At 43.1% G+C, this 71,740-nt stretch overlaps 4 protein-coding genes and 1 long non-coding RNA gene across 5 annotated transcripts; 4 read left to right on the top strand and 1 right to left on the bottom strand.

Annotated features, from left to right (window-relative positions):
- Positions 1-23,302: 23,302 nt before the first annotated feature.
- On the bottom strand, positions 23,303-24,497 carry LOC113007548 (trace amine-associated receptor 13c-like). Its single transcript, XM_026144222.2, has 2 exons — positions 24,328-24,497; positions 23,303-24,113 (listed from the first exon to the last, which is right to left on the bottom strand). Exons 1-2 carry the CDS (start codon positions 24,492-24,494, stop codon positions 23,303-23,305), a joined length of 978 nt encoding a protein of 325 aa, XP_026000007.1. The 5' UTR covers positions 24,495-24,497.
- Positions 24,498-35,743: 11,246 nt separating this feature from the next.
- Positions 35,744-40,010, top strand: LOC113008534 (trace amine-associated receptor 13c-like). The gene is made up of 3 exons (XM_026146004.2): positions 35,744-35,853; positions 38,770-38,964; positions 39,200-40,010. Exons 1-3 carry the CDS (start codon positions 35,744-35,746, stop codon positions 40,008-40,010), a joined length of 1,116 nt encoding a protein of 371 aa, XP_026001789.2.
- Positions 40,011-47,506: 7,496 nt separating this feature from the next.
- Positions 47,507-56,268, top strand: LOC145421135 (uncharacterized). Its single transcript, XR_013902439.1, has 2 exons — positions 47,507-48,143; positions 54,044-56,268. It is a non-coding gene; the product is annotated as an uncharacterized LOC145421135 (long non-coding RNA).
- A 1,018-nt stretch (positions 56,269-57,286) lies between these two features.
- On the top strand, positions 57,287-59,953 carry LOC113008535 (trace amine-associated receptor 13c-like). Its single transcript, XM_026146005.2, has 2 exons — positions 57,287-58,887; positions 59,128-59,953. The coding sequence occupies exons 1-2, from the start codon at positions 58,706-58,708 to the stop codon at positions 59,945-59,947; spliced, it is 1,002 nt and encodes a 333-aa protein (XP_026001790.2). The 5' UTR covers positions 57,287-58,705; the 3' UTR covers positions 59,948-59,953.
- Positions 59,954-65,673: 5,720 nt separating this feature from the next.
- On the top strand, positions 65,674-71,093 carry LOC113008456 (trace amine-associated receptor 1-like). Its single transcript, XM_026145887.2, has 3 exons — positions 65,674-65,849; positions 66,067-66,800; positions 70,918-71,093. Exons 1-3 carry the CDS (start codon positions 65,674-65,676, stop codon positions 71,091-71,093), a joined length of 1,086 nt encoding a protein of 361 aa, XP_026001672.2.
- The last annotated feature ends 647 nt before the right edge of the window (positions 71,094-71,740 follow it).

Raw genomic sequence — 71,740 nt, 5'->3', positions numbered from 1 at the left:
CATCTTGTTCTGTTGTGGTTAAGTGTGTAGCCGGCGTGGTGGTTAATGGCCAGCATAAAGTATATCTCATGCATTTTGTCCTGCGGCCTTTTTGCCAGCCATCACACTCTGTTTTGTCATATCTGTCCATTTCTACAGATCTCAGCACTGTACCCAACTCAGACCAAGGCGTTTGGTCGTTGCGTGCAACAGATACATGAGGGTTCAACATTTTGTTTATGCGTTGCACTGCATCTGTCTGTAACACTGAGCATACTGCATTACCACTCTGTGTTACATACAGGTGTTGTAGGACTAATTTTTGTGGTCCCAATCTGTGTACCTGCTGATCATAAATTTTGTCTGGGCCTGGGACATGTTTATACCACAGGGTGTTGTGGTATTCTGCTGGGTCCTGCCTGTGTGAGTGTTCAGGTAAGTACATATTAGCCTTGGCCTCCAGAGGTTCAAGTTTTGGTAAATCTAAAGTCCAGTAATAATTTGGCTCACCTAAACCTTCACAAACAAGAATGTCTTCAGTTTGTCTCTGACTGTCTGAGAGTAGGAGTCTGGCTTGCATGCCACTTTCTTCAGGGATAACTCCTATTTTTAATTTTGTTAAAGCATCTCTTCCTAACAGATTCAGCGGACAAGATGGGTCATAAATGCACTGATTTTTGCAGCCACGGCCACTTTCTCTATGTGACATAAAGAGGGGAACGGTTAAATGTTGTTTTGTCACATGTCCTGAGGCTGATTTCACAATTAGAGTGTCTTTTGAAAAAGTTACATTTGGGACTTCTACTGTTAGTACACTTTTACACGCTCCTGTGTCGCAAAGGAATTTTACTGGGGTGCCATTCACGTGTACTATAACCGTTGGCTTTGCTTCTGATCCTAGCAGTAGTTGTTCGATATTGTAAACTTCCCCTTCATCTGTTTCACTTCCTTCCTCTCGTGCTAGTCATTCATCACGTCGTCTGCGCCTGTCATCATCACTTTCCTGTTCTTGGCTTACACTTCTACAGTCTCGAGCAAAATGCCCGTTTTTACCACAGTTATAACATTTCATATCTCTTTTGTCTCTTCTTTGTCCTACTTTTTGCTTTCCCTTACGTGGCTTATAGCCTGTTGTGTGTTTTTGTTGTCCTGAGAAAGCTATAAAGCCTGTCTCTGGGTCAATCATGAAAACTCCTTCTGTTTTTTCTTTCTGTTTATATACTTTAACTGCATGCTCGGCATATTGTAGGGCGTCAGGCAAAGTGCCTGTGTTTTGTGTCACCCAATGTTTGTCTACATGTGTTCTTATTTTGGGCAGTAGGCCACTCAGGAAGGCATTTTTTAATTGTTGAAAAGCAGACTGTGGATTGGGATCATGGTTCAGTCCTGAATTTTGCCCGAAAACAGGACGCAAGCGATCCAGATAGTCTGATGCTGTCTCTCCTTCTTTTTGTTTGCACTCTCCTATTTTTCCATAATCTGGCCTTGGGGCTAAATTGATTTCTATTCTGCCGTACAAGTCATTTAATTGTTGATCTAACAGAAGAGTGTCTGGTCCTAGCACATCGCCGTTTTGGTCGTTTCCAGTGTAGGCTCCTCTGGCTCTAGGAAAACGTAAACCTAATAAATCTTGGAGAACTTGCAGCATCTCATGCCCATTCAAACCCCAACCGCGACGAATCAATTCTACTGCATTTCGCCACTGTTGAAAACCTTCATTAAGGGGTGGGACATCTTTTAGCACATTCTCTCTGTCCTTATGGGACCAGGGTCGGAATGCGTATATCAGAGGCTCTCCATCTATTGGTATGTTTCCTTGGCCGTCTGCGGGCCCACTGGGTTGCCCAAACCTAGGATTTGATAAGGCAACCATTGGAAACTGACCTACAGTTCCTTCTTTTTTGTAGTGAGTATGTTTAGTCATAAGATTAAGGTGATGTTTTGCCTCTGCATAGGGATCTGGAAGGAAAGGGTTGTGAGGAGAGATTACAGGAAGTGGTGACGCAGGAATTGGTGCAGCCGCTGCTGCAGTGTGTGTGAGCTGAGGTGCATAAGGAGGGGTTTTTTTCCCTCTCCTGCAGCTTTCTGTTTATCTTTATTTTCTTGTTTTTGGGCACGTTTAGCACTGCGTTTATCATTTTCTGCCCCCCATGCTTTGAAAAGCTGCCATTCTGCTACACGTTTTGCTTTTTTCTTTTGACTTCTTTCCTCATATAGTTCTTTTTGCAAAGCAGCTTTTAAAGCAGTTATTGACTCTGGGTTGCATTTGCCTTGCCAGGCTGGACAATAAATTTTATGTGGATTTCTCCACCTATTTGCACTGACTCTCCCTGCATTTTGACAGTTTTTTTCTAGCCATTCTTCATCTGCTGTTAATTTGACTTTGGTTTTAGAATTACCCATTTTGAACTAATTACGTCAGAACTGTGACACTGTCTCTGGTATGACGAAGCGGGCCGGTTATCAATAACAGCCTTCTACTCACTCGCTATTCGAGTGAGCGGTTATTGATTTTACATGATGACGCACAACCTTATTTCCCACTTCAACCAGTACGTGAGTGTGCACAGGAAAACAACTTTGAGGAGTAGTTCGACCGCTTATTGGGTCGTAAATGACAACTTACTCCTGTATTACAACACAAACAAAGCGCGTTTTTATGATTTTTATTGAGATTTTCCGTATTTTTTTTAACTTTTTTTTTATGTAACACCTTCAACCTGTTCCGTTGCAGCCACTCCTAGAGCGACCGGAACTCGTCCCGTTACAGCTGCTACCCAGAGCAACCGGAACTTTTAATAGCGATTTCTAGAATTTCGCTCTTGCCTGTTGTCTCCAAGTCCCTTCTGGACTGAGATCTGTCGGCGCTAACCAGGTTTACACACTATTTTAAAGGAAAATCTCAATATCAACGTATTTTAGCGCTTGATGGAGTGCAGTGTTTCATATTCACCTTACTGTGGCGCTGCGTTTTGAATCCGGCGCTCATCGGGTCCTGGAGCCGTGAAGGCCTGTATAAACGCTGACCGGAGATCGAATTCACGCTCCCGGTTTTTCTTGTTTACTGTGCACAGATTTTTCCCAGCGCAGGCGTCACGACGTCAGGATCCGATGAAGACCGTTCTGTGGAAAACTAGACGTTAAAAATAACAGTCAGTAATCCGGCTACGAAGGACCAATTAAATGTCAGGGGTAGACATTTGTTCAAACACAAGTAAGAGAAATGAGACAACTGCAGACCGACTCAGAGTGTATAAGAGCGTGCGCACGGGTGTGAATGTCTCTGAGAAGACACACACACCGAGGGCAGGCTTGCTTCCTTTATTTATAGGGCAAAGCAGGTTACATAGTACTTCCTTTTTTAACAGAAGTTGAAGAGAGGTTAAACATTAAATCAGCTTATCTGATCTTTCACACACTGGGATGAGAATACAGAAGTATATCATGCTTTATCTGACATCACAGACACTGAAGTAAAGAATGCATCATTATATCATGTTTGTCAAACATCTCAGACACTGAGGTAAGGAATGCATCATGTTTTCCTTTAACAATAGACTTGGTTAGGTGATTCTTCAACAATAGGCTTGGCTATGTGAAAATATAGGAACACACAAAATATAAGGCATACTTGGTTAGAATATAAGGCACACTTGATTATATTGTATTATAGAGATTTGGTTATAATGTATAATGTAGAAAATCTCTAACAGTTTTACTCAGAATTCTCTTGTTAATGTGTTGCTTCCATAATTTTGCCAGTCTTCTAGCTTGCTTACTTGCCACAAGTGCACTGTGCCACCTACCAATAGAAAGGAAAAGATAATGTGCATATTTCCACGAGAGAAATCCCACGCCTGGACCGTCATTGACTGCTGCCATGATTCTAGCCTACGTCACAGCGTCATGTGCGCCTTTTACATCCAACACAAAAACTGCAGTCGTGGTGCTTTCAATTGTACTCAGAACTCGGAAATTCTGCCTTCTGAATAGGAAGATGTTGGTAACACCAGACTGCAGATGAGCTGCATACAGGGCTGGACTGGGACAGAAAATTGGCCCGGACATTTTGCCCACCATTATAGGAAAAATCATAAAGCCTTTGAATGAAAACAAACGCTGTTGTGACAGTAATGTACACTGTTTTGATGGTATATATGCATCAATCTATCAATCGTTTGTTGTAAGATTCAGATAATTATTTTTTAAAAGCTAGACATTTTAAATGAGAATAAGATAGAAAAGTATTTCTTTGTGCCCACCTCTCCCTGTTAATGCCCTACCTGGTCCCCTGGCAAAACTTTGCTAGATCCGCACCTGCACAGTTACCAGCTGTCAGCTACCTAAAAAAGGATCCTGGTGTTATTTGTCTCTCAGAAACAGTTCATAACTTCCCTTCAACTCATTCATGTCACTTAAAAGGTAAACCTGTTTCTCCATCACCTGTTCAGCTCTGATGATTCAGTAAGGACATCTCCTGGTTTCATCTTCATGTTTCCCTCTCACCAGATATCCAAACCGATATCATGACCAGCAGCTTTTTTGCAGCTGTGGCTCCAGCAAACATCAGCTGATACTAGAAATTAATATTAAATAAATTCTAACAACAGCTGATCAAGCTTAAACATGCTGCTGTTGTTTAGCGCGACATCCGCTGGTTTCCTCTTTCGGCGCAAAGTGGGCGATAAACAAACAAGAGAGCCAATCAGCTGATCACTGATCAGTTTTCATGATTGAAGTAGAAACGGGAGAGGGAGGGGGGAGAATGAGAGGAGAAGGGGCAGCTGTGCAGCAAAGACACAGAATAACTCCAGCTTTGTGTCTTTTTCATTGTAGCTGAATTACGGGACAAACTGTTCCTTTTCACCTCAATAAGAAACGCGTAATATTTTCTCTGAATACCAGACGGGACGGTTGGCAACTCTAATAACTTATGAACAAAATAAAGTTCAACATCATTAACTTCATAGCACCCACCCAGCTGTATAGAAACTCTGTCATGCTAGGTAGCAGTACGGATAAAGTCAGAATAACGAAAATAAACTCCACCTAAACTTGGTTTATATCTGACCCAGATAGACTGCAGGTCATAACTTCTTACCTGAAGTTCAGTTCACACTTGGACCGGCGGCCGCCTCGGGTCTCTTTTCCTTCTGCGTCCCCTTTCTCCAGCCCGAGAACGTGTTGCTTTCTCTCATTCACCTGCTGGCCTCCACCACTTGCTAATGTTACTGAATCTGTGGAAGCTCCGCGATAGCCACCACACGAAGTAACGAGTAACGACCCTATCTAAATCCCAGTAACGACTAACGCGTTCCTGATTTTGGCATAATAACTAGTTACCGTGCTCGTTACCACAATAATAACGTAGTAGCTTATAGGTAGCGCAGGATTCAGGAACAGTTCAGCAGTTCAGCCTATTAAGAAGAGGAGAGGTCTCTGGAGGTTGATCTGGGGGAAAAGCAGAGGGGGCAGGATACTATATAGTCTAGATTAGTGGTGCAAAAGTCTCACGGTTCGGATCGGATCACGTTTTTTTCGGATCAGCAGAAAAAAAAGACAAAATTTTAACTCGTCATTTACTTATTTAAGTATTTTTTGCCTATTAAAAACATTCAACTCAAGACTCCGTATGTTTCGTGCTATAAGCCGCTACTTTTTGCACAAGCTTTGAACCCTGCGGCTTTTAGTCAGGTGCGGCTTTTCTAAGGATCGTCTATGATTTTTGTGATATCGTAAGAGGATTTGTTTTGGTTGTTCCGCTGTTGTACGGCACTATGTTGCCTGACGGAAGGGCATGTGATCAGACACACAAGAGTACAATGCTGGTCACATGTCCGTCCGGAGCGCGAAAAACAAACTTGATTAGCAAGAGCAAGAGGAGTATTACAGGAGCAAAGGAAGCTTTCATTCACAAGGACTGTTAACAAGCAAGGTGAATCAACCATCACGGTGAGAACCACTGGCCATGAGAGAACGAATTTCACTTGTGTGCTGGGCTGCACAGCATCAGGGTTTAAACTTCCGCCAATGGTGATTTTTAAGCGGATTACTATGCCAAGTGAAGAGATCCCGAGTGACATCCCTGTTAAAGTCAACAAGAAAGGGTGGATGGTGGAAAGCGTAATGAAGGAATGGCTGCAAGAGTGCTATGGGAAGCAACCTGGAGGATTCTTTCGCCAAAAAAAAGCGTTGCTTGTTGTGGACAGCATAAGGGCCCATATCACAGATTCTGTGAAAGCAGCCATTAAGAGCACAAACTCGATTCCAGCTGTGATTCCTGTTGGCACAACGAAGCACCTGCAGCCACTCGACATCAGAGTGAATCGTGCATTCAAAGTAGCACTACGCGTTCAGTGGGAGGCGTGGATGACGAGCGGCAATAAATCACTCACCAAAACTGGTCGCATGCGAAGAGCAAGTTTTGCCCAAGTCTGCCAGTGTATTCTGACAGCGCGGATAAGTGTGAAAACATCCAAGATCATCAACGGATTTCGAAGGGCAGGACTGCTGCGTGATGGAGAGGAGGACACCGCCACGGCCCTTCAGAGGGTGTTCAACTCTGACACTGACAACGAGGATTTCTTTGGTTTTGAAAGCGACAACGAAGGAAAGAAGCGGAGAGTGGATGATGAAGCCATCCTGAGCCTGTTCGTTTCCGACACTGGAGAAGAGGACTTTGGTGGTTTTATTGCGCAGGAAGAAGAGAAAGTTGGTGGTGAGTGACTGACTTTTCTTCTTGTTAAAGCCGTGTCACTGCACCTGAGCCTAAAATATATTAATAAAAGGGATGTGTTCCCAAACAGCCATCTCTTTCCTGACAATCCCCTTTGTGCATATTCTCTTACATGGTAAGCAAACATTAAAACACCTGCGGCTTTTAGTCAGGTGCGGCTAATGTAGGTACGAAACAGGATTTTCCCCTGATTTTAGCTTGTGCGGCTAATATTCAGGTGCGCTTTGTAGTCCGGAAAATACGGTATATAAAAACAAATTAAGGTGCAATATAGGGCAGTACAGGGCTTTCTATCTACCACTCCACTGCGACATAATGAGCGGTCACGGTCATGTAGCTTTCCGTTGCCCTGGAGGTCCACCCATTTGTAGTTAGGGTGTTCCAGATTAACTGGCGTCACAGATTAACTGGATTTGGTCGAACAGATGTGTGGCAGACTTGCGTTTCAGGAGCTGCTACTGACAAACCAGCAAAAAAACGCCAAATGTGTCATCTGTGACACTTGTGAGGTTTCTCAAACACACTCAGTCAGTCTTGATGCTGTTGAATAACAAAATGTTTAAAAATGTCGCAAGTTTACCTGGTGATATTCTCATGCAAGACGTGATCGCGAAAACAGCAAACAATAAACACCACGCCGATGTTGTTCACAGGACAGCAAGAGTAAACGATCGGGAGAATCTAGTTGTCGTTATTGTGGAGTGGGATCGTTTCGGATTACGGATCAACCGTGATCCGTTGCACCACTAGTCTAGATACTTGGGATCAGCTGACTCAGGCACAGGACAAACACACTCAAGGTAGACTAGCTCAGCAAGAGGAAACACATTTTTAGTCTCTTGAGCAGCTTGCACAGGTTCAACAAACAAAACCACAAAGCTGACATCCAGAGTTGGCTTTGAGCCTCTAACTTATGGTTTATGACCTCAGACTCTAGGATAATAGACTCTGAGGTGTCTGGCAGAACCACAGTTACAGAGGAAGCAGATTATAGCATCACTATTATCCTGGGTGGCTCAGAGTCCGTAGGCACTAATAATACCAAGAGTATCAACATTAAACCAGTTCATCATATGTTACTACTGAGAGCCATGTTTCTTTTTTGTTGTTTGTGGCTGATGGAAAGAACATGAAGACAGCTGCAAATGGTTACAGCTATGGAGAGGAGCTGGATAGCCTCAGCAGCAGTAAGCAGATGGCAGATGAATCATAGAGGCAGGGAGTGTAATTCAGTAATCCAGGGCTGGTAAGAGAGCACAGAGGGTTAAACTAAGTACGTGTTTAGCTACTGACACACAAAGGATTTCTCTCAAGTTTTTAAATTTTATTTATTTATTTATTTTTGTCAAAACAGCTTCAGTAAGGATCTATGTCCTTGAACATTGGGCCATCATTGCATTTAAAGAAATTGTAGACTGCTGGGTTTATAGTTTTATTCATGTTCCATATCATTTCTTATAGGAAAACAAACAGACTTTATGGTGTAATTATTTTACATGCAGTTGTTTTTTTTTTGTTTTTTTACTGTGTAAGAATATTCAAGAGAAACATTTTTCAAAAAATGCCTCTCTGTGCAAAATGGGTTTTAAAAACATAAAGAACTGTGGGATACTGTTTGTCAGTTATTTGGACAAGAGGACCAAACTTTGGCAGTTGTATCCCACTGTAACTTTGGTGTATAAAGAGCTAACTAGGCCTGGGTATCGTCACTGATTTCTACAATCAATTCGATTCCGATTCACAAGGTCCCGAATCGATTCGATCCACGATTCCATTCGATTCAATTGAAATTGAATCGGGAAATTGTGCCTCAGACAGGCAGAAATATTATAATTCAGATCAGTACATTTACATATTTTTGTATCTACAACAAGGAAGCTGACACTCGCAAGACTTTATCAAAGGAGTAAGCATCACAGCAGATGCCTTTGTGTCAAAGCAGCTGAGGATAAAATGCAGAAAAACATGAAGGTGATTTTCCTGGCCTGGGATTTTATAAAAATATTCTGCAGTACATCAAAAACGAAAGAAAACCATTAATCAACATGTGAACATTACGTCTGAAGTTACAGCGGTTTTATTAGAGACACGCCTAAGCGTTTTGCATTTTGCATAATTTTAGTCAAGTTTAAATTTGTTCAGAAGCCGATTGAACAGCAGAAATTAGGTTTTCTTTTAGTAAGTAAAAGGAAGAAAAAAAAAACAGCGGCCGACAGCACTGTAAACAACGGTAGACTTGTGCGTAACAAGCAAGCGAATAATGCAGAAAACTGATTTTTAGACGGGAAACTGTTCTTGAAGAGAGAGAGAGAGAGAAAGAGAGAGAGAGCTGTGCATGAAGTGTGATTTTATTGTGGTGGAAGAAAAACAGTAAAAGTCAGAGGGAATTCATGACGATGTTTATGTCACGGTCGGGCGGATTACACACAGTAATTTGGCGTGCCCGTGTGGCGTGCTGGCTAGACCCAAACGCGGCAAAGGCTAGCGGTGGGTTGGAACAGACACGCAGTTATTCTAGAAACGATCAGTGCACGAAGCGGAGCTTCGGAACTGGCGTTACAGACGGAGAGCGAGCGGAGCCGGGATGAGAAAAAGAGTCGAGAGGAAAAACACTCACAGTTGGTGAATCAGGCGGCGACTGACGTCGGCAAGGTTTCGGAGCTCCTGACATGAAGAGAACAATGTCTGAGCGGCGAACAGGTGGGTGACGTCTCTCTTTTAAACCCGGCCCCGTCATCAGCTGATCACCGGCTGACAGGACCCCCCCCCCCCCCCGAAGACCGGCACCCGACGGTCCAGGACAGCGGCGACGAAAATCCGAGATGAGGGAGGGATCCAAGACGAAGCGGGACGGCACCCAGGAGCGCTCCTCCGGACCGTAGCCAGCCCAGTCCACCAAATACTGGACCCCGCGACCCCGGGGACGAGAGTCCAAGATCCGCCGGACAGTGTAGACAGGGCCCCCATCGACGAACCTGGGCGGGGGCGGGGCCGGGGGCGCCAGCGGAGAAGTAATGCGCCGTTTAAGCTGCGAGACGTGAAAAACCGGATGGACCTTCAAGGCGGGTGGAAGCCGGAGACGATAAGTCACGGGGTTGAGCCGGGCAGTGAGCTCGTACGGGCCAACGAACCGGGGACCGATCTTCTTGGACTCCGTGCGGAGCCGCAGGTGCCTCGTGGAGAGCCAGACGCGATCCCTCGGCTGAAAAGGATGACCCGGGCGGTGGCGGCGACGATGCTGCTTGGTGTACAGAGCGTTGGCTCGGGAAATGGCAGCCTGCGCCTTGATCCAGGCCTGACGACAGCGACGGACCATCCGTTCAGCAGCAGGCACGTTGACCTCCGCCTCCTGATGGCTGAAGATAGGAGGATGAAAACCATGGCAGACCTCAAAGGGCGAGAGACCGGTGGCAGAAGAGACGTGAAGGTTATGAGACAGCTCAGCCCACAACAGGTAACGAGGCCAAAGCGACGGTTGGGCAGAGACAAAGCACCTCAGGAAGCGCCCCAGCTGTTGATTGGTCCGTTCAACCTGCCCGTTAGTCTGAGGGTGATAGCCGGACGAGAGGCTGGGAGACTCACCGATCAGGTGGCAAAAGGCTTTCCAGAACCTGGCAGTGAACTGGGGCCCCCTGTCCAAGACTATGTCCTTGGGGAACCCGTGAAGCCGGAGGACGTGGTCCAAGAAGAGCTCGGCCGTCTGTTCAGCGGAAGGGAGGCCGGCCAGGGCGACCAGGTGCACCGCCTTTGAAAACCGGTCTACAAAGGTGAGGATGGTGTCAAGACCATCCACGGATGGGAGGCGGTAACGAAGTCGAGGCCGACATGGGACCAGGGACGTCCCGGCACAGGGAGAGGGCGAAGGTCGCCAGCGGGAGGCTGAGAGGTAGACTTGGCCCGAGCACAGGTGTCGCAGGCGGAAACGAACTCACGGACGTCTCGAGTCATGGAGGGCCACCAGAAGGTACGACGGAGGAGTTGGAGGGTCCTGTCCGGCCCCGGGTGACCAGAGAGCGGGGAGGAGTGAGCCCAGAGCAAGGCCTCCTGATGGCACCGGGATGGTACATAGAGCCTCCCAGCAGGGGTGTCACGCAGAGGCGGTTCGGCGGTCAGGGCATCCCGGATGGAGTCCTCCAGGGGCCACTGAAGGGGGGCAGCGAAGCAATGAAAAGGTAGGATAGGACTCGGGTCTGACGTGAGGCCGTCCTGGGCGAACTGCCTGGAGAGAGCGTCTGCCTTAGCGTTCTTGGAACCAGGGCGGTAGGCGAGGTGGAAGTTGTAAGGCTCAAAGAACAAGGCCCAACGAGCCTGCCTTGGGTTGAGCTGCTTGGCAGAACGAATATGGATCAAGTTCTGATGGTCAGTCCAGATCAGAAAGGGGTTTTTCGCTCCCAGGAGCCAATGCCACCACTCTTCTAAGGCCCACTTAATGGCCAGGAGTTCTCGGTCGCCGACACCGTAGCGTTGCTGCGTGGGAGAGAACTTCCTTGAGAAATAGCAGCATGGGTGCAGTTTTCCATCCGGGCCGTGTTGAGAAAGGACGGCACCAGCGCCAACATCGGAGGCATCGACCTCCACCACGAAATCTCTGGCAGGATCAGGGTGGAGCAGGACGGGGGCCGTAGCGAACCGGTGGATGAGGTCTCGGAATGCCTGTTTTGCACCAGGGGAGAGGCAGAAGGGTTTAGGCAGGTTAGCTGGTTTGGTGAGGGATGTCAGTGGGGCGACAACGGCGCTGAAATTACGGATAAAGCGCCGATAGAAATCTGCAAAGCCCAGGAAGCTCTGTAGTTGCTTAAGGCTGGAGGGCTGAGGCCACTGGGTCACGGCTTGGACCTTTTGCGGCTCCGTGGTCAGGCCCTCGAAGGAGATGGTGAAGCCTAGGAAGGTGGTGGACCACTGATGGAAAGCACACTTCTCCAGTTTGCAGAACAGCTGGTACTCGAGCAGCCTGCTCAGCACGGCCCTCACGTGGCGAATATGGTCCACTTCGGTGCGGGAGTAGATCAAGATGTCGTCTAGATAAGCAAACACCCACCGGCCTAGCATATCCCGCAAGACATCGTTGATCAGATGTTGGAAGACAGCAGGGCTGTTGCAGAGGTCGAAGGGCATCACCAGGTACTCCCAGTGCCCGTTAGGGGTGATGAAGGCCGTCTTCCATTCGTCCCCTTCCCTGACGCGCATCAAATTGCAGGTCCAGTTTGGTGAAGATGCAGGCCTGGGAGAGGGAATCGAGTGCGGTGGATAGCAGAGGAAGAGGATGGCGGTTCTTGATGGTGACTTTGTTCAAGCCCCGATAATCTATGCAAGGGCGGAGCCCGCCATCCTTCCTCTTGACAAAGAAGAACCCAGCAGCAGCAGGAGAGGTAGAAGGGTGGATAAAGCCCTGAAGACCAGGAGACGTAGGGGTCATGTTGACGGAACCAGGGGTATCCAAGGATGAGAGGAGAGGACGTGGCCGAGACTACTAGAAACCGGATCTCCTCCTGGTGATCCCCGATAGACATGCAAACCGGCTGGGTCTGGAACTGGATCAGCTAGGGTTGGAGGGGTCGCCCATCTACTGAGGTCACCGGGAGGAATCGATCAACAGGGGTTAACGGAATGCGAAGTCGGGATGCTAGTTCTTGGTCGATGAAGTTCTCAGCGGCTCCGGTGTCCAGGAGGGCTTCAGATGAGAACTGTCGGTGTTTCAGGTGAAATAGTAGTGGTAACAGAAAACGCGAGGGTTCAGAGGAGTGTGAAGGGCCAGGTGAGACTCCCCCGCAGTCTACCTGGCATCGTCGTTTCCCCGGACGTAGTGGGCACTGGGGACGACGGTGTTGGGCTGATCCACAGTAGGCGCAGAGGCCCTCACGCCAGCGTCTCGCTTTCACCTCTTTTGGGAGCCTACCCAGCTGCATGGGCTCCTCGGTGGATGTACTGCTTGGGCTAGCAGCAGCTCCTCCAGAGGGGGGAGGAGGCTGCGAAGACATGGCCCTCTGAGGCTGGAAGAGTTTGAAGGCCCAAGGGGTGTGGCGTGGCCGTGACATCACTCGTTGGTCGATCTTCAGGGCAAGGTCCACGGCCTCATCCAAAGACTTTGGGGCCTCACGGCCGGCCATCTCATCTCGGATGTAATCAGCCAGTCCCTCCAGAAAGATGGAGCGCAGAGAAGCATCTCCCCATTGTAGCTTAGCGGCCAGGGTACGGAATTGGGAGGCAAAGTGCCCTGGCGTAAATGCCCTGGCAAAGTGCCTTGGCGTAAATGAAGCAGCTGTGACTCCACTTCACTGCTCGGGGGAACAAAAGTCTTTTTTAACTCCTCCACAAACAGGGCATCCGGGGTTCAGCGCTCACCGGCGCTAGCTGACGTTGCAGCGAGGTGACGGAAGAGGAAAGCTGGAGGACAGTTTTGGTGAGAGACTCCATCTTTGTGCTCATCCGATCTACCACACCGCGAAGATATAATACTTCGGCTTTCAGCCGTTCGAATTCCGCTGGGTCTATATGCGGCTCAGACATCCTGTCACGGTTGGGCGGATTACACACAGTAATTCGGCGTGCCCGTGTGGCGTGCTGGCTAGACCCAAACGCGGCGAAGGCTAGCGGTGGGTTGGAACAGACACGCAGTTATTCTAGAAACGATCAGTGCACGAAGCGGAGCTTCGGAACTGGTGTTACAGACGGAGAGCGAGCGGAGCCGGGATGAGAAAAAGAGTCGAGAGGAAAAACACTCACAGTTGGTGAATCAGGCGGCGACTGACGTCGGCAAGGTTTCGGAGCTCCTGACATGAAGAGAACGATGTCTGAGCGGCGAACAGGTGGGTGACGTCTCTCTTTTAAACCCGGCCCCGTCATCAGCTGATCACCGGCTGACAGTTTATGTGAAGCTTAGTTTGGATCTTCTTTTGCTGCTGGTTCGGTCAATATTGTTTGGAGAGAGATCAAACTAACAGCTTTAGAATCAGCGCAAAAGGGGCGTGAACACAAAGCGTGGACCCGCCGAAACATCAGAATCAGCGAACTGTCGGCTTTCAGCCCTGACCGTGTCCGTGCCGTCGGCTGAGAAAGGCGACATCTCACTGATTCTGATCCATCGGCGGGTCTGTGCTTTGTGTTTACGTCTTTGTGCAGAATCCATGTACAGTACCTGCTCTCATTTACTGTTTTAGCTGTTTGGTGGTTGTTTAAATTTTGTGAGGTTTAACCTGAGATTCTGGCGTTCTGGGCAAAATAAATTTATATTAAAAAATTGATGCAGGATTTTAATGAATCGATATCACGTTATCCAAGTCTGAATCGATTTTAATCGATAAATCAATTATCAAAACCCACCCCTAGAGCTAACATGTCCAAAATTTCAGGAGTAGTTAGTTATTATAAGAAGCGTTTGTGAACTAAAAATCAAGACTGTTGGATACTGTTTGTCCGTGATTTGAACAGCCCAGCGTGTGCTCCCAACACAGGAGAAACAAATTCTACTGGGGAAACCTACCTTGGCACCACCGTTGTGCAGGTGAAGCCAAAGGCAAGATATGCTTCATTATACTTTCTATTCTTGTTATATCTTGTTGGAAACATATTTGGTGATGCTTCATCTTTTGTTTAGCATCCATTATGCTAGCAGTGTCCAAGTGTTCTTTTTTCTTTATTCATACCCCCCACCCCCCGCAATGGTTCCTCACCCCCCACATTAACATATTTTATTGTGTAAACTGTTGTCGGAACCATACTGAATTTAACCAGATACATATTTTATATAGTGAGAGAGAGAGATTATGGAAATGGCTAACAAAGAGCCATTATGATTCATCATACATTGAAATAGCAGACAAATCAACAATACAGTTCTTCCAATTAATGGCTAATTAATCTTGAGAAGATCTTGCTCTTGACGAAGGCGGTCGCACTTTTCTCCTCTCCTCCTCTCCCTTAGCTTCCCTGCTTAGCCTCTTGTGTCCTTGTGTAGTCTCGTGTTTTTTGTATTACTTTTCCCTGGAACACTCTCTCACAGTCTGTTCTCTAAAACCTAAAAGAGAATTATGGATTTGACAAACTGGTCTCTGAATGCAATTGACACCCTTTTCTCAACGAGAAGTCTGTTCTCGGGTGAGCACTGAAGATATCTACCTATTCGGAACCATGATAACAGGGTTCTTGCTGATCGGAGCTGGCCTGGCCCTGGCTTATCGAAGAATTAAGGAAGCCGAACCGGCTGTTCAAACCCCCACAAGGCTGCCCACTGGGATTGAAATGATGGGACGAGGTGTGAGTTCTCAAAATGGGCTCATTGAGTGCAGCACGGATAAGATCTTGGAGAAGCTTACGGCTGCCGTGAATACTCAGAATAAGACCTCTGAGCGCAAACTGGATCACATCTTGGAGAAGCTCACTGCGGTCTTGAGTTCTCAGAATCGGCTCTTTGAGCACAAGAATGACAACATCACGGAGCGTAATGTTGATAACAGTCTGGGGGGAGTTATTTTTTTCTCCTTATCTTTCCTCCTTATCTTTTCTCCTTATCTTTCCTCATGTTGTGCTTTTTCCATGTTATACCCCTCTGACTTGTCTTCCCCATGTGATGTTTGTGTAATGTACAGTGGGGCAAAAAACGTATTTAGTCAGCCACCGATTGTGCAAGTTCCCCCACTTAAAATGATGACAGAGGTCAGTAATTTGCACCAGAGGTACACTTCAACTGTGAGAGACAGAATGTGAAAAAAAAAATCCATGAATTCACATGGTAGGATTTGTAAAGAATTTATTCGTAAATCAGGGTGGAAAATAAGTATTTGGTCACCTCAAACATGGAAAATCTCTGGCTCTCACAGACCTGTAACGTCTTCTGTAAGACACTTTTCTGTCCCCCACTCGTTACCTGTATGAATGGCACCTGTTTGAACTCATCATCTGTATAAAAGACACCTGTCCACAGCCTCAAACAGTCAGACTCCAAACTCCGCCATGGCCAAGACCAAAGAGCTTTCGAAGGACACCAGGAAAAGTATTGTAGACCTGCACCAGACTGGGAAGAGTGAATCTACAATAGGCAAGCAGCTTGGTGTGAAAAAATCAACTGTGGGAGCATTCATCAGAAAATGGAAGACATACAAGACCACTGATAATCTCCCACGATCTGGGGCTCCACGCAAGATCTCATCCCGTGGGGTCAAAATGATCATGAGAACGGTGAGCAAAGATCCCAGAACCACACGGGGGAACCTGGTGAATGACCTGCAGAGAGCTGGGACCAAAGTAACAAAGGTCACCATCAGTAACACACTACAACGGCAGGGAATCAAATCCCGCACTGCCAGACGTGTTCTGCTGCTGAAGCCAGTGCATGTCCAGGCCCGTCTGAAGTTTGCCAGAGAGCACATGGATGATACAGCAGAGGATTGGGAGAATGTCATGTGGTCAGATGAAGCCAAAGTAGAACTTTTTGGTATAAACTCAACTCGTCGTGTTTGGAGGACGAAGAATACTGAGTTGCATCCCAAGAACACCATACCTACTGTGAAGCATGGGGGTGGAAACATCATGCTATGGGGCTGTTTTTCTGCCAAGGGGACATGACGACTGATCCGTGTTAAGGACAGAATGAATGGGGCCATGTATCGTGAGATTTTGAGCCAAAACCTCCTTCCATCAGTGAGAACTTTGAAGATGAAACGAGGCTGGGTCTTCCAACATGACAATGATCCAAAACACACCGCCCGGGCAACAAAGGAGTGGCTCCATAAGAAGCATTTGAAAGTCCTGGAGTGGCCTAGCCAGTCTCCAGACCTCAACCCCATAGAAAATCTGTGGCGGGAGTTGAAAGTCCGTGTTGCTCGGCGACAGCCCCAAAACATCACTGCTCTCGAGAAGATCTGCATGGAGGAATGGGCCAAAGTACCAGCTACTGTGTGTGCAAACCTGGTAAAGACCTATAGTAAACGTTTGACCTCTGTTATTGCCAACAAAGGTTATGTTACAAAGTATTGAGTTGTATTTTTGTTATTGACCAAATACTTATTTTCCACCCTGATTTACGAATAAATTCTTTACAAATCCTACCATGTGAATTCATGGATTTTTTTTTCACATTCTGTCTCTCACAGTTGAAGTGTACCTCTGGTGCAAATTACTGACCTCTGTCATCATTTTAGGTGGGGGAACTTGCACAATCGGTGGCTGACTAAATACTTTTTTGCCCCACTGTATGTATGGTCGGAAGGGTAAGAAGACGCTGGCACGACTGGCAGCCTTAACCCAATTTCCCTCGGGATGAATAAACTATGATCAATCAATCAATCAATTAATACTGTGCTGAACATGGTCCAAAAGATTCATAAGCCACATCAGTGTCTACTGTCTGTCTACTGTTTGCTATCATATCAAGTGGCTAACAAAGGTAAACAGAAGTTTTCCCAGTCCCTATTAATGAATGCTATCTTGTTTCAGGATACATGTCATACATAATACCTGCCATTATCTAAAGACACATCTGCTTACCTGCATCTTTTGCTCGTTTCTCCTCTTCTTTTTTCTAAACTGAGGACCTGATGGCTGTGACCTTTCTTGTCTATCTTTCATCAGTATTTTTGCACTATCAAAAAAAACCAGTATCAACATCCTACATCATTATGAATGAAATGAACAACCATTATGAATGAAATGTGCACTATTTGGAAGCAGCGTGCCCCCCTCCCCTTTCGAACGGTTATGTGTGAGCAACAACAGCAAGCAGGCGCACCGAGGGCCCTCACGCTCACTTTTCACGTGTAAGTGTGTGATGGAATTTAGAAAACACATCTGTGCAAATTATAAATCTATACCATATTGTCTTCTGTTTTTGTGTTTGTTGTAGGGCTGTCAGTTTTACCATGTTAATGCCTTCATCACAATTAAAAAAAAATTTTTTTACGCAATAACCCATCTGGAGCCCAGAATGGACAAACTAAAAACGGGACAATTTGGTCGCTACCACTGTTGGGTGTGATGCTTTATAGTTTTCAGTAATGCAGTACCGTAACTTGTTAGTATACTATAGATAACCCCTCCCCCCTCCCAAAATGGTTTGTTCCAGCTCGCCTCCCCCCTACTCTGGCTCTGGTGCCCTTTGTGCCAGAGCAATGGTGGCTGAGACGCAGCGGAGCTGAGGTGTAAGCGCCTGCCTTAAAACAGGACATATTAGCTGCATTTAACCCTAAGTTACTCTTTATATAGTTAGGTAGGAGTCAGACCATGTTTGTTTTTAGCTGAAAAACATTACACCAGGTAACCTGCTGTGTTGAAAACGTGTTTTCCAGCGATGTTTGATACTCTACAATCCATCCTGCTCTGTAGTAAAATCAGCGATACTTGACCATCCTGTTGCTCCCATTGAAATTTATACAGCCTATTTAAAATCTAAAACTTAACATTATATGTAGCCTACTGTTGTTACCACTGTCCTGTTTGAAATGGAATGAGAGAAGCTGGTTATTTTGTCATACGTGCCGATATTAAACCCAAGGTACTTACTAGATAACTGACTGGATTCCCATTGACCTTATAGCTCCTGGTGTGTGTGTGTGTGTGTGTGTGTGTGTGTGTGTGTGTGTGTGTGTGTGTGTGTGTGTGTGTAGGTAGGAGTCAGACCATGTTTGTTTTTAGCTGTGTGTGTGTGTGTGTGTGTGTGTGTGTGTGTGTGTGTGTGTGTAGGTGTGTGTGTGTGTGTGTGTGTGTGTGTGTGTACAGAGAGACAGCCAGGTTCATAATGGATATAAGGAAGTTTTTTTTTTTTAAAAAGGAGCCACATTCAGGTAAAAGTGTAAGATCAAATGATCCATCAATACAGGGAGTGCAGAATTATTAGGCAAGTTGTATTTTTGAGGAATAATTTTATTATTGAACAACAACCATGTTCTCAATGAACCCAAAAAACTCATTAATATCAAAGCTGAATGTTTTTGGAAGTAGTTTTTAGTTTGTTTTTAGTTTTAGCTATTTTAGGGGGATATCTGTGTGTGCAGGTGACTATTACTGTGCATAATTATTAGGCAACTTAACAAAAAACAAATATATACCCATTTCAATTATTTATTTTTACCAGTGAAACCAATATAACATCTCCATATTCACAAATATACATTTCTGACATTCAAAAACAAAACAAAAACAAATCAGCGACCAATATAGCCACCTTTCTTTGCAAGGACACTCAAAAGCCTGCCATCCATGGATTCTGTCAGTGTTTTGATCTGTTCACCATCAACATTGCGTGCAGCAGCAACCACAGTCTCCCAGACACTGTTCAGAGAGGTGTACTGTTTTCCCTCCTTGTAAATCTCACATTTGATGATGGACCACAGGTTCTCAATGGGGTTCAGATCAGGTGAACAAGGTGGCCATGTCATTAGTTTTTCTTCTTTTATACCTTTTCTTGCCAGCCATGCTGTGGAGTACTTGGACGCGTGTGATGGAGCATTGTCCTGCATGAAAATCATGTTTTTCTTGAAGGATGCAGACTTCTTCCTGTACCACTGCTTGAAGAAGGTGTCTTCCAGAAACTGGCAGTAGGACTGGGAGTTGAGCTTGACTCCATCCTCAACCCGAAAAGGCCCCACAAGCTCATCTTTGATGATACCAGCCCAAACCAGTACTCCACCTCCACCTTGCTGGCGTCTGAGTCGGACTGGAGCTCTCTGCCCTTTACCAATCCAGCCACGGGCCCATCCATCTGGCCCATCAAGACTCACTCTCATTTCATCAGTCCATAAAACCTTAGAAAAACCAGTCTTGAGATATTTCTGGGCCCAGTCTTGACCTTTCAGCTTGTGTGTCTTGTTCAGTGGTGGTCGTCTTTCAGCCTTTCTTACCTTGGCCATGTCTCTGAGTATTGCACACCTTGTGCTTTTGGGCACTCCAGTGATGTTGCAGCTCTGAAATATGGCCAAACTGGTGGCAAGTGGCATCTTGGCGGCTGCACGCTTGACTTTTCTCAGTTCATGGGCAGTTATTTTGCGCCTTGGTTTTTCCACACGCTTCTTGCGACCCTGTTGACTATTTTGAATGAAACGCTTGATTGTTCGATGATCACGCTTCAGAAGCTTTGCGATTTTGAGACTGCTGCATCCCTCTGCAAGATATCTCACTATTTTTGACTTTTCTGTGCCTGTCAAGTCCTTCTTTTGACCCATTTTGCCAAAGGAAAGGACGTTGCCTAATAATTATGCACACCTGATATAGGGTGTTGATGTCATTAGACCACACCCCTTCTCATTACAGAGATGCACATCACCTAATATGCTTAATTGGTAGTAGACTTTCGGGCCTATACAGCTTGGAGTAAGACAACATGCATGAAGAGGATGATGTGGACAAAATACTCATTTGCCTAATAATTCTGCACTCCCTGTAAAGGATAATGTTGGATCAGTGTTTCAATATTTATATCCCTTATTAGATGTACATGTGGTTTGGTTATTTGCCTTTTGGTTAAAAGTAAACTGAGAGAGAGGACTTTTTTATTAGTGATCTTAATAGTTTTTCTTTTTTTTAAAATCTAATTGAATACAAACTATTTGTGTATGATTGTCAGTCCAAAGAGGGAGAGAGGAAAGAGGGGACCATGAGGAGAAAGTACAAGGTCAGGAAGAACCAGGTAAGAAAACAGACAGGGAATACTAACAGGCACAACACAAACTGTTAAACTGGCAAAGAAAAAAACCCAACTAATTTTACTCATACAATCTGGAAGTTATGTTGTCCCATATTAAAGCTGCTATACAGAATCTGCAAAGCAAACTGGGTTGTCAGCCCTGGCACTGCATTACCATATTGAACTTTAGTCACAGGAAGTCACGGTTGCCAAAAGCTTTTTGAAGTTTTTGGCAACCAGTGAGACCCAGGAACAGAGAGACTTGATGAATTTAAGAATCTTATGACTTAATAAAGAAATTTGCAGACTTGCACAGAGATGGTAAAATTATGATGACGGAGACGAAGACAACAGACGATGAGGACAGGGAGGAACAGAGGGAACTCGGGACAACTGGAGACATTTAAGGATGCAGGGACTGACAGAGACAGGGAAGAAGTCTCATCGTGACGAGTACAGTTTACCTTGCCTGGCTGGGCAGCTCTCTGGGTGCTCAGCACCCCCAAAGCTCTGGTCCTAGAATCGCCCCTGACTTTGAGTGAAAAGCTGAATTCACTCTTGCCTTGTGAATCTTACTCATTTGTTTTTCAATTACCACGTAGAATGTCTTCAGTTTTCTATTTTTTATTAAAACGATATGAATTCTCAAACTACTTCAGTAAATTTTACATTTATTTAAAATTTTATTTTCTTCCTCAGTCATATACTGCAATCATAATCATAATCATACAATTGATCTCAATTTTAAATACACGTAGACATTGAGGGCTAGTAGGAGGGACTATGCGCTTACCTGCTGCTCTCTGGCAGGTAGCTCCATGCCCTCCTGGGTTTTAATTGCACCTTAGAACACACATGCATCAACACTACAATGAACGGGTGGAGGGAGGTTTGGAGTCTTCTCTCACCCCCATTCTCTGCGGCCTGCTGGAGCGGGGGGGCTAGGAGGAGTTGGCCGTCCGACTGCGGTCTGGGGTGTGGGGCCTCCCTGCTGCTGCGGAGTCGGGGCGGTCTGCCTCTCCCCACCGCAGGGAAAAGGGTAACACCACCTGGGTCTGGGTGCAGTTCCCCCCTCCAGGGGCAAGGGTACCTAGACCCGGTTCGTAGAGTACGCTTGGGGAGTGTGATCGTGTATACAGCGTCTCTTTATGTCTGTCTCCACGTCGGTTGAGTGTGAAGTGCATATGAGGGTGGGAATGGATGTTTGTGTCTGTGTGTGCCTGTATGTCTGTGTCTATATGTCAAGTTGGGTATCAGACGCCACCTCTCTGGGGACATCTCGGGCCCTCCAAGGTTTGGAGGCCTATCTCCACCCACCACCACTTCCCCTGCCGGTGGCGGACTCCCTCAGGTGTCGGTGCGTTGGTGGTTCTTTGTATCTGGGGGTGGGCGTCCGGGTACACGCCGGCTCACTCCTTGGCGGCCGCTTATTGGGGCTCGCTCGGGCCACTTCGGAGGTGGGGTGCCCACGGCCTCTCGGCCTGGGGCTCGGTCACTCAGGCACAGCTGGCTGCCGGCGGAGCTCACGGGCGCGTCACTGCAACTCCCCCTGGTTTCTGCTCCGCGGCTGCTGAATGAGCCCTCATCTGGGACTCTCCTTAGCTCTTACTGGGACAGTGGCGCGGCTGCCCCTCTGTGGGTCTTCCTTGGTCTCTTGTGTTCTGGGGGCCTCTGGATGTCTGGAGTTTTGATCTCCTCCATACCTGCTTCATACCATAGAGGACAGGGCTGTGGCTCCCCACACTCCCTAGCAGATCATTACATGGAGAAACCTTTGGAATGCAAGCATGCTGATCCACACAGGTATGCACACAGGTGTACACATGGGTATTCACAGACACGGACTACAGCTTTCTTGGCTGCTGCCTCAAAGCACACTGTGCGCTGTCTATCTTGCGTGCTGCACAATATCGTTTATTATTTAGTAACTATTGATATCTACTGCCAGCTAGTTTATTGTGATGGTGCTTTTTTTTCTTATTATGTTGCTCTTTGTTGTTTGCTTTCTCCTCTGTTTTTTTCTCTCCATACAGTTTGTTTGTTTGTTTTTTTTTCTCTCTTCCCCCCCTTCTCACCGTCTCTTCTCCCCTTTGGTTTTCTTTCTTTCTCTCCCTCTCTTTCTTTCATTCTTTCCCCCTGTCCTATCCCACAGTCATGTCTGTCCCGTTTGTAGCAACTGAAAATAAAATAAATTCATAATTATAATAAAGGTCAATCAAATGGACCAATATGGCAAGGCCACGATGATCCACTTGGTAAAATAAATCCGCTTGGCATCTTTCTTGGCCTTAAGACAACAATTCTGATGGCTATAGATCCAAACGGGACAAAAAAATAAAATAAATAAAATAAAATAAAAGAATGTCTTCAGTTTTCTATTTTTTATTAAAACGATATGAATTCTCAAACTACTTCAGTAAATTTTACATTTATTTAAAATTTTATTTTCTTCCTCAGTCATATACTGCAATCATAATTAATACAATTGATCTATTACTACTCTAAATGATTATAATTATTATATTCAATAAAACTATGTTGTGAAATAAATAGGATCGAATACATTTAGACTCACCAGTCTAATCATATTAATCTCTCTATGCAATTTACATAGAAGGCCACATTCAACATATGCATACTAGTTAAATAATGCCACTCAGTTATGTCATAATGACACTTTTCTCCCAGTTTAAGAGATTCTAAAAGGAAGGAAAGATTTTTAAGGACTGGAAAAGAGGTTTGATCTGCTGCTGTTTCTAAAGACAGCCATAATTCAAAGACAGTTTCAGCAACAAGTGAATCTAATTATTTCTTTAAACTGAAATTTGCACTCTTGATGTTTACATTTATTTAACTGTCATAATTCAATAATATAATTTTTATTTAAACAAGGTGATAAAAATGTGTATTTCCAGACTATTGGATGTATCAATTGACTGGTTGAACATCTTACTGGAACAGGTTTCATTGTATTTCTATATTACGTTGACCTCACTGCTGTCATGCTTGAATATCTGAAAAGTGATGATGACTTTAACAGCATTTCTAAACCAAGGGTAAAACAGGGCATAAATTAGTGGGTTTAGACAAGAGTTAAAATAATAGACGATGACCACAATAGAGGCAGATGAATCACTGACTTTGTCTTCTACAACAAGAAAGTAACAATAAAATGGACAGAAACTGGCCAGAAACACAACTACAAGAACCCCCAGAGTCCTGGCTGCTTTCAGCTCAGATTTGTTTGTTTGATTCAGTGAACGCTGAAGTGTAGCTGTAACATGAGAGTGCATGGCACGAGCCTGAGACACAGCCACCACAAATACTCTCATATATAGAACTATGATGATGGAAACTGGTACGATAAAAGATAAAACAAGGTCAATTATGCCAGCAATATCACTGGTGATAAACACACACTCTCCATAACAGGAATTATACCTGCCTGGTTCAATCAGGATATTCTTTGTGCAAAGAGTGCTGTAGAAAGCTGAATAAAACCAACACATACAAACACTAAGTCTTATTTTTGCCACAGAAATTCTACTGGGGTAATGCAGAGGATCACAAATTGCCACATAGCGATCAACTGATATGAGAACTATGTTACTTATTGAAGATGTTACAACAATGTAGCCTAGATATGTATAAAGTGAACACATGGATTCACCAAATACCCAGCAAACTGTGATTCTAAAAATCTCAGCTGGAATTAACAGGAGACCAACAAGAAAGTCTGACACAGCCAGAGAGAGGAGGAGGATGTTACTGGGTGTGTGGAGCTGCCTGCAGGGACACAGAAGAGAAAATAATAATCATTAATCTTTTCATGTCTTAAGTAAGAAAATGATTCATTGATAATGAATTACACAACACAGTTTGTTTAAAATACATGGAGAATATGTCAGATTCACTTCATTCGAACATCAACAAATCATATGACATGAATCATACTCTCAAAGTTTATAAAATTTAAGCTAAAGTTTAAGTCAATCTCTGCCTGAAATGGGAGACTGAGATGATAACAAGAAGATTGAGACCAGCAGTGATCAAAGAGATGCACGACAGCACAATGTTCAGGAGCACGGCTTTGGACCAGTGAAGTGTCGGCTTGATGCAGGAATTGTTGAAGAGATGTGGAAAGCAGAGCTCGGCTCCTTTCTCCATCACCAAACAGCTACGCCTCCCACCGCTCTTTGACCAAGACTTCTCATAGAACTAATTTATCTCTTTCTGCTTTCCCTCCTCCTCATTACCTCTTTCCTTTTCTATTAAATGATGTCCCTCTTTCGCTCTACACAATCTGCCACACTTCAGCTGTTTCACACTTGCTGTGTCATAGACAGTTGATTCATATTTTTACAGTTGTTTGGGACTTGTGATATATATTATTATGTTTTACACTTGAAACTATCTGCGTTATACCTTTGTGTAACATAGATACACAAAGGTTTCATGGCATGGGTTTCCATAGCCTAGAAGATTCAGTAGGCATAATGTGAAGGTGACCAGACACCCTGAGTACACCCTTTCCCTTTGAAGCTGCAACTATGCAGTCATATGTGCCCACTCAGCATTCAGCAAACCTGAGCTTTATCTGAGTTTAGAAGTAAGAAATCAGAGGTTATACAGGTCTTGATGTGTTAAAGGCCTTTGACCAAGATATGTCCTTCAATGTGCATATTAAACAAATATGTTGGACTGCTTTCTTCCAATTGCGCAAAATCTCTAAAATTAGAAATAAGTGAAGCTGGAAAATTAATTCATGCATGTCTTACTTATAGCCTAGACTACTGTAATTCATTACTATCTGGATATCCTAAAAACTGCCTTTAGTCCAAGAAGGCCCAGACGGACAAGTTCAGGGGGCCAACCCGGAGGCGGACAGCGCCGGAGGCCAAAACAGTTCAGTTCCGGGGGCTGACCGTGTGAAAGGCAGCGGCAGTGGGGCAGGTCCGGAGGCCGGCCACGCAGTAGGCAGTGGCGTGGAAACAGTTCTCGGGGCCGACCGTGCGGACGGCAACAGCGGCGTGGAAACAGTTCTGGGGGCCGACAGTGCGGACGGCAACAGCGGCGTGAAAGCAGTTCTGGGGGCCGACCGTGCTCACGACAGCGGTGGCGACAATGCAAGTCCGGAGGCCGGCCACGGTGGCGAAGATGCCCAACATGCAGCCTGGCAGATGACCGACGATGTTGAGGCGGCAGCTGGGGACCAGAAGGTTGCGTGGCCCCCGCAGTACCAGGTGAGAAGGAGGCTGGACCAGACGAGGCAGAAGCAGAGGCTGGACCAGACGAGGCCGAAGCAGAGGCTGGGCCAGGCGAGGCCGAAGCAGAGGCTGGGCCAGGCGAGGCCGAAGCAGATGCTGGACCAGGCGAAGCTGATGAGGATGCTGAAGCTGGACCAGATGAGGCTGATGCGGAGGCTGGACCAAGCGACGTTGAAGCGGATGCGGAGGCTGGACCAAGCGACGTTGAAGCGGATGCGGAGGCTGGACCAAGCGACGTTGAAGCGGATGCGGAGGCTGGACCAGGCGACGTTGAAGCTGGACCAGGCGGAGGCGAAGCTGAAGCTGGACCAGGCGACGGCGTGGGTGAAGCTGAAGCTGGACCAGGCGACGGCGTGGGTGAAGCTGAAGCCAGACCAGGTGAAGCTGAGGCAGAGGCTGGACCAGGCGAAGCTGATGAGGAGACTGCAGCTGGCGAGGATGATGAGACTGCAGCTGGCGAGGATGATGAGTCTTGGGGCTGGACGGGCTCCTCGGGCCCTCCAGCTGACGAGGCAGGAGGCTGGCTAGGTTCTCCTGAACCTCCAGCTGACGAGTCTTGAGGCTGGACGGGCCCCTTGGGCCCTCCAGCTGACGAGTCTTGGGGCTGGACGGGCTCCTCGGGCCCTCCAGCTGACGAGGCAGGAAGCTGGGCGGGCTCCTCGGGCCCTCCAGCTAACGAGGCAGGAAGCTGGGCGGGCTCCTCGGGCCCTCCAGCTGACGAGGCAGGAAGCTGGGCGGGCTCCTCGGGTCCCCCAGCGAAGACAGTCTCAGAACCAGTGGGCACACACAGGACAGAACCGGCAGGTGTGGGGACCTCTGGCAGAGACAGAGCAGAACCGGCAGGTGCGGAGACCTCTGGCAGAGACGGAACAGAACCGGCAGGTGCGGGGACCTCTGGCAGAGACGGAACAGAACCGGCAGGTGCGGGGACCTCTGGCAGAGACAGAACAGAACCAGCAGGCACACGGGCCTCTGGCAGAGACACCGGTAACTGAAACTGCGCAGGGCACTGGCTTTGCCCAGGCAGCGCTGGCACGGTGCAGTTCTTAGCTGGCGTCTTGGCTTCCAGGGGTCCAGAGTCGGCTGAAGGCAGAAACTCAGCCTCTGGGGAGGCCCTGGGGCGAGTAACAGTCTCTAAATTAGCCAGTTTCTGAGAAACTAGAGTGGTTTTAATGGGTTTGTCTCTCCGCTTAAAATGGGTGCTAGGAACGGGATTCAAAATGGGTGGCACAGACACAGCCTCCAGTATAGAGGGAGCGGGTGACCGGACTAATGGAATAGATGCAGGCTGGGCTAATGAACTGGCTAAAGGCTGATGTACTGGTTGAAGTGAGACTGGAGTTGGTGGTGGAGTGGATGAAACACAGTCAGTTACTGTTATGGATGTTTTGAAAATGCCAACTTGTGAGAGGTCAGTTACCACGAAGGTAGGTAAACACCGTGTACTGTCTCTACTCTCACTATGAACAGCCCCAGAAAACACAGTCTCAGAAGCACCAGTGTCCTTAAAACTCACCACAGATGGTCGCACAGGAGTCCCTGAATCCGGCTGTGGGGTGAAGCGCCGGTGGCGCGAACGTTGCTTCCCCACCGCTGACGGCTCCGACAGGCAGGGCAAAACCTCCAGCGGGTCGGGCCGTGAAACCTCCGGTGGGTGAAGCTGAGACGGCTGCTTCGGGATGGTCGTATTCCACTGTTGCTGGGCAAAACCCGCCACTTCCCGAGCTTGCATCGCCTCCCGGGCTTTATGCAGCTCAGAGATTAAATCCGTAAATCCCCTGACCTGGTGGAGATAGGGATTTCCATTCAGAATAGCCTCAATGGCATTTATCCCCACAACCTTCGCTCGTGTGTTGGAGGTGTGGGTTACCCAGTCCACCAGGCGTAGGGCGCGTGTGAGGTCGCTCTCCCCGGTTGAGGCCGCTGGATCCATCTTGTGGTCGCGTCGTACTGTCACGGCTGCACAGCAGTCGTGTGGTGAATTGAGAAAAGGATCCAAGATGCAGGCACTGACTGGGGTGCGAGTGAATGTTTATTTGCAGAGGTGATAAGGTGACAAAAACAGGAGGAGCAGAGCGGGGAGTAAACCAACCTAAACTGGGGAAAACTAAAGAACTTAACTTAAACCAAACACGCACGGGAGGAGGAACAAAATACACAATGAAAGATGGCGGAGAGACGCAGACTGAACAACGGGTTACACAGAATGATGCAGACGGACATGGAGTTAAACAGACGACACAACAGAGAGCACAGGAAAACACAGGGCTTAAATACACGGGGAGTAATCAGGGAATGGGCCAAAGGAGGGAGACACAGCTGGGAGCAATTAGGCTAACGAGACAGGGGAGAGGTAAAACTGAACACACTGACATGAGACATGAACTTTCAGAATAAAACAGGAAACTAACAGACACAGAGAACCAGACAGGACACTGAACTTGACAGGCAGACTCATGAGCAGACACAATAACACCATGGACAGACAGAGAGAACACAGAGAGTGGAAGCAAGCAGGCAAAGAACAGAAACCTAACAAATGGCAAAATCACAACAGAATACACACTCGGAATGAACAAAAGCATAAGGAAACACAAAACACTGAGTCCTCAGACTCAGGACCATGACATCATTAAAGACCATTAAAAGAGAAATATTCTTAACCTGCAAACCACCTGATTAGCAGCAATTGGATTAGAGAGTAAAGCAACTGAAAGTAGACATCCGTGTAAGGTGGTAGAAAGCTGCGGTTGTAGATGTGCTGATTCATTCAGGGGTTAGGTTTCTTATTTAATTTAATAACTGTACAGTACTCTGTTTATAGTAACCATTGTCCTTAATGTAAAAATGTAAATATGTAAGAAAAATTGTGTATGTTTCTGTTCTGTGTCCTGTTTGTTGTATATGTGTCATGAATCGCTGTGTGGCAGGCAAGCAGGAGTGGTGGACCCAAAATGCAGAACTCAGACACGGAAGTGAAACTTAAGGCGCAGCTTTATTGCTGGGAAAAACCTCGTACAAACTAAACTCACCAAAAGAAAACCAAAAGTCAGAACAGAGGAACCAAGGACTGAAACACTGGAAAGAAACACTAAACTGGAGCAGGAGACCAAACACTAGGAACATAGAAGCAGAACACACAGCTAGTTGAGGGTACGACGCGACAATGACACAGAGAAACACAGGGCTTAAATACACAGACGACAGTAATCAAGGGATGAGAGACAGGAGGGGAACACACCTGGGAGAAATCACAGCTGACGAGACAGGGGAAACATAAACTGAGCACACTCACATATGACACAAACCTTCACAATAAAACAGGAAACTCAGACACATGGAACCAGACAAGACATTGAACTAAACAGACAGATTCACAAACAGATGGGGTGACACCATAGACAGAGACAGACTCAAAGGCAGACCAAATATAACACACAGAACTCAAACAATAATAATCATCATCATCATAAACTAGAAAATGATAACTAAAAGCGCTGGGTCACCGACCCAGGACCATGACAATATGTGTCTTTCTGGCTGCTGTTACAACCAAATTTCTCCTTGTGGGACAATTAAAGGATTATTCTATTCTATTCTATTCTAGACTGCACCTAAGACTAAATTCATGCAGCTTAAAGGAAAACCACAATTTCATCATGCATTTGTAAGTACTGACACTGAATAGAGATGGAAAATTTTGTACTAAGCAACAGAGCCAGAACATTGTCATGAAAGAAAAACGAGTTAGACTAAGTGTCCCAAATTTATGACTTGGGTTTGGTTTTAGAGAGTTTGAATCACAGACGGTAAGAGTGTGCCTAGGATCATAAAATACTGCTCACCCATGACTGTGTGGCTCCACACAGCTGCAACACCATCATTTGCAAACAACACCACCAGCATCAGCTGTATTTTAGATCAGCAGTCTCCAACCCCCGGGCCACAGACTGGTACTGGTCTGTAAGCCGTTTGGTAGGGCAGCAGGAACACTCCCACATCATGAAGACCCTGGAAAGGCTCATCCTGGACCAGCTGCGACCCATAGTAAGACCACACCTGGATCCCCTTCAGTTCGCTTATCAGCCTCGTCTCGGAACTGAGGACGCCATCATCTACCTGCTCAATCGTGTCTACACCCATCTGGACCAGCCGGCGAGCACTGTGAGGGTCATGTTTTTTGACTTTTCTAGTGCTTTCAATACCATCAGGCCGACCCTCCTGGGTGATAAGTTAGCAGCGATGCAGGTGGATGCTTCTCTGGTGTCCTGGATTGTTGATTACCTGACAGGAAGACCACAATATGTACGTCTCCCACAATGTGTGTCTGACAAGGTGATCAGCAACACAGGGGCACCACAGGGGACTGTCCTCTCCCCCTTCCTCTTCACCCTCTACACCACAGACTTCAGCCACTGCACAGAGACCTGCCATCTTCAGAAGTTTTTTGATGACTCTGCCGTGGTTGGATGCATCAGCAGGGATGATGAGACAGAGTACCGGGCTGTGGTCGACTCCTTTGTCACGTGGTGTGAGCAGAATCATCTGCAGCTCAACGTGGCAAAGACCAAGGAACTGATCGTGGACTTCAGGAAGACCAGGAAACACTTGACCCCTGTTTCAATCCAGGGGGTCAGTGTTGACATTGTGGGGGACTATAAATACCTTGGAGTACACATTGATAATAAACTGGACTGGGCTAAAAACACCACAGCACTTTACAGGAAGGGCCAGAGTCGTCTCTATTTTTTGAAGCGATTGAGGTCCTTCAACATATGCCAGAAAATGCTCAGGATTTTCTATGAGTCTGTTGTGGCCAGCGCGATCCTCTATGCTGTTGCATGCTGGGGTAGCAGGCTGAGGGTCGCAGATGCCAACAGACTTAATAAACTAATCCGTAAGGCCAGCAATGTTATGGGGATGGAGCTGGACTCCCTCAAGGTGGTGTCGGAGAGGCGGATGCTGTCCAAGATAAAGACAATGTTGGATAACACCTCCCACCCACTCCATGACATGCTGGTCAGTCACAGGAGCACGTTCAGTGAGAGACTGAGATTACCGAAAAGCACCACTGAACGACACAGGAAATCTTTCCTGCCTGTGGCCATCTCCCTGTACAACGCATCCACTTAACACACTGTTTGCTGCTGCAACTACACATGTTTCTTTTCCAGCTATTTATTTATGAGTGACTTATGTATGTATGTATGTATGTATATGTATATATTGTACTATTCTTAGTTAGCGTATTGTCTGTTTTGTCTTAATGTTGGTTTATAATGGAGCACTGTAACAAAAAATAATTTCCCCCAGGGATCAATAAAGTATTCTGATTCTGATTCTGATTCTGATTTGACATTGAGGAAACAGAGGTGGAGAGAGTCACATGCTGCAGGTTCCTGGGGATTAACATTAATGAGGATCTGAGCTGGTCACATCTTATTGATGTGATCACAAAAGCAGTGAGACAGCGGCTCTTCTTTCTGCGGTGGCTGAGGAGGTTTGGCATGGACTAGAGAATACTCACCAACTTCTGTCAATACACCATTGAGCATATTCTATCTGGCAGCAGTGTTGGGGAGTAACGGAATACATATACCGACATTGCGTATTTAAAATACAAAATATGAGTAACTGTATTCTGCTACAATTATCATTTAAAAAGGTGATAATTAGAATACAGTTACTTTGTTGAAATAAATGGATTACACGGCGGTACTTTCCTGTTTTATGTGTTAGGTCATCTTGAAATGACCACAACTATTTTCAGTTGCAGATGATAAAGGATTCAGAAAGTTTATTCATGCAGGCCTATATGACAGAGAATATGCATGTTCTTTTTGTTTTCATATTTTATTTATATTTTATTGTGTTGTGGTTTGCAGTGTTTTGTGTTGTTTCACTTTAAATTTATTTCAAAGGAAAAAGCTGAAAATTTAAATAGTTAAAAGTTGAAATGTAAATAGTTGTTTTTTGTAAATATAACAGGTAAATGAACATTTTTTTTTAATTATTTGAATATATATGAGTGCTTGTGTATAAATACACAAACAATACACATATACTTTCAATTGTGTAATTTAAGTGATCTAGGTAGCTTTGTTTTGGAAGTTCAGTTAACACTAGCAATGTGTTTTGGACTTTGAACTTGTTTTGGAGTTTGTACATGCTTTGTCTCTAGGGGCCACTATATATATTTATATATAAACATATATTAAAAATCATGGTTATTTTACATTAGTAATTCCTTTTGTGCATAACTTTATATTGTTCTTGATAATAAATTAATTAAAGCAACAAAACAACCTGAGGAGCCGAAAGAGCCAGCTCTTTTTGATGAGCAGGGCTGAAAGAGTCAGTTCTCTAAAAAGAGCCAGAATTCCCATCACTAAATAGCACATTCATGTAACTGTAAAAAGAATGACAATATAGTAAGTAATCTAAAGTATTCGAATCAAATCAAATCAAATCAAATCACTTTTTATTGTCACATCACATGTGCAGGCACACTGGCACAGCACATGCGAGTGAAATTCTTGTGTGCGAGCCCCACAAGCAACAGAGATGTGCAAACACAACAACACAAACGAGCAAAATACAAGAATGGCCAACCTGAAACTAATAAATATATGTACAATATATAATAGTGTATGCATTTCTGGATGTGTATACTAAATATTTTCCTGTGTGTGTGTGTGTGTGTGTGTATACACATTTTTACAAATTAAATAGTAAAAAAATAAAATAAAATAATAATAATAATAATAATAATAAAATATATAAAATATACAGAGTTGAATATGTGCAAAACAAGTGGCATTTATATACAGTATGGAGTGCATAATGTTAAAGTTCCAGTAGTGAAGCTGAGGTGTCTGTGACGTGTTCAGCAGTCTGATGGCCTGATGGAAAAAGCTGTCTCTCAGTCTGCTGGTACGGGACCGGATGCTGCAGAACCTCCTTCCTGATGGAAGCAGTCTGAACAGTTTATGGCTGGGGTGACTGGAGTCCTTGATGATCCTCCCCGCTTTCCTCAGGCACCGCTTCCTGTAGATGTCTTGGAGGGAGGGAAGCTCACCTCCAATTATCCGTTCAGAGCACCGCACTACTCGCTGGAGAGCTTTGCAGATGTAGGCGGTGCTGTTGCCATACCAGGTGGTGATGCATCCAGTGAGGATGCTCTCAATGGCACAGCGATAGAAGGTCCTGAGGATGCGGGGGCTCATGCCGAATCTTTTCAGTCTCCTGAGAAAGAAGAGGCGCTGCTGCGCCTTCTTCACTGTTTTGTTTGTGTGTACTGACCACGTAAGATCCTCAGCCAGATGTACTCCAAGGAACCGGAAGCTGCTCATTCTCTCCACAGCAGCGCCGTTGATGGTGATGGGGGTGTGTACTTCTCTGCACCTCCGGAAGTCCACTATCAACTCCTTTGTCTTTGCGACGTTGAGGGTGAGATGGTTGTCTTGACACCAGTGGGTCAGGGCGCTGACCTCCTCCCTGTAGGCCGTCTCATCACCGTTGGTGATAAGACCCACCACTGTAGTGTCGTCCGCAAACTTCACAATGATGTTGGAGCTGTTAGTGGCTGTGCAGTCGTAGGTGTAGAGTGAGTACAGGAGAGGGCTCAGTACACACCCCTGTGGAGCACCAGTGTTCAGTGTGATGGGGGATGAGGTGATGCTGCCCAGTCTGACCACCTGGCGTCTGTCAGACAGGAAGCTAAGGATCCAGCTGCAGAGGGAGCTGCTCAGTCCTAGATCCTGCAGTTTCCTGTCCAGCTTCGAGGGAACGATGGTATTGAATGCTGAGCTGTAATCTACAAACAGCATCCTCACATACGTGTCTCTCTTCTCCAGGTGTGACAGGGCAGTGTGTAGTGTCAGGGCTATGGCATCATCAGTGGACCTGTTGTGGCGGTATGCAAACTGCAGAGGGTCCAGTGAGTCGGGTAGTGCAGAGCAGATGAAGTCCCTGACCAGCTTCTCGAAGCATTTGCTTACGATGGGGGTCAGGGCTACAGGTCGGCAGTCGTTCAATGAGGAGATGGTGGAGGATTTGGGTACAGGGACGATGGTGGCCATTTTGAAGCAGGCTGGGACTACAGACAGAGAGAGGGAAAGGTTGAAGATGTGCGTGAACACTCCAGCCAGCTGAGCCGCGCATGACCTGAGGACGCGGCCGGGAATCCCGTCCGGACCAGTAGCTTTGCGTGCGTTCACCATCCTGAAGCACTTCCGCACATCCTCCTCAGACACAGTGTGCGCACTGACGTCATCCGCGGTGCGCACACTGTCCGGTTTCATGGTGTTCGCTGTGTCGAATCTAGCGTAGAATACGTTTAGATCCTCACACAGAGAGGCCGTGGTCTGCGGTGTGCTGGTTTTCCCTCTAAAGTCTGTGATCGTGTTTAGTCCCTGCCACATACTCCGAGGGTTGTCAAACTGCTGTTCCACCCTGTCCCTGTACTCACGTTTGGCTGCTTTGATCGTCTTCCGGAGTTGGTAATGTGCGTGTTTGTAGTCCGATGTGTTCGCGGAGGCAAAGGCGGTGTTCCGTGCCGCCAGTGCCGCGCGAACATCTCCGTTAATCCAGGGTTTTTGATTTGGGAAGGATTTGACTGTTCTGGATGGGACGACATCTTCCACGCATTTCCTGATAAATCCACAGACTGAGTCTGTGTATTCATCAATGTCCCTAGCAGCCACGTGAAACATTTCCCAGTCCGCGTGATCAAAACAGTCCCGCAGCGCAGACTCCGATTGGTCCGTCCAACAGTGCACTGCCCTCCGGGTCGGAGCTTCCTGTTTCAGCTTCTGCCTGTAGGCGGGCAGGAGCAGGATGGAGCAGTGATCTGATTGGCCGAATGGGGCACGGGGGAGGGCTTTGTACGCATCCCGGAAAGAGGTGTAACAGTGGTCGAGTTGCCGGTTTCCACGTGTGTTGAAAAGGATGTGTTGATGGAGTTTTGGTGAGACTTTCTTCAGGTTTCCCTTATTAAAGTCTCCGGCTGTGATAAACGCTGCCTCTGGGTGTGCGGTTTCCTCGCTGCTGATCGCGCTGTACAGTTCCCTGAGTGCACGGTCAGTGTCGGCTTGTGGGGGAATGTAAACAGCCGTAATAATCACTGCTGTAAATTCCCTCGGTAGCCAGAATGGCCGGCACTTAATCATCAGGTACTCCAGGTCCGGTGAGCAGAAGGATTTGACCGGGTGCACGTTCGCATAATCACACCAGCTGTTGTTGATCATGAAACACACACCACCGCCTCTGCTTTTCCCAGTAAGATCCTGTGACCTGTCCGCGCGGTGCACAGAGAACCCCGGCAGTTGTATTGCGGAGTCCGGTACTTTGTCCGATAGCCAGGTTTCTGTGAGGCAGATCACGCAGCAGTCCGGCATCTCTCGCTGGAATGAGATCCGTGCCCGAAGCTCGCACAGCTTGTTCTCCAGAGACTGCATATTAGCCAGTAATAAACTGGGTAACGGTGGTCTGTAAGTGCGCCGTCTCAGTCGAACCAGAACGCCAGATCTTCTCCCTCTGCGTCGGCGTTTGCGGCCTCCAGGGCCAGAGAACAAAGGCGTCTCAGGTGAGATGAATGGGGGGTCTGCAAACGGAGCGTCCGTGTTGCAAAACTTGAACTCCGGAAAGTTATAAGAAAGACCGTCTTTTATGTCCAGTAAGGTTTGTCGGTCGTACACAAGGAGACAAGTGCTGCTCGTGAAAAAATAAAGGAAAAGTAAAATTAAACACAGAAGAAAGCCGTTGCTTGGGGGAGCTCGCGACGAGGCTGCCATACTGCCATACTCGGCGCCATCTTCGGAATACGTTACTCACATTGGGTAACTTGACAGAATACGTTACTAACTACATTTTAGGCCATGCATTCTGTAATCTGTAGTGGAATACATTTTTAAAGTAACCTTCCCAACACTGTCTGGCAGTTTCAATGCATTGGAGTGCAAAGCATATGGAGGGTGGTCAGATCAGCCCAGCGTATCAATAGGTCTGAACTGCCAGCCAGAAGCTCTACAGGAAGCACTGAAGGGGAATGGCCTGGATCTGATCTGCAGGAGCTGCAGCTCACTGATGGAGATACAAAATAAAGCTGAGCTTTGTTTTCCAGAACTCCTCAACAGTTCCTGCAGGAGGATGACGCTTTACTGGTCCAAAGCTGTACTCCTGTACATTGAGGTGTTCTGCATCTCTCTGATCACTGCTGCTCTAAACCTTCTGGTCATCATCTCAGTCTCCCACTTAAGGCATGAATTAACTTGTTACTTAAAACTACAGTTTTAAATTAACATATGTAAAAACTTAGACTTACATCAGTGGAATTAGCTAAGAAAAAAAAGAAGTGCAATAGTATAGTGCTGCAGCACTTCCTAGAAAATAAAATCTATATCAAAGGTGAGAAATGCGATTCAGTCTCTTTTCTTGGTTTCATAGAGAAATGGCCGATTAAGGCAGATCCAGCTACAGTGTAGGCAGTGTTGCCTGGCCCGTACCGGTAACTCGGAAGCATCTCCAGTGCTTGGGCTTTCTTGGTTTTGTTCTTGTTGTTGTTTGTTCTTCTCTTCCCTCAGGAATGAGAAAGAAAAATGCATCCTTGTGCCTTTTTCTCCAATTGTCTGTGTGAACAAAATTATAATGCTCTGGATGAATAGAGAGAATTGCTGGAAGGAGCTGAGAAACCTTTTGTTGTTTGGATGGACCATTAAAATCCTTTAGTGCCGTTGCTAAGCAACTCCATGCTCATTAAGCCAAGTGGATCCTGTTCTTTACTAGATTTAATCTTGCTTTTGCCTACAGACCTGGATCTGAACCTCTGACGGCACCTAGTGCTCCAATCCTTCTGGTCCATCACCCATCATCAGCTCACTAATCTGGGAGATGGAAAGAAACTTGTTGAAAATGCTCAGCAGGATGAGTCTGACCCAGGAAAAAAGATCACTTAACTGTATTTTTGTTCCCTCCAGTGTTTATTCCCAGATTATACATTGGGCCCATACTGTCAAGTCAAGTTCAGCTGTCACCCTGGTAATAATGAAAGAACCCGAGGAAAGAGAGAAACAAAATCCAGTCTCCTGGGCAGCCTCCTGGGCTGCCCCTCCTGGGCAACCAGGAGGGGCAGCCCAGCCCAAGCAGAGAAGCCCAGACCTCCCTTTCCCCAGCCACCTCCTCAAGCTTGTCCGGGGGAACACCAAGGCCTTCCCAGGCCAGCCAAGAGATATAATCTCTCCAGCATGTCCTGGGCCTCCCCAGAAAACCTCACCCAGGAGGCGCCCAGGAAGCATCTTTGTCAGATCTCTGAACCACCTCAACTGGCTCCTTTCGATGTGAAGGAGCAGCGGCTCTACTCTGAGCCCCTCCCGAATGGCCGAACTTCTCACCCTATCTCTAAGGGACAGGCCCGCCACCCTTTGGAGGAAGCCCATTTCTGCCGCTTGTATCTGCGATCTTGTTCTTTCAGTCACTAACCACAGCTCATGGCCATAGGTGACGGTAGGGGCGTAGATCGTCCGCATCGCTGCAGCCGCTGCACCAATCCGTTTAAGACATAATATAATAATAACCAATATCATGAATTCCAGATGAATGAAAAATTACTGATCATTAATTGATTGCATAAGACAGTGAATGTATAGTGTAGTGAGAAAAAGGAGGGACAGGGATTTTGTGTGTGTCGTGTGTGTATGTCTGTGGGTGGTAGTGAAATAAATCACGTCTGTGAGAAAACATTCTGACAGCTGCAGCTCTCTGACGATGGAGATATAGAAAGCAGCTTTGTTTTCTGAATCCAAGCCTGAGCTGGAGCTTTTTAATATTTATGGGTCACCTGCTCAGCATGTCAGCACCCTGCATTCTGTTTTTATTCCCATTTTACTTTTTTAACTTTTTAAAGGGAAGAGCAGGCTGTACCTGCTGCAGAGACTCAGGTCTTTTGGAGTGAAGGGCCCAATCCTGAAGAGCTTCTATGACTCTGTGGTGGCCTCAGCCATATTTTACGGTGTGGTCTGCTGGGGCGGCAACATCTCTGCTGGGGACAGGAAGAGACTGAACAGGCTGATCCGGAGGGCCAGCTCTGTTCTAGGATGCCCTCTGGACCCAGTGGAGGTGGTGAGTGACAGGAGAATGGTGGCTAAGCTGTCATCCCTGTTGGACAACATCTCCCACCCCATGCAGGAGACTCTGACAGCACTGAGCAGCTCCTTCAGTGGCATGCTGCGGCACCCACGATGCAGGATGGAGAGATTTTGCAGGTCTTTCCTCCCCACTGCTGTCAGACTCCACAACAAAGACTCCGCAACTGACCAAACACATACATCCACATATGTTCAATAGCAATTGTGCAATACTCTTTTTCTGACAACATTGTATTTTACTCAGTTGTATATAGCATTTCTATTCTGTTTTATTCTATTGTGGCCAGTATTTTATTTTATTTAATCCTATAGTGTACAGTTGTGTAGAGTATCTTATTCTTATTGTTATCCTATTCCAGTCTCTCTAATTTTGCTATGTAACTTTGCACTGCCCACTTTCTGCTGTAATAAAACAAATTTCCCACATGTGAGACTAATAAAGCTTATCTTATGTTATCTTATGTTATCTTATGTTATCTTATCTTATCTTGCTGTGCAAGAAACTGCACAATGACAATAAAAAACTCTGAGTCTCTCTTATCAATTGATTCAGAATTCCATTTCTGATTACTGATTCTGGCACAACGCTGTAGATAGTTAAATTAAAAACTCTATCGGTCTTTTAACATTATCTGAATTATGGTGGTAATTGAAGTTTCTCTGCTAAGTCAGTTTTACACATATGTTACAAAAGCATCATATGACACCGTATGATGGGAATGTTGTTGCAACAACAAATATCTGATCAACACTATCTTGATTATATATATAAAACCAACATCAGCATTGAGGAATTATTATATTTTTTCAAGGCAAAAATTTTTTTTTTGGTCATTACCAGAATAAATAAATATTAATTGTGATAACTATGTTTGGATGAGAAACTAGGGCTTCAGTGAATGAGTGAAAAGTAAAAGAGGTTGTGTGGACAAAAGGAGGAAGGATATCATTCTCCAGGGAGCACAACAGTGGATGGGAGGTATGGTAGAAGGAGATAAATTTGCTGTATGACAGAAAGTTCTGTCCAGACAGCTGCAGGAACCTGATGATGGAGATCCAGATGCATCCAGAGGCAGAGCTCTGTTTTCCAGAGCTACCGAACAGTTCCTGCTGGAAGCCGACACTTCACTGGTCCAAAACGGTGCTCCTGAACGTTGGGCTTTCGTCCATCTCTGTGATCACTGCTGCTCTTAATCTGCTCATCATCATCTCAGTCTACCACTTCAGGCAGAGATTAACCTTTCAGATGAAACTAAAGTTCAACTTTTAGAAAATAATGTTACATTGACATCATATTCTTCAGTAATGTTTGAATTATGTCAAGATGAATGTCCTGTGTGTACCTAATCATAACTGTATAGTTTTATTTCCTTAATTGCACCATGCCTCAGCAATGGAACATTTCCATTGAAGACATTTGACATGATTAATGGGTAATTTGTAATTTTCTGTCTCCCTGCAGGCAGCTCCACACTCCCAGTAACATCCTCCTCCTCTCTCTGGCTGTCTCTGACTTTTTTGTGGGTTTTCTGTTGCTGCCGGTAGAAATCTTCAAAAACACGGCCTGCTGGGTATTTGGTGATCTCATGTGTTCACTTTATATTTATCTGAGCGGCATTCTTATGAATGCTTCAATTGAAATTATTGTTTTTATATCAGTTGACCGCTATGTGGCTATTTGTGACCCTCTGCATTACCCCACCAGAATCACTGTGACACGAGTCAAACTCAGTGTTTGTCTGTGTTGGTTTTATGCTATTTTCTACATGAGTCTTTACACAAAGGATGTCTTGATAAAGCCAGGCAGGTATGCTTCCTGCTATGGAGAGTGTGTGTTTTTTATTGAAGATATAACTGGAACTGTTGACATTGTTTTATGTTTTTTTGTTCCAGTTATTATCATCATTGTTCTGTATACAAGAGTATTTGTAGTGGCAGTGTCTCAGGCCCGTGCCATGCGCTCTCATGTTACAGCTGTCACACTTCAGCGTTCATTGAATCAATCAAACAAATCTGAGCTGAAAGCAGCCAGGAACCTTGGAGTTCTTGTAATTGTGTTCCTGGCAAGTATTTGCCCATTTTACTTCTACTCTCTTGTTGACGGCAATGTGGTCAAAGCTTCATCTGCGACTTTTTTGATCATTGTTTATTTTAACTCTTGTTTAAACCCACTGATCTATACCCTGTTTTACCCCTGGTTTAGAAATGCTGTTAAACTTATTATCACCCTGCAGATATTCAAGCATAACAGTAGTGAAGCCAACATACTATAGAGACAATGTGGAGGAACCTGACTGAAATCTGCAGAAATATTTTTTTCAGTAAATTGATGTGTCCAAAATCTGGAAATATAAAATTGTTTTTTAAAATGATGAACATATAGATGTGTCAGTTTCCAGTAAGAAATGAAAGTTGTTTAAATGGTTAGGTAAACATGAAGAGCATTCATCTTATGTAACTTTCTGTTTTAAAGAAATAATGAAATCACCTTTTACTGTGTTGCTTAAACAGACAATGAATTCTGACTGCCTTGTCATTTCACCTCTTCAACTGTCTTTTGTTTTTAACATCACAAACAGTTTTTGATAGTAGACAAGAAGACCATCATGTTAACATACTAATAATTATTTTAACATGTAATTTCTAAAAAACATTTTGAATCATGTACTTAGCCACTCATGTTGATCAGCCTTCTTTTCAGATTTAGGAATCTCTCTTCTATATGGAGAGCCAGGAGTAACAAAATGAGTGAATTAAATTAAATGTTTCAGGGACAGTTCTGCCCCTACGTTTGTCTTTAAGAATTTATTCTATCAGTCAGCATCAATCTTCAAACTCAGGGGGCGAGTTTAACGCTAATCAAGTCAAAATCATTGTTTTGGCCTGGTGGCCATTGTTTTAGTTTTCATTCTCAGCTCAAACAACGGACATGTGGAAACTAACTGAATTGTACTTTGAAAAACCCTGTTTGTGTCTCACCAAATACACTTTTAATTTTTATACCAGAGAATATTTACAAATAATAATAAAAAGTGAGTGAGTACATTTCAACATTTTCAGCAATCACTCACAATCCTGGCACTGCCATGGTATCTGTAGTCTGCATTTACCACATGTGTATCTGTTGCAGTGAACACATCGCACAGTGGCATGATTGTTCTTGCATTTGTGTGTTTGTGTCCCAAACTTGTCAGGTTTACTTGCAATATACTGCAGGAAACAGCACCGAGTCTTTGATGGGAAAAGCTGTTCATCAACGGTGATATGTAGACCAGGGTTGTAGCACGTGATGCAGTTGGTGACAAATGATCCCCACACACTGGAAATTGCAGCGAACTTTGCTCGATCACTGCGGGTGGACTTGTCATCAAAGCGTAGGTGTTGCATGATGTCTTGGAAGCGGTTTCGTGCCATAGTTCCAATTATCTGTGGGTTTCCCAGGTTTGCTGACCAGCAGTCATTTAGAGATGGAACCCTGGTAACCCCCCGCAAGATGCATGGCCAGACTAGACTGTCAAAAGATACATGCGAAAAATAAAAAGTAATATTAACTGGCACCATAGAAAAATCGTGAACTGGTTCTTGTAGAAAACCGGTACCCAGCATCCAATTTTTTGAATTTGCTAGTCTGCTTGTTTATCCATCCGATTTCAGGTTGTGTGCCAGAGGAGGGAAATGGCATTGCAGTATATAGTGTGGATATGGACATAACTTTTATTTTTATTGCACAACACCGCGATGGTAAAGTGGAGGAATTAATTTTTCTTGGTGTAATTAACATACTGCATTACTTTTAGGGAAACGCATTCAGTGTAATGTGTGTAATAATTACTTTTTCTGAGTAGCGATCCGAACACTGATCACAACAAACATGCAACAACATTGTATCAATGTAATGTCTTTCATATGCAGCTTAGCAATGGTGGTCATTGTCAAAGTGAATCAATGAGGAATCGAATCAGTAAGTGATATCAATAATAGAATCAGAATTACTAAATTCTTATCCATTCCCATTCCTTGTTCACAGTACTCAAATGGACTCCACAGTCACCAGATCTCAATCCAGTAGAGCACCTTAGATGGGAAATGTGCATCATGGATATTCGCTGACAAATCTACTGCAACTGTGTAATGCTATCATGTCAAAGTCTAAGGAATCTTTCCATCATCTTGCTGAAAATTAAGGCAGTTCTGAAGGCACAAAGCCCGTAAATATGTGTACAAATGGTTGGTTTTTTGTACTGTTTTTATCAATAAATCTCAGCAACAAAGGACATACACCCATGTGTGTTGATTTCTCCCTAAGATGGCAAACTGAAACACTCCAAGTTGGTGACTTTTGGAGATTTATTTCCCTGGATGATTGAGAATGCATCAAGATGAAACACAAAAGGAAGTGCACAGCTTTTAGCAGCTCCCCCACGCCCTCAATCACACACCCCCACTCCCCTCCCTCCAGAATTCCCAGGTAACGACCTAATATACATATGAATGACTAGCCAATTTAGCTTCCACTTGGCTGAAGCTAAAGCTTAGCTAAAAGCCTACCAGCCATTTGGCTGCTATCGGGTTTTATAGGTAGAAAGGTAGAAGCCTGGGGATGCTAGTTTAATCTTTAGATATCTGGTTGGTTTGTCAAGACAGAGGCTATTTGCACTGGAATCACTGATCCTACCACTGGGACCAGGGTAACACACAAAGCTGGATATCAGCTCTCCGAGTTAACCCAGGGTTTCCCCGCGCGGTCACATGAAAGTGTCGGCATCATCAAACTAATAGACATCTACAAATCGAATTCACTGGTCATGTGTTCTTTTACAGTAAATGATCCTTATTACTGCCAACTATTCCAGAGATGTGAAAATCTACAGCATAAAGAACATAAAAATATACCAGTCAAACACAATACAGTTGTAAAACAGATGAACGCTTCCGTTTTTTGCAGATCAAAGTGGAATGAATGTGATTGGTTGAACAATCGCATGCTGTGTGTTCTGTGTTATTTGAATTTCCATCCGTGTTAAAGATTCAGCAGCAAATTCAAATCAAGTATAATAACATTTATAGGCTAAATTTAATAAATGACCAAATACAGGCATGTTCCTGTGATAATGCGCCGCACTGTTTGGTGATTTATAATCAAAATGATCAAACCTGCTCTGACAATTTGCATTTTTATTCCCTCAGCTGCAGATTTGCTGCTGTTTAACCCTTTAAGACCTACCATAGAACCAAGTCCGCCAGAGCTTATATTATATTTTTACATGCTGTGGAGCCATTTTTGGGAGCATTTCAAGTTGCTATACATCAATACAACCATTATAGCCCAGATTTTAATAATATGTATTCATTAAGTGCATAGTAATTACATAAATTGCAAAAAAGTGCAATAAACTACAAAAAAATTGAAAATCGTTTTTGATTTTTTAACATATATTTGTAGTTAGAGAAATTTAAGAGTCTTATCCCTCAAAACTGTAAATACAAAAAAGTTGCACAAAATAGTTTCCCACCACAGGAAATTTATTTTGAGTGTCTTCATAGTTTTATTTTTGAAATACACCAATTTTTATACACTGCAGGAAAAATGAAAATAAATATTATACTGCAAATTTGCAAAAAAGCAGCATATGCATCAAAATAAAGTATTTCCAGCAGTGCAATATGAGTCCTAAGAATCCCAGAAACGACACAGAAAGTCATAAAGTCAAAGATAACTTTTAAAAAGAGCAGTATAGGCCCTGATGCCCTGATCGCAAAAAAGACTACATTTCCGCGAAAATGACGTCACTTCCGGTTTCGGGCAGGTAATGGCGGAAATGCAAAAGTTCGCGCTGACGTCTATTCCAACGTAGGAAGTGTTTTGAACAGCTGATCAGATCGGTAAAGCGTGTTTCTGGAATATTATGTTTTTGTTCCTGCAAGCGCTTTTTATGCAGTTTTTGCAAAGCTTTATGTGGAAGGAAACCGTGACCTAGGACAAGCTGATGGCATCAGATGTAAGTACAACTCCTCCGGTTTCATATGCAAAAAAATTTTTGCGCTAGCTTACGTGGTTGCAGTGCTACTGGGATTTAAAAATAGTTACGCATAACAGAGCGTTCCCGCTCCGATCGGCTCTAAAGGGTTAAAAGTTTGAGAGCAAATATTAGATATAAAAACAAACGTCAAATATGGGTTCAGTCTACGCCAGTGTTGCCAACTTAGCAACTTAGCTGCTGTCAGAGCGGGAAATGTTCACCCCTACCCTAAATCAATGTACTAAAATACATAATTCTAATGACACAGTCACTAACTACTTCGTCCACTCTGTGCCCCTCTCTGTGATATATAGCTAAACATCTAGCTAGCTAGCTCATGATCTCTCAGTCTAAACTGTACACTCAAAATACAGAAAAGAGTTGGAATCAAACCCTGAATTTAAGGGGTGGTTGAAGTGGTTTATTGGAGATGATTCACGTGCATACTGCCCGTGTTGCAAGGCTAATTTCTACGTCAAACTGAGTGATGTGAAAAAACACATGACAACTCAAAAACATACTCAAAAGGAAAAGCGTTATAACAGTTCCACCCAAAACAAGTTGCCATTTATGATTTTAAAAAACTGACTCGGCAAAAAAGGCAGAGGCCACCGCAGCATTAGCTATCGCTGAACACTGTTCCACGCTGGCATGTGATCATATCGGAGAGGGATGTAGAGCTGCTTTCTCAGACTCCACTGCTGCTACCCATTTAAAAAAGCACGGGATAAAGCGCACAGAAATGATCAATGGTTATATCCCGTTTATCGTCTCCAAAGGAGAGCAGTCACTCTGAGAGAAACACAAGCTCCAGCAGCTCTGCACTCAGGGAACAAACTACATTTACTTATTTTGTGCAGCATATTGCGCCGACATTATGTTATATGGGACAGCAGCTGCCCACTTAAACTGTGGCTACCACCAGGTAGCGTGTGCGTGCTTCCTGAATCAGCAGCAGGTGTTAAACAGCTGACAGGTGAACAGGATGTGTGCAGGTACACTGAAGGTCTGTTGAGCTGATCCATGGTATGGAAGAAAATGGAACACCGGGGCTGTGAGCTCGGTACACTCTGTAAGCTGACTGTTAGTGAAGCTAGCGACATCTCCGAAAACATTGGAGCACTTTTGCAAACATGTTCTACGTTGACAACCTGACCAGATACACAGCAAATCCAGCATGTCCAAATTAACACTGTCGGATTTGATTTTAACACTATTAAAGTGTCTATATGGGTCCACACCAGAGAGTGTTAATTTAACTCTTTTTGGAGAGTTGGTACCTTAACTCTGATTTAGTGTTAAACACCAAATCTGTCTGGAGTTGATAATTTAACACTTGGTGTTAAGAGTTTATATATTAACTCTCAAAGAGTATTTTAGTTTAACTACGTAAGAGTTATATTCTAATTCATTCTAAAAAGCGGGAATTTTACTGTTCTGAACTTCTAGAAATTTCTTTTGGAAATAAACATTTACTAAAAAGATGCAATGGTTTTTGAAAAACATCTATTCTGAGCTGTGCACCACAATTTCAAAACATTTTCTGAAAGATGTAACAGTATACATGTTCTCACTTTCATTAGAATTTTGTTTATCAAAAGGTCTGGTAAATGCAAATAACAGCATTCTCATCACTTATTTCTTCAATACAATATGCATGTCCTTCATTCATCCCTTTGTGGAACTTCAACGCACTTCAGCTCTCCCCCATATTCCATCTTCACAAGCATATCCTGTGCGGAGATTGAATAAAAATTTGTTGACACTAATTAATGGCACAAATAATCCAGTAAACAATTGCAGCACAGAAAAAAACAAAGGAATCCTCTTTGAGCCATTATTTGTGTAAAGTATTTTCCCAAAAGACAAAGACACAGGCAACAGGTAATACTGAACTAAATGTAAAACCTCAACCTTTTTAATTTTTACCTAAACCATGTGCACAAAACTCTGGAGGGATCTAAATGCTAACTTAGAATCCAGTCAGGACGTCTGCTACTGCTGTTTGCTCGTTTTTTTTTCGTTTTTATGGGCGATCGTTTTCAGGCTTCAAGTAGCACCATTATACCAACATTTCACATTCTAGACATTGTTTTAGGTGTATTTGACCAAAGGTTTGACTGAAAATTCACATGCAAGCTTTTTTTCCAAGGCTGTGGTATTTGCCTGCAAACAATACCTTTCAGCTAGCTAAAACAGAATGTTATGCTATCACCGAGCAACATGGCTAATGCCTTTCACACAGCTTTGTCTCAACTCCAAAGAGCCACAGAAGTAAAAGCTCATAATAATAATTGAAACAATCTTTGAAAAAATGACTTACCAAGCATGGCAAACAACTCAAATATGTAGAGCAAAATATTCTGAAATGGCTTCACTTCAGCTTCGATTGGAGCCGTGCTGGGGGCGGAGTCTGTGAATTTACTCTATTGGTGTCAAAGCCCCTGTAGGAGTTCAGAGTTAAGAGGTCAAGAGTTAATGTTTCCATTGTAACACCTCCAGATTTGACAGAGAAACACTCATTTTTAACACTCAATTTTAACTACTATCATTTTACACCTCAGAGTTACATTAAAAGAATGTGACTCTACTTAGAGTAAAATTAACTCTACTTTTTCAAGAAGACTATTAACACCAAAACATTTAACACTTTTGAATTTGCTGTGTATGTTAAGATTATGTCACTACATTCTCAGATAAAACATTATTAAAAGTGTAGTTGGTGTAAAAGTTTATTGCTGCTTGTGATTAGAAATGCATTCTGGGATACCCGGCTGCCCCAAGTCCATACTAACACCAGTTCATAGCAATCGATTATCTACACAGTAAAAAATGGAGTGTCAATATTTCAGAGTAAACCTATTTTAACCTAGATAGAGTATTTACAACTCTATGAGGAGTAAACCAGCTCTAACATCAGAGTTAAAAGTCAGTGTAAAGTTTGTTAGTCACGCAGTGAAGACTTCACTCCACACAGTGTTGATTATTACCAGTCCGCAGGCGTGTGTGGCCTCAGAGCTCTAATGCGCATGGAATTTTCTCCGAAGAGCTGCCACAGTCAGGTAAGTGAAGTTAACATTCTCATACTGGTAACATTGTTTAAAAGGTATTTTTAAACTAAGTAGCTCTTTATAGTTTCACTGATGTCGAGTGAGGACATGTTAGCAGCATTTACCCATAGGTTTAATGGCATTCCAGTAGCTACATGCTAGCAGTTGCTAAAAGTTAAGATGTTCGTTATCATCCAACACAAAAAGAAAAAGAGGGAAACAGCTAAACATGAGAGGTTTTTGGACAAAGTTTGTATTTTTTCCATTGTTTAAGCACTGCTTCCAGCTAAGAGTGATACCATATATGCCCCATAGCTGCAGAAAAGGCTAACATTGTTATCTTTTTACAAAAAACCAGCTGAATATGAGAGGTTTTTGGACCAATTTTGTGTTCTCCATTCTTTAAGCACCGGTTTGAGCACCGTTTGAGCACCGGCACCGTTTCAAAAGTACCGGTTTGGCACCGGTATCAGATAAAACCTAAACGATACCCATCCCTACTTGAGATACAATTTAGGCTTAGATATATGAAAAGTGAGATTTGCATTATTGGAATTAGCAGTGAATAAATGAAGTGAAATAGAAATATATCTTTGGTTCAATCATAACTGCTAAGTTGATTAAGCTTCATTTTGTCGTAATAAAGAAGCAATTTCACTAAATACATTTTGACATGATTAAAACATGACATGATGATGAAAGATTTTTAATTTTGTGATTATGCTTAGTTGTAGCTTCATTTAAAGGAAGAAGAGCTTGTGAATTGGAACCAACACAGGAAGAGAGATTGAAGCCATATGTGTAGAGGAATGCGGTGACATACGATACTACCTCCTGTTTTAAACAGACAAGCTGGTGCTCTCCCTCTCTTTCTCTCCTTTTATGGGAATGTCTGAATTTCTATACATACAAAGTTGCCTCCTTTTTCAGCAGATAAGCGAAAGGTTTTCTCCTTTTAAGGAAAAATGATCAGTTCCATACATGCCACTCCTACTGCTGTGGAAACTTGCTTTAAGTATAAATAAAGGATGTTCTGAATGCCCTGGGCGGTTTTTCTGTGTCACATCTGTTGAGCAGTGACTGCCCATGCGCATGTAAAAAATAGATATCTGAGTTGTGAATTTCTCCTCACATTTTCTTGGTCCTCCGAGCCGGAGGAGGAAGCATCGGTCGCTGTGTCCTGGCGTCGTGGAAACTGCACTGAAAGTCTGTCGACAGCCTCTTCGGAATGAAAGTCCAGAGACGTGAAATTCGGGTTCTGGCCAGTGTTATTAAGTGGTCCACGGCGCTGGGATCCAGTGGCTGACTTTCAACATAGCCAGAGAATCTTGGGAAGGTAAAGAAACCACTCACTTACACTCACGTAAAACGAATTTAGAAGTAATCCACCGAAAGGATTTTCAAAATAAAAGAATGAGTCTGATCCACTGCACGGATCTGTAAAAAGAGGACTAATCCGCCGAAAGGATTTTAAAATTGGGAACTTTTAGGACTGACCTGCCGAAAGGGTCTGCGGAACTGTGTAAATGTCTGTATATATGTTTGTGTTTTCTGTGTGTTGAGAGTGAATTGATTTGAACAGCACAATACACTGCTGAATCACTCTCATTGTTATTGTCATTTTATTTCCTGTCAGTAGCTGAAGTAGTGGTGACAAAAGAGAATGGTTGAGTTCCGCCTCATAAAACTGACACCGCTCCACTAAATAGAGTGGAGTAGAAGGGCGTAGTCAGTAACCACTCTTTAAGTCTAATACCAGAGAAATCTCTGCAGTTCTGTTTTAATGGGTAATCAGCCCACTAAGTTTACTGTTGACGAACAGTGGTTAGAAAAAAAATGTCCAGGCGCCGGACAAATTAGTGTGCAAAGATGGAGAAATCCTAAAAAGACCAAATGTTCCACCTGGGAAGGAAAATGTAGCCCATCTGCACTATCACAACTTAAAGGAGCATTACTGAAAGAACTAGGAGAGACAAAAGGTTTAAAGAAAAAAGGAAAACGCACGCAAGAATTTGAATATTTCCAAGTATGGAAGCGAGAGGCAGATAGACGATGTGAGAATAAACAAAAGAAACAAGAAAAGAAAAAAGAAAAAGCAGAAGTATCATACCCCCCACCATATGCGCCCCTCCCTGGAGCAGCATCAATACTGAAGCCAACCCCCACTCCTGCTGCTGTGAAGCCAACCCCCACTTCCGCTGCTGCACGGCCAACCCCCACTCCCGCTGCTGCGACCCCCCTTAAACTATCCTGTGATCTGTTTAGACCTCAATCTGGTCTTTATGCAGAGGCACAAAACATGTTAGATGAAATGGCACTCGGCGAAAATCCACAGGAAAAAATAGGAAAAGATCGTTACGGACGAGATATGGGAGGTGATGTCGATCCACCTGCTCCTCCCGGCATTTTTCCTATGATAGCAGTACCAAACCCCAGATACGGCCAACTCACAGGGAAAGGTGAAGCAGGTGGAGAGGCACAACGTGATAATAACCCAACTACATTCGTGTTTCGGCCGTGGTCACAAAAAGATAGGCAAAATGTGTTAAAAGACGTTCCCCCTCTTAATGAAGGTTTCATACCCTGGAGAGATGCGGTAGAAATGATCAGAAGACAGTGGTATTTAAATGGTCATGAAATGCTCCAAGTAATACAAGACATACTAGGTTTAAAAATGGGAACGGTTAGGGGAGATTTCACAGGTAGCGCCGCTGATGGAACGCCCTTAACACCTGTAAGTCAAGACCTAGAAACCGCCGTCGCAAATTTATATGATCGCATCAGAGTACGATTAGCTCCAAGGGCTGACTATGGCAAAATTGGCGAAGTGAAACAAAAAGAAAATGAAACAGCGTCCGATTTTTTAGATCGCCTGCGTCCGGTTTTTAGGCAACATTCAGGAATGGATTATAATGAAGGTCCCGACGGTCCTTACCAACAGCAGCTAACAAATGCATTCCTGAATGGCCTGCTACCCTCAGTGAAATCCCACGTTGAAAAACACTGGGTCACAATGAATACGGGACCACTAGCCGACGCATTGCAACATGCCGAGCACGCTCTCCGTGTAATAAAGAAAAAAACTGCAAGAACAGGTATTTTCACATTAGATCCAGAAACAGGGTTTATCGCATTCTCAGGAGGATTTAGAGGTAACAGACAGGGACAGAGGAGAGGAAATAGAGGCAGAGGAAGAGGAGGATTTAGAGGAAAGGGCCAGAGATACGTAGGACAGACAGACTTACGCGAAAGAAGTGAAGAAAGAGATAATACGTGCTGGAATTGTGGCAAGGAAGGGCATTTCGCCAGAGATTACAGACATAAAACAGACAAACGGCAATATTTAAATGAATGACTAAATGAGAAAAAGCCTAATGAAAATGACAAAAGTATTTAATGTCCATCAATTAGTTTCTGAAGTAGAAGGCAAACCTACGCTGACAGTATATGTGAATGGCAAGCCAGTGCAGATGTTATGTGATACAGGAGCTTGTAAAACCGTTTTGAACAAAAAACCACAGGAAGTACAATTCTCAGAAGATACTTTAATAGTAAAATCAGCATCAGGTCATACTACAGTGCAACGACTGACAAAACCTTTATTTTTAGTATTAAGAGACAGCGGCAGATCATGCAAAAATCAGTGCATCTATGACCCGTCATGCCCCGTGAATCTGTTAGGAAGAGACGCACTAAAAAAGCTAAAGATAGGAGTAGTGCCAGGAGAACAAGGCATGCATGCAGAACTAATGCTAAATGATGAAGAAATAGAAAGCATCAAACCACGCCCAAATGGTTGTAAAGCGGGACCAGAGCCCCATTACTACTAGACCCTAGATCTTCCCTCATTAGAGCCATTACAACAAAAAGCCAAAATGTATTTGCCACCTACATCTGTTGTACTTCCTTATACAGAGTATCACAACACACTGCAATATAAATTAAGCCCAGGCCCAGATTCTCAATATGATGAACAAATCCACAGACTAGGCCCACAACGTTTAACACTGTAGCATTTCTATGTCACAAAAAGTGGAAATGCAGTGTGCTCAGTGATACAGAGCGAGAAAATTCAGGAAATAAACAGGATGCCAAACCCACATGTGTCAGTGGCTCATAATGATAACACAGACTGGAGAGATTTAGGGCGGGTCCTCAGAAGTGTAGAAACTGACAGATATGAGAAAACAGGGGAAGCTCAGGAAGGATGGCTACAAGGCAGAAGGACAGAATGCATGCGTTACACATTAGGATGGGTAATGACAACAATACCCACAACTCATCTATCGGACGGTGCAAACGTCTGTATGACACAGAATGATAATGAGTGACATTCATTAACAATAGAAAAGTACCCAGAGCTAGAGCAATTGCCTGATGAGTTATGGTCTTCAGGTTCGACCGACGTAGGTTTAATAAAAAATGCAGATCAAATAAAAGTGGAAACAACTACTTCACACAGACCTGTAAAACCACAATATCCATTATCTAAAGAAGCTATGGAAGGCATTAAACCTGTAATCGCGGATATGGAACAAGCAGGAATTTTAATCAAATCACATAAAGTATCATGTAACACTCCCATTTTTCCAATAAAAAAGGCGAATACAGGAAAGTTTCGTTTGGTACATGACCTTCGTGCTATTAATAGCATTACAAAAACAGTACCACCAGTGGTGGCCAATCCACATACAATATTAAATCAAGTGACACCAAAAGAACAGTGGTTCTCAGGGATTGACCTTTTCTGTGCCCCTGCACCCTGACTCACAGCATCTTTTTGGGTTCACGTTTAATGGTGAAAGATACACATACACAAGGCTACCACAAGGGTTTCAAAATAGCCCAACATTGTATGCCGAAGCATTGAAACAATCTATGTCACTGTGTACATTACCTGCACCGGGACAATATCTGCTTTACGTAGATGACATCCTGGTAACAGGACACACACAGGAGCAATGCAAAGTGAACACCTTAACTGTGTTAAAACATTTGGCTGAACAGGGGCACAAGGTTTCGCAACACAAACTGCAATTGTGGAGCCCAAAGGTTACATACTTAGGGCATACACTCACGGGAGAAGGAAAGAAACTACTAGATAGTAGAAAAGTGACTGTGCAAAATGCCCCAAAACCTTTAACAAAGCAGCAAATGATGAGTTTCTTGGGTCTCTGCAATTTCTGCAGGACCTGGATTCCAAATTATGCAGCTGAAGTTCAGCCATTACAAGACGTGATTTATGGAAAAAACTTAGCATTAAAGCATAAAATACAGTGGACTCCAGAGGCAGAGAGGGCATTTATAGATTTAAAAAATGCATTACAAACAAACACTGTACTCGCTCTACCAGACTATGACAAACCATTCTACCTGCATGTACTGTAGATGGTGGAGCAGGGTACATGAAAGCTGTGTTAACCCAAGCTTTTGGCGAAAAACAACGCCCGTTGGCGTTTTATTCCAGTAAATTAGACTGTTGACACAGGATTACCTACATGTGTACAAGCTTGTGCAGCAGCTGCAGAAGCAGTAAAAAAGTCAGCTGACATTGTACTAGGTCATACTCTAATAATTAGAGTACCGCATGCAGTAACCTCTATTCTGTTGCAAGAAAACTTATCATATCTGACTCATGCAAGACAACTATCCTATGTTGGCATTTTGTTATCACAGTCACATATACAGATTGAAAAATGCGGCCAGCTAAACCCAAGCACACTTTTAGCTACGCCAGGACAGGGTGACCCACACTGTTTTATAGAAAAGCTTGATGAAGACACCAAACCACGTGCTGACATCCACAGCACGCCACAACCTGGTTTCAGCGATATTTTTGTAGATGGTTCAGCATCTAAAAGTAGCACTGGCCAAAACTGCGTAGGTTATGCAGTAACTACAGCAGACAGTGTGATTGAAGCAAAACCTCTTACACCCTCACACTCAGCACAGAGTGCAGAACTGAAAGCAGTTATAAGAGCATGTGAACTACACAAAGGCCAATCTATAAATATTCACACTGATAGCCAGTATGTTTTCTCAGCAAGTACACCATTTTGCGAGAATTTGGCAAAATAGAGGTATGGTCACATCCACAGGTAACCCAGTACAACATGGGGACCTACTGAAGACTCTACTGGAAGTGATCACCTTGCCAAAACAATTGGCACTTTGTAAATGTGCGGCACATCAAAAAGACAACTCTGTTGTCACAAAAGGAAATAACTTTGCAGACCAAACAGCAAAGCAGGCTGCACAACAAACGATAACGCTTCTAACATCCGAACGTTGTACACAAATACCACTTGACGTACTAAGAGATGAACAAAAAGCTGCAACAACCACTGAACAGAACAAGTGGCTGAAATGTAGAGCACAACTAAAAGATGATTTAATGGTTTGTGATGGAAAACCAATATTACCAAAGTCTCTACACAAAACAGCAGCCTTAGTGACCCATGGTATAACGCATGTGTCAACAGGAGGGATGTTAAAGATAATTAATACACATTTCTACACTATAAATTTTGAAACTTCAGCAAAAGAATTTGTAAGAACATGTCTAATCTGTCAAAAACACAATTCACAAGGAAATTTAAGACCTAAGAGAGGCCAGTTCCCCACACCACCTCATCCATTTCATACCATCCACATGGATTTTATTGAACTGAATGAATGTCAAGGATCAAAATATGCTTTAGTGATTATAGATGTGTTTTCAAACTGGCCAGAGATATACCCAGTAAAAAGGAATGATGCAATCTCCGTTGCAAAATGTTTATGTAATCATTTCATTCCCACTTATGGCATTCCTTCATTGATTAGATCTGACAATGGCACACATTTTGTCAACGAAGTTATCAGAAAAGTTTCAGAAGTATTAGATTTTAACATTAAAAATCATTGTGCATACCATCCTCAGAGTGCAGGATTAGTAGAAAGAACTAACGGCACTATAAAACAAAGACTGAGGAAATGCATGGAAAAAACAAAAAGACCATGGCCAGAATGCATAGGTCTAGTAAAAATGTGGATGAGACTAACTCAGGGCTCCCAAAAATTGACACCATTTGAAATAATTCATGGGAGACCTTTTCCACTACCAATAACAAGGGAACCAATAGATAAATCTGTTAGAGAGATAACTTTAGCAGAATGGATGGTAAAGCTACTAAAAAACAAGGACATTGTGTTGAACAATAAACTGCCTTGTGATTCCTCTCCAATCTCTTGCAGATTAAAGCCAGGCGATTGGGTCCTTATACGAGTACTCCAGAGAAAGAATTGGAACTCACCCCGGTGGGAAGGTCCATACCAAGTACTCCTAACGACGCCAACAGCTTGCAAAATCGCTGAGAGGCCCTCTTGGATCCACCAGAGCCATTGCAAAAAAGTGGAAGTGAGTGACAGCACAACCTAAAGACACCACCACCCCAACTCTTTGGTGATCTACAGGTGAAGGGAGGGCTGATCGGGTATATCCCGCCTTCTACTTCTCGCCTGTAGTCTACTCACCAGAGTAAATCGGTGTGTCTGGTCATCATAAAGATTATTCTGTTTACCACCTTGGCCCTGCTACTTACAACATGGACTCTGATGCACTTAAAGGATCAAGAAGCCAACTTGCATAGAAGGGCATGGACATATGACAACTCACACTTGGCTGAAGTGACACAGGACCACATCCATCCCTGGATGAACAACGCCTGGTATAGATAATATATAATCGCACAGAAGGCAAAGATTGTTATATATGCTCACACATGCCTGCTACAACACAGCATGCTACATTATATGGCAGACCTATGAACATGACTCAAGTGACATGCGCAGCAAGCTTTGCCAGTCTAGGTTATCAATATTCAGGAATTGTCTTAAACCACAGCGACCCCCTGACTATTGGACTTCGAGATGGCACCTGTGACCAATTCTTTTGGGTTAACTTGAAGGTTAAACAAAGACATGAAGCACTGCATTTCCCGGTATTCCTAGACAATCCAATAAAATGGGAGCATATGAGATGTTATCGCCAGATGATAGGAACCATCGATTTAGGGACCACCAGGAACTGTGTAGGAACGTAAACACATGCACTTGGTGGCCCAGTGAAGAACAACGGTCCATCTAACGTACCGTTATTGGGTACAGGGAATGGCATGGTTATGTGGACAGCATGCCTATTTCGTACTCCCAGAGCAGTGGATAGGCACATGTGCCCCTATATTCATCTCTGACCACACATTCAAGATAACGGCAATCAAGAGCTTCCAATCTACGAGAAGGAAGCGAGAAGCCCAGCAAGTGGAGCCACATGATTCCGTGTGGGGCACTGACGTACTGAAAGAATTTAAAACATGGACTGCTGGACAAAAGATTGCCCATGCAATATTTCCATGGATTGGAGTTGGAAAACATGCCCTGCGTATTGAAACTCTAGATTATCGTTTTGGGCTGTTTTTATATGCATCGACCACCATCAACAACGAGCAAAATCAGGAAATTGATGCCATAAGAATAACTGTTATGCAACACAGAGTTGCTCTGGACATGATCTTGGCAGAAAAGGGTGGACTGTGTGTTTTGTTCAATACAACTTGTTGCACATATATTCCAGACAATGTGCATTCTGATAATATGACAAATGCTCTACAATTACTTAGAAATGTTCAACAGGCACAGGTAACCGATTGGGCAAATTCACAAAGTAATTGGTGGGATTGGTTTATGAGCGGCTCATGGAGAACATTGATGTTTAAGGTTTTGATGTTTTTTGGCCTAATACTTATCATGTTTTGTATCTGTACTACATGCATTATCCCCTGTGTAAGAGGAATTGTATCAAGAATGATATTTCAATCTCTTGTTGCATATGTCACTGTGCCAGATGAGGAAGAAGGAGAAGACGATGAGTATGAAACTAATGTGATGAATGATTATGTTTGAATGATACACATTTTATGACGACCAGACCGAAAGCACTCACAATGTAGGGTCTGTGTCTGAAACACATTGATGTATCTCTTTAATTTCAGCTACAAACAGGAGGGAATGGTGAAAGATTTTTAATTTTGTGATTATGCTTAGTTGTAGCTTCATTTAAAGGAAGAAGAGCTTGCGAATTGGAACCAACACAGGAAGAGAGATTGAAGCCATATGTGTAGAGGAATGCGGTGACATATGATACTACCTCCTGTTTTAAACAGACAAGCTGGTGCTCTCCCTCTCTTTCTCTCCTTTCATGGGAATGTCTGAATTTCTATACATACAAAGTTACCTCCTTTTTCAGCAGATAAGCGAAAGGTTTTCTCCTTTTAAGGAAAAATGATCAGTTCCATACATGCCACTCCTACTGCTGTGGAAACTTGCTTAAGTATAAATAAAGGATGTTCTGAATGCCCTGGGCGGTTTTTCTGTGTCACATCTGTTGAGCAGTGACCGCCCATGCGCATGTAAAAAATAGATATCTGAGTTGTGAGTTTCTTTATCTTCTAACAATTTCTCCTCACACATGACCTCAACTATCTCATTGTTATCATCTCAGTCTCCCTTCAGGCAGAGAACAACTTCTTAGCTGACACTACTGTTGAAGTTTTTGAAATTTTAATCCTATGATTTATTTCATTTGATTTAATGGTGAATGAACAGGCACATTCTTGATTTTAACCATGATTGTAAAGTTGTATTTTCCTAGATTGAATCATGGACATATTAATGGAAATGATTAATATTATATATATTCTTTTGTGTCTCCCTCCAGGCAGCTTCGCACACCCACTAACATCCTCCTCCTCTCTCTGGCTGTCTCAGATGTTTTTGTGGGTCTCCTGTTACTGCCATTAGAAATATTTAGAAGTACAACCTGCTGGGTACTTGGTGATCTTATGTGTTTACTTTATATTTATATGACCAGCAACATTGTCTGTGCTTCAATAGGGAACATAGTTCTCATCTCAGTTGACCGTTATGTGGCGATTTGTGACCCTCTGCATTACCCCACCAGAATGACTGTGGCGAGAGTCAAATTTAGTGTTTGTCTGTGTTGGTTTTATGCTGTTTTCTACTGCAGTCTCTACATGAAGGATATCCTAGTTGAACCAGGCAGGTATAATTCCTGCTATGGAGAGTGTGTGTTTGTCATTAATGATATTGCAGGGATTTTTGACCTAGTTTTCTCTTTTTTTGCTCCAGTTATTATCATCACAGTTGTTTATATTTGAGTGTTTGTGGTGGCTGTGTCTCAGGCTCGAGCCATGCGGTCTCATGTCACTGAATCAAGCAAACAAATCGGAGCTGAAAGCAGCCAGGACTCTTGGGATTCCTGTAGTTGTGTTTCTCTCCTCTCTTTGAACTCTTGCAGAGTCTCCTGCACTATTTTCCAGACATACTGCTTGTTTTCATACACCTCTGTGCAGTTTTTCCCAGAGTAAATAACAGCCAGAGGTCTCCTCACTTCTCTGTTGTATATGGACTGTTGCGAAACAAAGAGGGGATGCAACACATAGTAAACATTGCCCTTTCCCAGAGACGTGTTGCTGCCATCATATTGAAACTGATCAATGTTCCCCCCACACACTATTAGATACTTAAATGGAGAAACCTCATGAACACAAGCATGCTCCCACGCACAGATTTGCACACAGATACAGACTCACAATATCTTAGTCGACTGCTGTCTCTAAACATGTCATGTATCATTAATACTCTGTCCTGCTCAGTAACATTTAATATTTATTATTTAGTGGTACTTATGCATATGTTGGTTGTTGCTATGGTTTGCCTGCTATGTTGTTTCTTTTTAACAGGCGTTGAAGCAGATGTTCAGTGTGTTTTCAACAATTCTGATTGCTGCACTGCGAGACAGGGCAAGCAAAAAAAGTTCCATGTCCTCTTTTTAAATATTTGGTGTATTTTCTGTTACTTGTTATTTTGGGAATACAAATTGTATTTATGAGGTTTACAAATTATTGCAATTTGTGTTTTCTTTTTAATGTTTTTGGCATTTAGCCACTCAAATAGCCTGGTGTGGAGTCAAATCCAGGCCTTGGCAGTAGATTTTTGTCGTACGGGCTGCCTGCTCAATCAATCAACAATGCCAGCATCCTGCATTCTGTGTTTTTTTTTTCTTTTTTTACATTTTACAGAGAGCCACATTTTTTTCCTTCATATTTTTAAAGGGTGCACATTTTCAAGATTCAATCAAATAGAAGTGCCTGTAATTTAACATTTATTGTTCATGTCTTGTCCCACAAGCGTAATCACAGACAACAGTTGATTCTGTGACTGCTGATTATAACTACGTTGACAGAAAAACTAAAAACTGTATAAAAGTCTGTATTGTCACTGCAGTTACAGAATGACTGAAATCTCAGTGCTAGGAGGTTTTGTATATATGTTATAACATCATCATATGAAACTGTATGATGTCAGTTTTGTTGGAACAACACTAACTTAGGTATCTTGATTATAAATTAAACTAACATAAGCATCAATTACACAGTAAGAACAAATTAATTGTGCCATAAATCAAGGATTGTATTGATTGCCTGTGTGTATTCAGCTTATCTGGATTAGGTGCTGCATAAAATATTCATCTTAACTCTTACATACTGATTGTAAAAGGAGAACAGAGACAATTGGATGGCTGATTTGTAGATGACTGTTTTTAGGCCCAAGTTTGTAGTTTTGGCCATTAAAATGTAAATCTTCTGGTTTTAATTGTGATAGATATGTTTGGATGGGAGACGGAGAAATCAAAAGTGAAAAGTACAAGAGGTTGTGTGCACAAAAAGAGGGAGGATATCATTCTCCAGGGAGCACAACAGTAGATGGGAGGTATGGTAGAAGGAGATAAATTTGTTGTATGACAGAAAATTCTGATTAGACTGCTGCAGGAACCTGATGATGGAGATCCAGATGCATCCAGAGGCAGAGCTCTGTTTTCCAGAGCTACTGAACAGTTCCTGCAGGAAGCCGACACTTCACTGGTCCAAAACGGTGCTCCTGAACGTTGGGCTTTCGTCCATCTCTCTGATCACTGCTGCTCTTAATCTGTTCATCATCATCTCAGTCTCCCACTTCAGGCAGAGATTAACCTCTCAGATGAAACTAAAGTTCAACTTTTAGAAAATCAAGTTTAGTAATTAGTTAGTAAATTAGTTAAGTAATTAATGAATTATGTCAAGATGAATGTCCTGTGTGTACTTCATCATGACTGTATAGGTTTTATTTCCTTAATTGCACCATGCCTCTAATAGAACATCTTCATTGAAGATATTTTGACATGATTAATGTGTAATTTATAATTTTCTGTCTCCCTGCAGGCAGCTCCACACTCCCAGTAACATCATCATCCTCTCTCTGGCTGTCTCTGACTTTTTTGTCTGTTTTTTGTTGATGCCGGTAGAAATCTTCAAAAACACGGCCTGCTGGGTATTTGGTGATCTCATGTGTTCACTTTATACTTATCTGAGCTGCATTCTTATCAATGCTTCATTTGAAATGATTATTCTCGTATCAGTTGACCGCTATGTGGCTATTTGTGACCCTCTGCATTACCCCACCAGAATCACTGTGCCGAGAGTCAAACTCAGTGTTTTTCTGTGCTGGCTTTATGCTATTTTGTACAACATCATCTATACAAAGCATGCCCTGATAAACCCAGGCAGGTATGGTTCCTGCTATGGAGAATGTGTTTTTGTTGTTGATGATATTATTGGAATTGTTGACTTTGTTGTATCTCTTATAGTTCCAGTTACGATCATCGTAGTTCTGTATACGAGAGTGTTTGTGGTGGTTGTGTCTCAGGCTCGTGCCATGCGCTCTCATGTTACAGCTGTCACACTTCAGCAGCCACTGAATCAAGCAAACAAATCTGAGCTGAAAGCAGCCAGGAACCTTGGGATTCTTGTAGTTGTGTTTCTGGCGTGCTACTGTCCATTTTACTGCTACTTTTTTCTTGCAGGCAATGATCCAGCTGCTTCTTCTGCATCTTCTATCCTCATTGTTTATTATTTTAACTCTTGCCTAAACCCATTAATGTATGCACTGTTTTACTCCTGGTTTAGAAATGCTGTTAAACTTATCATCACTCTGCAGATATTAAAGGCTAACAGCAGTGAGATCAACATACTACAGAGATAATGCGGAGTGACTTGACTAACATCTGCTATATAAAGATTTCAAATCCAGTAAATGAATGTGTCCATAGTCTGGAAATATAAAAATACTGTCTTCTATGTATTGAGATGTGTATGAATTCAGTACGATAAAATTTGTTTAAATGTTAACATTTAAGTTAACTTGAACATGAAGAGCATTCAGCTTAAGCCACTTTCTATTTTATAACCAATAATGACATTGACTTTGGCTGTGTTTCTTAAACACACATTGATTTACAGCTGTGTTGTTTTTCTAGCTCTGATACAATTGTATCATATGCTTAATACCAAAATTTTTTTTTCTCAAAAATCAAAAGTTAGCTAACTATTTCCACACCTATGAATATGGCTAATATATTAATTAGCATCTCAGTAAATGTTACCTTTTAAATATATCATAACAGTTTTGAGGAAAAAGAAGGCAATCATGCTAAAAATCCATCAATAGAAGAGAAGCAGGTATGTAGGTTGTTTAAGTAGATTGTTTTATCTAGTTAATAAAAATGTTTTTTCTAGCTTTAACTGCTGTTTTTAATGAACTTTCAAGATAATGAAGTTGACAAATATGTAAACTTCCTTGAGAAAAAGTAAAGAATTTCCATGAAGGAACTGTTACTAAAATATAGTTAAAAGTAGAAACTGATAGCACACCATTAAACATGCCCTGCAAAGTTTGCCTCCCCTAATTTAGCTGAGCTGAGCTATGGTAACGTGGCTAACTAGCCTTACAGTTATGCTGTTTTTTGATGCATTAGCATTGCAGTCTTCTTTCAAACCTCACTTTTAAACTTAGTATTCTGTAAACCTCAGGTGGGTTACGTTTGCATCTGGCAATAAATATCTATATGTACATAATTTTTCTGTTGTAAGGATAGTTGAGACTTGCTAGAGTCTTAAGCTACTTTCATTTTCATTAATGCTTTATAATGGTACGAAACTCCATTTACATGAGGTCAAACAAAATACTTAACAACTAGTAAGTGCCTGAATTAACTATGAATTACAATATGAAATAAGTATTAATAAAACCTCCATTAACACACTCAAACAATGCACTTATATCTTAATCATTATATATATATAAATGTGCTTCTAAATACTTGAATCACTTATTTAGACTTTGTACATTTTACCATGAACAAGTTATATATGAGTTTATTAATCAAGAATAAACATTTATATATTTGTTTATAAATTACACACCAAGGATGAGCAACACTTTATAAATGATCAGAGGTGGAGGAAGATCTCAGCCTGGGCGTCTATTGTCTTGTGTAGTCTGGAAGATGAGTGGATGGCGGGGTGGGTGGAGTTTTCTCTGTGGTGGGGTCGTGTGGGCTAAGTCCTGGGCTCTGTGGGGCCAGGCAGCGCCGCCGAACTGTGCCCCGGTCCGGATGGGCCTGGGCCCCCTTTCCCTGGCGGGTTGCAGAGTATGGAGATGCCTACTGGGGTCAGCAGGGGAGCTGGCCCCAGGGAGGGGTCACTTGCCCCTCCCTTCCTTCCTTTCACCCCTGCGTCATTGCCCACCTCTCAATTTTAAATACACGTAGACACTGAGGGCTATCAGGACAGGCTATGCGCTTACCTGCTGCTCTCTGGCAGGTAGCTCCATGTCCTCCTAGGTTTTAAATGCACCTTAGAACACACATGCATCAACACTACATATGAGCGGGCAGAAGAAGCTTTGGAGTCTTTACACACCCCCGTTCTCTGCAGCCTGTCGGAGTGGGGGGGCTAGGAGGAGGAGATGGCCGCCCGATCAGGGTCTGGAATGTGGGGCCTCCCTGCTGCTGCGGAGTCAGGGCAGTCTGCTTCTCTCCACCCCAGAGAAAAGGGTAACACTACCTGGCTTGGGTGCAGTTTCCCCCCCTCCGAGGGCGCAGCTGGCTGCCGGCGGAGCTCACGGGCAGCCCCCCCTCCTGGCTTCTGCTCCGCAGCTACTGAGTGATCCCTCATCTGGGACTCTCCTCAGCTCTTTCTGGGACAGTGGCGCGGCTGCCCCTCTGTTGGTCTTCCTTGGTTTCTTGTGTTCTGAGGGCCTCTGGATGTCTGGAGTTTTGATCGCCTCCATACCTGCTTCATGCCCTGGAGGACGGGGCAGTGGCTCCCCACACCCTCTAACAGATCATTACATGTAGGAACCTTTTAAATACAAGCGTGCTCATGCTCACAGGTGTACACACGGGTGCTCACACACACAAACTACACCCTTTTTGGCTCCTACCTCAAAGCACACTGTGCGCTGTTGTTTTTCCCTTTATCCCCGTCCCTCTTCCCCGCTGTTTTTCTTTCCCTCTTTCTTTCTCCCCTTTCTTTTCCCCAGTCAAGTCTGTCCCGTATTTAACAAGTGAAAATAAAATAAACAATAAAAGGTGAATCAAATTGACCATTACGGCAAGGCTGGGATGGTCAATTTGGTAAAGTAAATCCGTTGGGCATCTTTCTTTGCCTTTAGACAATAATTCTGATGGCAGAAGAGCCAAACGGGACAGGCAAAAAAAAAAAAAGGGTTCATTAATAGGAAGGGATGTAGAAGTGAAACCATGGGTGTGGTCTGTACAACAGTTGGTCCAGTTTCAATTTCTTTAACACTATGACTTTGTGTTAAATGATTATGCCTCTTCCTGTTAACCATCATTTGACACATTGTTGTTATTGTGACCAGAAGATCTCTTTTTTTTTTTTATCCATGTCCACTTTCTTTGAACCCAAAGCCTTTCTTACTCCCTCTTCCCATGCTGCACGTGCCTTATCATAATTCTCTTTTGCTTTTTGATGCAGGGCTTGTATTGTATCATTAGTTGGGAGTGGTGCTCCTGGATGTGTAGTGAGAAATCCTTTTTCCCACGCCATCCAGACATCATCGAAGCATTTTTACGATTTTGCCCTTTTTTTCTTCTCCGTTTCTCATTCCAACATTTGGCATTTACAAAGTCCTTGAGGTGTCTCATATTGCTGGGAGCTGCTAGTTCTTCTTCATTGAATGTTGCAGGGGTGGTAGTAGCCATTGTAATTTTTCTTTTATATTTCACTCTTCCTATATAATTATACCTTAATTATTTTGTTGCTCGTGTATTCATTTACTGTTTTTAATTTGTTATTACTTATTTCAACATCATCTGTTATTTTATTATTCTTCCAATTATTTTCAATTTCTTTCTTTCGTTGCTTAATCTTTTTTTGAATTGCCAGTATTTCTTTATGCTTTATCACTACTCTTTGTTGATCAATCAATTAATTTTTTTTATCCTGTCCTTAATTTTTTTCCTTAAGTTCTTACTCAATGAATTTATTTATTGTACTTGTTTTATTTATTAACAGTAAATGGACTAATTCTATACTACTTTGATACTACTTTTTCACTTTTATTCAGCCCTCCCTCTCTACAGGTTTTACACCTTTTAAACAAAACAAGTACCAAACCAAAAACAGACAAATACATACCACAACAACTACACGTAAAATAATCACATCGTGACGCCTCTGCCTTTCTAAATGGAGGGATATTAACTGCGCGTGTATGTAAGCGTGTAAAACCTGCAGATAGTCAGATTAACATTTTGTCTCTATCTGCCATTCTGCAATTTATTCCATATAAACAATAACGTGGCGCACAGCGTGACGTGAAAAAAGGCACATACCTTTGACATTGCGTGACGAACTCTGTATTTCTCGTCCACACTAAACGCAAAAAAGGAGTTTTTAAAAAATCTCAGTTTTCGGTGATTCGAAACGCCGTTTACGTGTGGACGAAACAGCTGCGTTTTCACAAATACCCGTGTAGGTGTGGACGTAGCGTAAAAGAGTTAGTAGTTTATTTCATTGCTACCTGTAATTTATTGCAGATTACTTGTATTTGCTTAATTGTTTACTAAATGTTTGAGGTGTGAAATAAACTGCAATGGAGCAAAATATGGGTGTTTGTGGTTGGAGGATGTGTGCGTGTGCACGCGGGTGCGCGAACATTTTTCTTGTAAAACAAAGGGGGGCGCAGCAAAAAAAGTTTGGGAACCACTGCCATAGACCAAAAACAGTGACAAACAAATACATACATTTACACCCCTATGCTCAAAACCATATTCGGCTTGCTCCTTACTTATTGAAAAAATCTGTGTATATGCCCCGTTTTTTCCCAAGTTCAGACACGGGTTGATTCTCAAAGAAAATAAATAGCAACATTAATTTGACATAGCATAGACCTTGTTAGCTGATTGGAGTAAAACCTTAAATTGGAGGAACAGGTCCAACTTGCCTACACCAAGTCTACTTCCTGTGTGCAGAGATGTGTGGAGTCTGTAAAAGTCCTTAAAGGTTTCAAGTAAAATGTCCAAAAGTCTAGGGGAATGTGTCTGTGTGTGTGTGTTTGAAAGGGGACAGCAAGTTCAAAATGGCGTGAGATTTCTGTTGCAGCTGGCCTACCACACTCTGTTTTGGAGCACGGGAAAAAATCAACTGGTCCATCAACAGGATTGGCTCATCATCAATATCAGATCCAATCTAACGCATTTAACAAAAAACCTGACCTGTCAACGACAGTGTCATAGGACATACTGAGTTTGTAAAAATTAACACTTCACAATTTGTTAGCAAATAAAAAATTACTGCTTGTAACATTAACCATGCTTACAATTGAAAATAAAATACCAAAATATGTAACACTCTTTTTAAATGCTTCTTCAGTCTTCTCTCAATAATTTAAATATTTACAATTTCAATCACATTCTGAATAAAAAATACCACTGCAGGACATTGCCTCAAGTTTTCTTTTAAGCAAAATAAAGTATAGCTTTCTACAAAACATTGTAAACTATTTCTTCAGTAAATGTTAGAAATATTTTACTCACAGTGAACTCATAAAAAGTGAAAATAAATAATGAACAGGTAAAATAATTTGCTCACCGATCTCACAAGAGGACATTTTAGAAATGACACTCTCTCTAAGCCCTGATTTTCTACGACCAAAAATGCAGAGAGAATCAGAACTAGTTAATAGTAATTACATTTGAACACACTGTTTTAGCAGTATACATGCATAAAATAATTTTTAGTATCTGCAGTGAGTGCTAACTCTTCTTTCTGTATCATTTTTGTAAGTTTTACTGTGAATCTCGGTGTCCTTATTTTGTGCTAGTGTGCTCAGAGCTCATGTGGCAGCCACCAGAAAAGAGGAAGGTCTGTGCTCTCTCAGATGGAGATGGCAATTGGGACAATGCACCAACTACTAGAGATATTAGAGGAATATTAGAGATTGGATATTAGGGATGAGGTCCACAGACTAACCCTGATAGGTCCCCTTCTTCACTTTGATTGCTCCCTTCAGCCAGTTTACTAATAGTTTATTGTAAGAACAAATTATGTTCACCAAGTGAAAGTTGCATTTGAGAATACAATAGGTGAAGTGAAATTGGAGTGGAGCAGGAACTCCACAGGTGAAGCAAATGCAAAGAAATCAAAATTGCCCACATGAGAGAAAGACAGAAATAACAGGAGAGAGGACTGGGAGAGAGAAAAAGAGGCACAGCAGAGCAAAGGAAAGAGAGGTTGAACAAAATAAATTAGGTGTATGACAGTCCAAGAGGTTGTGCAGAGAGAAATAGGAGCGAATTCTACAGAGCATGAATGAGAGGAGGAGACAGATCAGACGCAGAGATAAATCTGCTGTATAATAATGAGATCAGGTCAGAGAGCTGCAGAGGTTGTAGTTGTCTGATGATGGAGATACAGAAAGGAGCTGAGCTCTGTTTTCCACAACTCCTCAACAGCTCCTGCAGGAAGCCGACGCTTCGCTGGTCCAAAGCTGTGCTCCTGAACATTGTCCTGTCCTGCATCTCTCTGCTCACTGCTGCTCTAAACCTTCTCGTGATCATCTCAGTCTCCTACTTCAGGCACATATAATGTTTCTAAAACTTAAACTGTATCTTCATTTAAAAAGTTTAACACCATGATTTATTATCTAAATTGAAATTAATTTGGCACATTCTTGGTCAATTTAAACCACAATATTTAATTTTTATACACCTTAATGTCTTTGTCTTACAGTCTTAATAATGGACCTTTTTACATTTTAAAATTACTAATATATTCTTTTTTGTTCTATTTCAGGAAGCTTCACACACCCAGCAACATCCTCCTGCTCTCTCTTGCTGTCTCAGACTTTCTCATGGGTCTCTTGCTGATGCCAGCAGAAATCCTTAGAAGCATGACGTGCTGGGTACTTGGTGATCTTATGTGTTCTGTTTATTTTTTTCTGACTGTAAACATTACCTGTGCTTCAATAGGGAACATAGTTCTTATATCGATTGACCGTTATGTGGCTATTTGTGACCCTCTGCATTACTCCACGAGAATTACTGTGGCAAGAGTCAAACTCAGTGTTTGTCTGTGTTGGTTTTATTCAACTTTCTACTGCAGTCTTTATACGCAAGAAATGCTGATTGAACCAGGCAGGTATAATTCCTGTTATGGTGAGTGTGTGCTTGTCATCAGTGATTTTGCTGGAATGGTTGACCTTATTTTATTTTTTATTCTTCCAGTTTCTGTCATCATAGTTCTGTATACAAGAGTATTTGTGGTGGCTGTGTCTCAGGCTCGTGCCATGCGCTCTCATGTTACGGCTGTCATACTTCAGCGTTCATTGAATCAAACAAACAAATCTGAGCTGAAAGCAGCCAGGACTCTGGGGGTTCTTGTAGTTGTGTTTCTGTCATGCTACTGTCCATTTTATTGCTACTCTCTCACTGATAAAAATGCTGTCAATGATCCAGCTGCATCTTTTGTGATCTTTATCTTTTATTTTAACTCTTGTATAAACCCTTTGATCTATGCCCTGTTTTACCCCTGGTTTAGAAATGCTGTTAAACTTATTATCACATTGCAGATATTCAAGCATAACTCCTGTGAGGCCAACATACTATAAAAAGACTATGAACCCTGCTCCAGTAAACTGCTTTAAATCAGGAAATGGGCCCATGTGGTAATCTACTGCATTAATTACAGAGGGGGAAAAAAGCATTTTTGACCACTTCAATTCCACGAACACTAGCATTCAAATTACTTATGCCAGTAATCATCCACAACTATTTTCAGTTGCAGATGATAAAGGACTCAGAAACTTTATTCATGCAAGCCCATATGACAGAGAATGTGCATCTTTTTGCTTTGCATATTTTAATTTATATTTTATTGTGTTGTGGTTTGCAGTGTTTTGTGTTGTTTCACTTTAAATTTGTTTAAAAGGAAAAAGCTGAAATTTAAATAGTTAGGAGTTGAAATGCAAATAGTTGGTTTTTGTATTTTATAATTTATTTATTACATTTTACATGATGTGAATAAATAAAAGTATCACCCAAGCGAAAATATAACAAAGTGCGCCATACAGTCAAATGCCACAACGAGCAATCCCTTTCACGTCCCCATAGCATAGCTACCCGGAAGCCATTATGTCCTAAACTGCACCTAGCTGCTACTGTGGGGATACTTCCAGGCCTAACCTGGGCTTACCATAGAACCAAGTTCGCCAGAGCTCATATTATATTTTTACATGTTGTGGAGCCATTTTTGGGAGCATTTCAAGTTGATATACATCAGTACAACCATTATAGCCCAAATTTTAATAATATGTCTGCATTAAGTGCATAGTACTTACATAAATTGCAACAAAGTGCAATAAACTACAAAAAGAATTAAAATTGTTTTTTTTTTAACATATATTTCTAGTTAGAGAAATTTAAGAGGCTTATCCCTCAAAACTGTAAATACAAAAAAGTTGCACAAAATAGTTTCCCACCACAGGAAATTTATTTTAAGTGTCTTCATATTATTATTTCTGAAATACACCAATTTTTATATACTGCAGCAAAAACGAAAATAAATATTATAATGCAAATTTGCAAAAAAAAACAGCATATGCATCAAAATAAACTATTTTCAGCAGTGCAATATGAGTCCTAAGCATCCCAGAAAATTCTTTATTTATCACATGCATAGTCATACGAGCACAACACACAGAGAAATGTTTCTTGAATGCTCCTTTGACTGTGCAAAAAACAACATTATATGCAAATGGTGTTAGAGGAATGGCTGTAACCCATATCCCTTATAATATAAGAGTAAATGGAACAACCAAGGTTAAAAAATAGTCCCAGTAATGCAGCGTATGAGAATCACACATTCTCTCTAGCAGGGATTACACCTGCCTAGTTGAATTGGATTATCTGTTGCAAACACACTGCTATAGAAAACAGAACAAGGCTAAGAATTGCTGACAAAATTGACCAATATTAGCACATGCATGAAGACAGACATGTCTGTCTGTCTTCCGAACTTGTCCCTTTGGGTCCCATTTGGAAACACTGTGGACAGACCACTCAAAGTGCAGGGCCTATTGCCCATTGGTACATTATTGCTACCTAGTGGTATTAGGTGTAGTCTAGAAATTTTGAAAGAAAAAAAAAAAAAAGCTACTCTTAACTACATTACCCACATTAACCATTCATTATAGAGTTGATTCGGCAGATTTTTACACTAGACATCCTTCATGACATAACCCTCAAAGGATTTACGTTTTCTCTCAAGCTTGAACCAGGGATTGTTTGCTTGACAGTTAAACATATAAATCACTACACTATGGATCAAATTGCCTTCAAAAGGGATAAAAAAAAAGTTTAGTATGACTTGGAATGTAGCTCGATATCTTTCACTTCGTGAACAGTTTTGCATCAATCCATCCATCTTCTTCCACTTATCGGTGGCTGGCAGGGGCAGCAGCCTAAAGAGAGAACCCCAGACCTCCCTCTCACCAACCAACTCCTCCAGCTTGTCCAGGAGAGAGCATCCCAGTGAAACACTAGGACCATCTCTGAATTGTGGCCACCGCCCTTACATCTTATACACAGAGACAGAGACAAAGAACATTCCACAAACTCTTACATGTTGGCCCCTCTTGGGGAGGGGGGGGGGGGGGGGGGGGCTATACCTTCTCCCTTGCAGAGAGAATTATTACCTCGTTTTCTGCTTGGCCGTCACCTAAGGACTTACATCCCTGATGTGATTAACACAACAGAAAAGAAACCTGCTTCCACAAACACCTAACACAGAATGTGCCTGGGATGCATCATTATCAGATGCTTGAACCACCTCAACTGGCTCCTTTCGATGTGGAGAAGTAGCAGCTCTACTCTCAGCCCCTCCTGGATGGCTGAACTCCTCACCCTATCTCTAAGGGAGAAAGAAACCAGCCATCCTTCAGAGAAAGCTTATTTCCGCTGCTTGTATCCATGATCTCATTCTTTTGGTCACTACCTAAACTTTGTGACCATAGGTTAGGGTGGGGACAGAGATCGACCGGTAAATCAAGAGATTCACTTTTATGTTTAACTGTCTCTTCACCCTTCAGACTGGTACAGCGTCTGCGTCATTGTAACCACAGCACGAATCCGTCTGACACTTTTTGTGCAAAATATAGCTTCAGTTTCATGATCTTAGTTGTTTGTTTGTAATAAGTGGTTATTTTGGGTTCTGTTGCCTTCCTATCAGCTTGAAGTAGTCTAGCCATTCTCCTCTGACATCAACAAAGGATTTCAACCCAGAAAACTACAGCACACTGAATAATTTTCTCATTTCAGACCACTCCATAAACTCTGGAGATGGTTGTGCAGAAAAATCTCAGTACATCAGTATGTCTCTGAAATACTCAGATCCGCTGGTTTGACATCAACAATTATGCCACATTTACTCATCTTTTTTTCATTTTTTGATCCTCGGTTTGACCTCCAGCAGGCACCACCTTGATTATATCGACATGCCTAAATGCTTTGACTATCTCTACTTTTAAAATTAGGCTTAAAACTTTCCTTTTTGCATATAGTTAGGGCTGGATCAGGTGACCCTGAATCCTCCCTTAGTTACCCTGCAATAGTTATACAGGGAGTGAAGAATTATTAGGCAAATGAGTATTTTGTCCACATCATCCTCTTCATGCATGTTGTCTTACTCCAAGCTGTATAGGCTCGAAAGCCTACTACCAATTAAGCATATTAGGTGATGTGCATCTCTGTAATGAGAAGGGGTGTGGTCTAATGACATCAACACCCTATATCAGGTGTGCATAATTATTAGGCAACGTCCTTTCCTTTGGCAAAATGGGTCAAAAGAAGGACTTGGCAGGCTCAGAAAAGTCAAAAATAGTGAGATATCTTGCAGAGGGATGCAGCAGTCTCAAAATTGCAAAGCTTCTGAAGCGTGATCATCGAACAATCAAGCGTTTCATTCAAAATAGTCAACAGGGTCGCAAGAAGCGTGTGGAAAAACCAAGGCGCAAAATAACTGCCCATGAACTGAGAAAAGTCAAGCGTGCAGCTGCCAAGATGCCACTTGCCACCAGTTTGGCCATATTTCAGAGCTGCAACATCACTGGAGTGCCCAAAAGCACAAGGTGTGCAATACTCAGAGACATGGCCAAGGTAAGAAAGGCTGAAAGACGACCACCACTGAACAAGACACACAAGCTGAAACGTCAAGACTGGGTCAAGAAATATCTCAAGACTGATTTTTCTAAGGTTTTATGGACTGATGAAATGAGAGTGAGTCTTGATGGGCCAGATGGATGGGCCCGTGGCTGGATTGGTAAAGGGCAGAGAGCTCCAGTCCGACTCAGACGCCAGCAAGGTGGAGGTGGAGTACTGGTTTGGGCTGGTATCATCAAAGATGAGCTTGTGGGGCCTTTTCGGGTTGAGGATGGAGTCAAGCTCAACTCCCAGTCCTACTGCCAGTTTCTGGAAGACACCTTCTTCAAGCAGTGGTACAGGAAGAAGTCTGCATCCTTCAAGAAAAACATGATTTTCATGCAGGACAATGCTCCATCACACGCGTCCAAGTACTCCACAGCGTGGCTGGCAAGAAAGGGTATAAAAGAAGAAAAACGAATGACATGGCCACCTTGTTCACCTGATCTGAACTCCATTGAGAACCTGTGGTCCATCATCAAATGTGAGATTTACAAGGAGGGAAAACAGTACACCTCTCTGAACAGTGTCTGGGAGGCTGTGGTTGCTGCTGCACGCAATGTTGATGGTGAACAGATCAAAACACTGACAGAATCCATGGATGGCAGGCTTTTGAGTGCACTGTAATCCCTAACAGTTGTTCTAGCTCATAACTAATAAGCTCATAACACTCAAATGTCGTTTTGTAGTTGAGCAAACTATAAAGTATTGAGCTCTGTTGGCTTTTATGCAGCTTTAATTCAACAGGGCTCAATATTTTTTAGCTAATTTTTTTGGAACGCTCAAAAAGTTTAAGAAGCATATATTAGTGACGTTCTGGTGGGTGGAGTCTTGTCGCTCCTTCAGGAAAGCTGAGTCAGCCATCTTGAATTTACCTTGATGCGGGGAAGATTTGGCCAGCGTCATTAATTAATTATTTTTTTAATTAAGTTGAAAAATATTGAACATTTTGAGTTTATTACTCCCTAATTATAAGTTGAGGAATATCAACATTTATGAGTTAACATTGAGGTAATTTAAGGCAACTGCAACTATAATTTTTAGTTAAACTTAAAACTTTTAAAAACATCACTAAAAAATTGTGTAATCTGTTACACAACAATTTTTGAGTTCTGTGAACTTATTAGGTTTTACAGTGTGTCCTTGCAAAGAAAGGTGGCTATATTGGTCGCTGATTTGTTTTTGTTTTGTTTTTGAATGTCAGAAATGTATATTTGTGAATGTGGAGATGTTATATTGGTTTCACTGGTAAAAATAAATAATTGAAATGGGTA

This window comes from Astatotilapia calliptera, chromosome 16 (genome assembly GCF_964374335.1).
Source record: "Astatotilapia calliptera chromosome 16, fAstCal68.1, whole genome shotgun sequence".
Taxonomy (NCBI): Eukaryota; Metazoa; Chordata; class Actinopteri; order Cichliformes; family Cichlidae; genus Astatotilapia; species Astatotilapia calliptera.
Note: the sequence above shows the minus strand (reverse complement) of the source record. Positions and strands in the feature narration are given on the sequence as shown.

Excerpts from the sequence above, each read along its gene's own strand:
- LOC113007548 (XM_026144222.2), bottom strand. The coding sequence starts at position 24,494 with ATGGAGAAAGGAGCCGAGCTCTGCTTTCCACATCTCTTCAACAATTCC. Across the intron at positions 24,114-24,327 it reads ATCTCAGTCTCCCATTTCAG|GCAGCTCCACACACCCAGTA; the intron begins GCAGAGATTGAC and ends GTGTCCCTGCAG.
- LOC113008534 (XM_026146004.2), top strand. The coding sequence starts at position 35,744 with ATGACGCTTTACTGGTCCAAAGCTGTACTCCTGTACATTGAGGTGTTC. Across the intron at positions 35,854-38,769 it reads ATCTCAGTCTCCCACTTAAG|CTGCAGGAACCTGATGATGG; the intron begins GCATGAATTAAC and ends CTGTCCAGACAG. Across the intron at positions 38,965-39,199 it reads ATCTCAGTCTACCACTTCAG|GCAGCTCCACACTCCCAGTA; the intron begins GCAGAGATTAAC and ends GTCTCCCTGCAG.
- LOC113008535 (XM_026146005.2), top strand. The coding sequence starts at position 58,706 with ATGATGGAGATCCAGATGCATCCAGAGGCAGAGCTCTGTTTTCCAGAG. Across the intron at positions 58,888-59,127 it reads ATCTCAGTCTCCCACTTCAG|GCAGCTCCACACTCCCAGTA; the intron begins GCAGAGATTAAC and ends GTCTCCCTGCAG.
- LOC113008456 (XM_026145887.2), top strand. The coding sequence starts at position 65,674 with ATGATGGAGATACAGAAAGGAGCTGAGCTCTGTTTTCCACAACTCCTC. Across the intron at positions 65,850-66,066 it reads ATCTCAGTCTCCTACTTCAG|GAAGCTTCACACACCCAGCA; the intron begins GCACATATAATG and ends GTTCTATTTCAG. Across the intron at positions 66,801-70,917 it reads GATCTATGCCCTGTTTTACC|ACTCCATTGAGAACCTGTGG; the intron begins CCTGGTTTAGAA and ends CACCTGATCTGA.